The 72,089-nt window shown below is 42.8% G+C and overlaps 2 protein-coding genes across 4 annotated transcripts; both read right to left on the bottom strand.

Annotated features, from left to right (window-relative positions):
• Positions 1–24,572: 24,572 nt before the first annotated feature.
• Positions 24,573–43,082, bottom strand: lcorl (ligand dependent nuclear receptor corepressor-like). Of its 2 annotated transcripts, XM_080760254.1 has the most exons (8): positions 42,907–43,077; positions 41,140–41,205; positions 40,754–40,842; positions 40,058–40,184; positions 38,271–38,498; positions 37,748–37,823; positions 26,948–32,214; positions 24,573–26,523 (listed from the first exon to the last, which is right to left on the bottom strand). In XM_080760254.1, exons 1-8 carry the CDS (start codon positions 43,004–43,006, stop codon positions 26,516–26,518), a joined length of 5,961 nt encoding a protein of 1,986 aa, XP_080616380.1. In that variant the 5' UTR covers positions 43,007–43,077; the 3' UTR covers positions 24,573–26,515. The 2 variants fall into 2 exon arrangements, with proteins under 2 accessions (XP_080616380.1, XP_080616381.1); XM_080760255.1 differs by lacking the exons at positions 24,573–26,523; positions 26,948–32,214 and adding an exon at positions 32,733–36,790 and having other exon boundaries at positions 42,907–43,082.
• A 2,494-nt stretch (positions 43,083–45,576) lies between these two features.
• ncapg (non-SMC condensin I complex, subunit G) lies at positions 45,577–63,262 on the bottom strand. Of its 2 annotated transcripts, none has more exons than XM_080756509.1 (22): positions 63,187–63,262; positions 62,754–62,871; positions 61,563–61,781; positions 61,226–61,454; positions 60,819–60,964; positions 60,548–60,632; positions 59,536–59,731; positions 59,231–59,380; positions 58,294–58,434; positions 57,786–57,909; positions 56,858–56,947; positions 54,407–54,595; positions 53,456–53,566; positions 53,193–53,312; positions 52,457–52,699; positions 51,291–51,472; positions 50,888–51,053; positions 50,158–50,325; positions 49,274–49,397; positions 46,813–46,860; positions 46,504–46,573; positions 45,577–46,414 (listed from the first exon to the last, which is right to left on the bottom strand). In XM_080756509.1, exons 2-22 carry the CDS (start codon positions 62,859–62,861, stop codon positions 46,273–46,275), a joined length of 3,051 nt encoding a protein of 1,016 aa, XP_080612635.1. In that variant the 5' UTR covers positions 62,862–62,871; positions 63,187–63,262; the 3' UTR covers positions 45,577–46,272. The 2 variants fall into 2 exon arrangements, with proteins under 2 accessions (XP_080612635.1, XP_080612636.1); XM_080756510.1 differs by having other exon boundaries at positions 62,754–62,866; positions 63,187–63,237.
• Positions 63,263–72,089: the final 8,827 nt, after the last annotated feature.

Below are 72,089 nucleotides of genomic sequence, written 5' to 3'. Positions count from 1 at the left end.
GTGCGTGCGCGCGTGCGTGCGCGCGTGCGTGCATGTCACCCAATCCCCCCCAGGTGACTGTGTGTTAACTGGCCCTTTTGTCATAACTTTAACGGCACTCATCAATCAAGAGGGAGGAAATTACCACTTGGAGAATGAGTGGAATCTGTTTTCATGAACGGAGGGAGAGAGAGTCTGTGTGTGTGAGAGAGAGAGAGAGAGAGAGAGAGAGAGAGTGAAATTGGCCATTTTTAAACGTCTGACGTCTGTATTTTGAGATGGCATTTGTGTGTGTTTGAAAAGCAGGACTAGTTCTATTCTAAATGGATTCCCCGACCACTGCGTGGTATATTTCAGGATGACATTACAGTAAATTTCCCCTCGGTCCCTCGGAGGGCCAATGAGTCAAGCCGCTATGCTTCACTTACTTCATGCCCCGCCGTATGGCGGTGTGGCGCGGCCTGAAAAGACCACATACGGTACACAAGTTTGCAACGTGTGGCGGGTGTGCCAAAGCAGCAACACGTGTTGTGTACGCTTGCAGATCGGTTCTAAAAATGTCTACAAACTGTTTTGTGAAAAACGTATGTTTGTATCTGGTCAGTTTACACATTTTCATGATTTAAAACAAATTGCAGATACAGTACAAGCTCATAGCGCTGCGCAAAGTGACGTGCTTTGAGCTTGTATATATATCTGCTTTCTTTGAATAGCCAAAGTATTAAATAGTGGTTAAAATCGGGCCTGGGCCGTGGCTCAGCGGTCCAGGCACCGTGGCTGGTAATCCAGCCTGGCAGTGTGCCGCGGGTTCGACTCCCAATCTCGACGGCCCTTACTGCATGTCACCCCCATCTCTCTCTCCATTTCCTATCAGCCTACTTACTGTCTATCCCTCCATAAAACAAATCACACCTGTGTGAAGTGAGGGGTGCTAATATATTAAAGTCTAACTCATGTTGCAATGATTAGGTGATGTAATGGTGGTCTTTATTGTTAATGGCATTTAAGGTTTGTGTTAGGGACAAGATGACGTAAACATTTAATGTTTGTGTTAGGGACAAGATGACGTAAACATTTAAGGTTTGTGTTAGGGACAAGATGACGTAAACATTTAATGTTTGTGTTAGGGACAAGATGAGGGGCTCAAAAATATAAAATAAAAGGCAAAAGCCACACAAAAAAAACATTAAAAAAAGTGGTTAAAATCGAAAATGAGAATGATGCTTTGCCTTCCCGGTTTTAATGGGTTAAACCCCATATGGTTGTCCCTCAGGGCTCCATACTAGTGCCTTTTCTGTTTTCTGTTATTGTGGGCAATGATTTCACAGAAAATAGCTTGTCGATCCACAGTACGGGTGCTGCCTGGGGTTTAAGGGGTTAAACACATACAGTACACATTCCAATGCCAGCTCCGTGCCGTATTTCAAACACACCCATTCTCTGGCCATGTGAAAGTACGTTAAAATGATAAATGAGCTGTGCCGTAAATGTAATTGCCGTTGTACAAATGCAAGCGCAAATAATGAATTATGAATGCTTTCTTTTTTCAATTATATTAATGCCAATGGGACCGGTAAACACAGAACTGACTGAAGGGCCATCATGCTGGATATAATTGCGCAGATAATTCTTTTTGCCGACCGAAAATATGAAGCTAGATAGAAAGGTTGTCCGTGTCCTGCAGAAACCTTATATCTTCTTAAATGCCAGTTGGGGTTTTTCATTATTTTGTGATTGGCAGCTGACATTTGGAGTAGAAATCTGAACCATGTACCTACGATGTTCTTTTTCTTTTACACTTTCAGAGTTATCGATTAGGATTTTACCCGGGTGAAAACCATCGACGCCAACGCGTCCTATCACGCCGCATTGTGAACTTTGTGTGACACTCTTGTACGACGAAGTAGCCGGGAAATAATCAGCAGGTTTTAAAAACGTAAAAAGAAAGAAAGAAAGAAAGAAAGAAGGAAGGAGAAAAGAGGTTTGTTGGGAGTATTCCTGACAATAATGCTGAAGGATGCTTGATATGGTTTAGTGTTTCAATGTGCTGCTAGGCCGTGTGTATACTGTCACTGTGTTTGTATTGTGTGTGTGGTTTCATAATCTGTGTCTCACAGTCTAACAGCTGCTACAAAGCATGGTAAACAGCTAATAGGGATGTGAATAAACCAAACGAGAACAAAAGCGTCTTGTTTTCTTTGTGCGATAAGAATGTTGAATGGGCAGTGTCTGGCTCAGCCAGTGGTGGAAAGTACTTTTACTCAACTTCAGTACGATTTTACTTTACTGGAGTATTTCCAATTTTCTACACTTTTATACTTTATACCCCACTACATTTCAGAGAAAAATATTGTACTTTTACTCCACTACAATTATTTGAAAACTTTAGTTAATATAGTTATAGCTCAGCGCCGATTAAATGTATCACAGGGAAAGAGCAGAAACAGGCCTAGACTCTCTCACACACACACACACACACACACACACACAGACACAGACACAGACACACACACACACACACACACACACACACACACACACACACACACACACACACACACACACACACACACACACACACACACACACACACACTCTCTCTCTGTCTCTATAAAGTCTGGTGTCTGAGTCACCCTGAGATAGGAAAGGTTTACAAGTGCCTATAGACCTTATAAAGACACCTCTAAATCTAGGGTTCAGTCAATGTGTGTGTGCGTGCGTGCATGCGTGCGTGCGTATTGTTTTATTACAGCGTGCATGCGTGCACACTTTTAATACTATACTTCTGAGTGCCAAATGTCCCCACTAGTATAGTAGAATTTGAGACCATTTTCCAGATAAATGGTTTTTAGAGTAAGGTTTATTAGGACAAGATGGAGGTTGGGATTTGGGTTTAGGATTATGCAGTTAGAGGATGGCTTCAGGGGTTACAGCTGAAGTACTACTGTATGTAGGTGCCAAAATTCCAAAAAGGTGAAAACTCAATCAAACAAAAACGGTAAAATAATTGTTTCTGGTCAAACCTCAGAGCTGTCTTTCCACTTAGAACAAACTTGTACTACCATGATGTCACGGTTCCTTATACAGTATACAGGCCTATAAGCACACCTGTTCTCAATTAACTGTAACACAGCTGCTCTAAATATCTTGATTAAAGCAGATCCCTGCACAGATCAACTAGAAAAAGTGCCCCTCAAGGCACAGGTCTCCACCAGGCCAGGTCAGGTTGTGGCTCTATAATAGGCCAATGTGAAAAGGGTGCCATTGGCTCTTATGCATTGGATGATTTGAGGCATTTTGTTCCAAAAATGTGTTTTGCAAAAATCCACCTGTTGGTGGTGCTATAACCACCCAATGTGAAAAGGGTGGGATATAGCCTATTCCTCAGCCTAGTTGGAAAGTGCGTGAAAGATTGTAAATTGCATGCTGCGTTCATGACTCGAGGCTTTTTGTTCAAACCGGGACAGATCCGTCTTGAGCACACGACTATATACTAAATACTGTGAAACGATTTGCGGGATCTTTGGACAAAATCTGGAGGAGTAATATAAAAAAATGTGTTTTACAAAAGTCGGCCTCCTGGTGGCGCTATAAAAGGCAGATGTGAAAAATGCAGGTCAAAGGTTTGTCCTTGATCTCTAGGGAGTGTGCATGCAACGTTTCACGCAAATCGTTGCAGTTATAGGTATGAATGGTGAAAAGCTTCTTCATGTAACAGGCCGTTCTGGAAGAATTTGGCACCGACCTGGTTAACGGTGCCAGAGATTAGCTGGTAACGGACGGACGGACGGACGGACGGACGGACGGACACACACACACACGGACGGACGGAGTGAAAAACATACTGTATCTCCCCATGCTTTCGGTTGGCCAGCTCCACTACTAACAGAATAGTTCAACAAACACTGGACAATACAAACTTACTGTAAAAACCTTAAATTACAAAACAAAAATTGCAAGTAACAATTCTCACAATTCACAGGCATAAATGTTTTCAGATACAGTACATGCGTGCGTGTGTGCCTTCAGGGTCAGAGACTTTCCTTCCTGAGGCTATCCACTTCAAAGTCAACTTGCAGGACAGTTTTCCTGCATGTTCCACATGCCGTCTGGAAAACCCCACTCCACTCACTGGACCTCATCATCACCCTTTCCCCTCTCACATGCGGGTCACAGCCACTGTGATATTGGTGCATATTCGTTGTACACGCGGAGACGCAAGGTGTGGCGACCCGGTTTAAAAAAATGAGCGTATTCTGTCAACCAAAACGCTGGCTCCGTGCAGGACGAAACGGCAATACGATTAAAAACGTTTGCGGATATACCTAAAATGCATCTGTCTGGACGGCGCCTCAGACAGTGTGTGTGTGTGTGTGTGTGTGTGTGTGTGTGTGCGCCTGAGATAGGAATATGTGGTGTCAAATTATGGACAGAATTGATGTCCCCAATTAGTTTTAACTTTTTACTGCAGTTACATAACTGGTAAGATGGAATGAATGTAAGCTAATAGAACGTCCGCCCAAGTATCATAATGTGAACATGTGCATGTGAGCATGCGTGTGTACATGTGCTTGTGTCCTTAGGCTGACTGAGACCTTTCCAAGGATCATCATTCCCTTCTGTTTCAACCAACCAATGTTTTGTCTGTTACTGTATCTCTCCTAATGGTACCACATCAACACAGCGTGGAATTGTGGATAACATCGTATCTAACGATAACAAAATATTCCTTTGTTTTTGGGTCTGCGAGGCTAAATCTCATTGAGTGGTGGTCCGCGGCTCAAATGCCAATGAATAGTGGGCCTTATATGAAAAAGGTTGAAAACCACTGCAATATACTGTCAACACTGTCAAATCCTGAGCATTTATCTACATGAACTCTATAGCGTCCCTAAGACTCCCTATCCCTAGGTGAAGGTTCTGCAAAAACAACAGATCTAGATCTGCTATTGATGCCAAGGAGATTAGGTGTATAGAGTTCTTCTCAAACTTTTATACTGTATTTTAAGTACCCAAATAACTCTTGTGAGAGCATTATTTGAGAGCGTAGGGTGATAAATAACTAGGCTAAGGGTCCATTTGGTTCTATTGGTAAGAGGTCGGGGTTCATTTCAGCCAGAGCTTGGTAGAGCTCAGCTCCGGTACCTGTCCCTTGAGCTCCTCTACCTGTAGAGGCAGCTCCGGTAGCTGTAGGGGGCGCTACGCCACCCCAAATGCACATTACAATACGTCTCTATTATTTTAGTTTCATTTTCAAGTCAACTAGGCTTCTTCCTCGTCATAGTTACTTCTATTTCCAGTATGATTCCAAAATAAAACATGGCTTGAATCTTTGCATTGCAAGTACAAACAAAAAAACACATGTGTGTCCGTTTTGAGAGGAAATAGGTGGCCATGGAACCACGGCGTCGTGAGGCTTGACGCCTCACTGTTGACGGTGCCGGGTGCGTAAATAAAAACAACTCGTCTCGACTTTTGTCGTTCGTTGCATATGGAATATGGAATATGGAACTTTGATACTTTTATGGAGCAATAGATTAACTGCTACTTGGAGTTTACAGCCTTGGGGACAGCATGCGTTTTGTTTTCAATACAACATTGTGAGTTCTTATGAACAGAACTGACTGCATTGCCAAATCCCGCAAAGACAACTGGCTTTACAACATGGCTCGATCAGAATCGAATATCATCATAACGCTGGCTTTGGTGGGCCCGAAATAAAAAAAATACTAGAACAGAATTAAGTATAGTAGTAGCATTATTGAGTTGTCATCGGAGGAGGAGGAGGAGGAGACAGAGGAGGAACTTGGATAAGGATAACAACGCGCATGCAGGTATTTAGCATTGTGTACTGTTCTGATGATGGGCCACCCTAACTAGTTATACTGTATTTTATACAGTATGTAATATAAGGTTGAGCCGCTGTGCCAACTGAACTGCAAATGCCTACTGTAGTTGTGTGTTGTGAGCCGGCAGGCCCCTGTGTAAACTGCTGCTGCAAATGTTATTGATTGACTGATTGGACATTTTATTCAGTTTGTAAATGGGTATACAAACGAAAGTAGCCTACACAGGTCAATACAAAATCTGACTGCTAGTATAAAACCAGAAAAAGAAAAAGACTTGTTACTTCAGGGTCCTCCATTTTCAATTCATCAGAACATTTAAAGACATATAAAAACGTCTATATGCCTACTCTATTGTGTTCTGATAGGTGGGCTGGCCGTTGGTTGTGTTAAAAACGATTTTTGTGTGCATGTGCGTGCATGTTCGCGTGCATGCGCGCGTGTACATGCATGCACCCGAGCTCCGGCACCTAAGAATTTTGAAATTAAGCACTGCCTACGGCGAATTCTCTGCGATTCATCCAAGCCGGTATCCCACTATGAATACATAGTGACGAAATAAAAGCTATGCATTCTTGGATCATGCGAGGATATTCTAACTTTACAAGAGAGCTTCTATAAATGTGTAGCCATGGCTGCACGCCGCCGCCGTGAGGCAATTCCTCCAGAGCTACTGTATGAATATCCTATCTAGTGAGAAAAACTGAGGGGAGAAGACTCAACCCAATAATGACCGAGTCGATATCCCATCCAATACAGTCAGACAACCAATACAACCATCTGGGATCGGCTGGGACATATACTAACCTTAAACTTTAACTGTTTTTTAAACAGAACATATACACAATATGAATCTGAAACATTAAAGGTGACACTGGGACACAGTGACGTGACGCTACTGTAAATATTTGATCTGAACTTCTGACCTCAAAGAGAGTGGGGAGAGTATACACTAGAGTGACTAGACCGACAACTAGATAGGCTGAAGGGGCGGACGGAGGCAGAAGTTAGTTAAGGCTTTTAACTCTTCTTCAAGACAGCTTCAACCCTTATAGTGAAGCTGAAACATGATATACTGTAACAACAAAGGAAGTACTAATTAAATGATGCCCAGGAAAAAACGTCCACAATAAACAGCTAGAAACAAATCTACAGATCTACAAGCAGTAAATAAACTAGACACTGTAGGCTATATCACTTGACAAACAATGACAAACAATTACTGCAAATGCAATTTGAACCTATTTTAAAATAGCGATGCACATAACTGAAATGGAACACAGTCCGAGAGCACTTCTGGAGCTGCATAACGTATTGTTAACCAGACGAAGAACTGAAACATAATAACGCACAGGGTGAAAGGGTGCTAGGTTTACCATTAGCTTAGCATGAACAAACCCTCATGGCAATGAGGAGACCTCAACAACCACTACAAAAGCACCAAACCTATAGTATTATAGTAATGCAGCATGTTAACCCCTTGAGTATAGTATGCGCCTTTGACCACGGCATGAACCCCCTCGAGTGTGACTGACTGAACTAACTCCGCAAGCTACGTGTCATTTGTTAAAAGTGCTCTAAACAAACAATACATAGACTTGGCTGCCATATGACGTAATTTCAAAACCCGATGTCTAACTGCTTGGCATGTCCCTGTGACATACTAGCCCTACTATAGGGGACCCTGATCATCCTACAGTATGTACCTAGGGTTTAAAGTGGTTAATTTAACACAGAGTGTGTACAAATGTACAAAAGGACTTGTGTACTGTGTACATCTGCAATGGACGGTGCATGGTGTATGTCCTCCCAGAGGTCAAATCTGCTTTCAGCTGCCACGGCCACCACAAGGTGACAGCATGCATCTGATAGTCGTCTGCAAGTGACACTGATGAATTACAGAACAAAGAGAGAGCAGAGCTATAGTACGCCAATCCACAGGCCGAGGGACGAGGACAGACAGCCCACCATGAATCTCAACACAGATTTCACCCCGGCAAATCAATAACAGCACATCAAAAGGATTTCATGCGCACACACATAGCCTACAGTATAGCCTATACATACGTATAAACAAACACGCACGCACACACACAAAGGTGAAGGTTTCAACATGGGGTTCTTCAATGTAAACTCTAAAGTTAGAGGAAACGATTCCTGAGAGTAAATCAGCAGGATGTCAACACTCCTAGTCTGCTGTCTGAGCCTCTCCTCTCCTCTCCTCTCCTCTCCTCTCCTCTCCTCTCCTCTCCTCTCCTCTCCTCTCCTCTCCTCTCCTACTTCCCTCTCTCCTCACCTCTCACCTCACCTCCCCTCCTCTCTTCTCTCCTCCCAGGCTTCCCTCCCTCTCTCCTCCTCTCCCTCTCTTTTCAGTCCAAAGTATGCAGATGATATTTAGATGACTTCCAGATGGACATTAGTAGAACCATGTGTTATAGCGTCTCTGCTCCAAGCTCTATCAGTTCTACCATCAGAACAAATCGAGGTTCTCTATAGTTATCGCCTTTATATGAGATGCTCCAGTTAATTCTTCTTGTCTTGCGGGGGATTTACATTTTTCTGTTTAAGGATGAGAATGGACGAGATGAAGTGGGCTGATGATGACAATGAATGGGAATAATCCTTAAGAGTAAATAATAGCTCCATGGTTTACGTTGCGGTGCCAATATGAGATAAACTCAGCATTAAACAATCAAGAAGGAAAGAAAAAGCAAGCCAGTGAAGGACGACAGAAGGTCTATCTGTCTGTGTGTGTGTGTGTGTGTGTGTGTGTGTGTGTGTGTGTGTGTGTGTGTGTGTGTGTGTGTGTGTGTGTGTGTGTGTGTTTGCACGCGTGCTGTGAATGACATTTAGCAGATAAACAGAAGCTTGGACCAAATGGCCACTGACAGAACACCACATTACCTGTCTGAGGTGACTGGCCAATCACACACCTCCGTTAGCTCTGACTACCAGCTGATGCGTCTGTACGCATGGCCTCGTTCTCTCTCTGTCTCTCCCTCTCTATCTCTCTCTCTGTCTCTCTGTCTCTCCCTCTCTCTAACTGTCTCTCCCTCTCTCTCTCTCTCTCTCTCTCCGTCTCTCTGTCTCTCTCTCTCTCTCTCTCTCTCTCCGTGTTATGTCATGCTCATGCCTTATTCACATCATGGCTATATGAAGAGACAGAAAGGAGACAGGAAAGTCACTCTGACATGTTTGAAATCTTTTCTGCACGCACACGCACGCACACACACACACACACACACACACACACACACACACACACACACACACACACACACACACACACACACACACACACACACACACACACACACACACACACACACACACACACACAGAGGAGGGTTTGGCAGCCTCCTTTGCCCTCTGCTGGTATCACTTGCTGAAAAGAATAGATTTTCTTTAACAGGAAAACGTGATGTGTTGTTGTTGCATTTAGACGTAAGACCTCCTGAATGAACCCAGACTGCACTCAGAACAGCTGTTTGGCTTCAGATATATACGTAACATTCTACACACGCATCATATACACACGCACCATAGTGCATGTATACTGTGAATAAATAGGCCTATGTGAATTAATTTATGTACAGTTCATCAACATATACAAATCTAAGTAAGAATGCACACTAAATATACTAATATAACACAATATTAGGACCGCGCTGTGACATGCTTGCGGTTATGTTTAGGGGAGGGTATGAGGAGGCTTGTCATTTTTAGTAGGCAGTAGACCAAAACGACAGGATTACGGTTGGCGAACATGCGTTAATATTAGGACCGTGCTGCGACATGCTTGCGGTTATGTTTAGGGGAGGGTATGAGGAGGCTTGTCATTTTCAGTAGGCTCAGTAGACCTGACTAGAAGATTGGTTAACGTGTCATCAACACCAATCGCAGCCAGTAGGCTCCAGACGAGCCGATCGGCTGGATAAGATCAGCGTGATAAGTAACCTACTGGGAATTATCGGTTGATTTTCGGTCGAAACGGCTGAAATATAAATGCACCATTTACCCGTCTCTTCCCAGGAACTACACAGACTTTTTTCTAAAGTTCTTTTATTGCCAGAGTCTTACAGAAGGTGGTTTTGTAAACAGCTCCTAAGTCTGGGATAACAACAACATCTTTGAACAGTTCCAGTCTGGTTTTCATCTAAAGCACAGCACTGAAACCGCACTTCTCAGGGTTTCAAACAGCATCCTAATGCGTGCTGACTCTGGGGAGTGTTCAGTTCTGTTGCTCCTGCACTAAACCGCAGCTTTTGACACAATAGACCACTCTATTCTCAATCTCATCAGCAGGCTTCAGCGATGGGTGGCTTTAACTGGGACTGCCACTGGTTTGTGTCTTATATGTCATAATATACGAGTGTGGCTATTGATGATAATTTCTCCTCGTTCCATTTCACATGCGCAGGGTGCCCCAGGGCTCAGTTCTTGGTTCTATTTGTTTCTCCCTGGTGTTTTCATTGTATCATCACTCCCCACTGCTATGCAGACGATAAACTAAATGACCCAAGTAAGCTCTCTGCCCTGCAAGACTGTTTAAGAATGAGGACTGGACATCACGACGTTTCCTTCAACTCAACCGTTACAAACGTGAACTCCTCATTAGAGGACCTGAGAGCATATCTGGAAAGAATAAAGCAGTTTATTGGTCCTCTGTCTAGCAGTTCATGTTACTCAGTGGTGGAAAAAGTACTCAAATGTTTTACTTAAGTAAAAGTATCAATACTGTGGGGGCGCCCGCTGGCCTAATGGTCCAGGCGCATGCCACATATGGGCTCTGGTCTGACAGCGTGTCGCGTGTTCGAGTCCCGTTTATGATGACCTTTGCTGCATGTCTCTCTCCCTCTTTCCTGTCCGTCTTCACTGTAACTATCAATAAAGGCACAAATAGTGTCAATACTATAGGTGAATGTACTTTACATCACTGATGTTACTCAAGCATGAAAACACGTGGGAGTGTGCTTTGGCCAACACATGAACCTTTGAATTAGAAACACTGCCAAACTCAAATCCTAGCATATCAAGATACAGAAGAAAATACTAAATCATGTCTTTGTTTCCTCCCATCTTGATTAACCCATTCTGGACGCGAACCCTTTTTGGTGTTTTAAGCATTATGTTATCATTTATTTTTAAATCGTTAAAGTGTGGCACAAATCTTTGAATATATATTCTTTCAGAACATTTTTAACTCAAATCTTTGCTCCTGGGGGGTCCCTGGAACAACATATTTTCAGATGGGGGTCGGCGGATAATTACATATAATATTTGGGGGTCCTTGACATGAAAATGTTTGAAAACGACTGACATAGAAACATAGGTTTTTCAGAAAACTGTCAGGATTTAGAAGGCATTTGTAGAATCGTCCTCATGTCTAAATGGGTTAATGTAATTCATTGTTCACGATCCTGAGTCACTCCTCTGTGTCTTGGCTCCAGGTAAAGAATGCAGCTACTATAGACGTCACAGGTCACACATTACGCCACCAGTTACCAACTGACTGTAGAATCCATTTATATTGATTTTATTCACATATAAAGCATGACACAGGCTGTACAGTACCCCGATTTATAAATGTGAAAACCCTGAATCATTGCGCCCTCAGGACATTGTGTGAGATCGCTCCGCTCATCTCCTCAGCCTTGAGCCCTTCTGTCTCAAACTCTGAATGGACTCTCTTGTTTCTGATAAACAGGGGCTTTAATGTTCCACTTGGACCAGGGCTTGTTATTGGGAAAGCAGACTACCTTTTTAGTGTTGTGCAATGTTCTCCTCTCACAGAACAAAGTGTAGTCCACAACACAACAGGAGAGTCCAGAGAGCACCGAAGTCTGACGTCAATATCGCTAGAGGGCGCTATAAGCCCATGGGTTCGTGCACTTTTTTATTTGTATTATAATCCCCATAGGGGGATTTTAGCTTCATGTACACAGTAGGAACTGTGTTTGAAAAATAAACAAATCATCCCGTTGGTTTCACTCATATGGATATAAACAATCAACTGACTGCGAGAAAACGGCTAATGTTACTGCTGCCGAATTAGTTAAATTGTATCTGTATCAGATCATGAGTGACTGACTGTCGTAAATGATACACACTCAGAGATACCTCCCCCGACGATATCACAGAGACAGTTTGATTATTTTTGGACCACAATTCTTATATGAGACGATTTTAAGATGACTCCATGTTATTCTCCATGGAGGAAAAACGTCCGCGATCCCCATTGAACCAGGGGATGAGCTAATGACGTCAGGACTTTGACGCCCTCTATTTGACTTCCCCAGTTCCTCCTCAACTTCCTCAGACCAATTTTGGTGGTGGAAAATGTACTCACAGTCAAAATGTACTTAAAGTACCAAAAGTAAAAGTACTTATGCAGAATGTCTCATGTCTCAGGTCACTCCAGCATGGTGGTGTTACGGTGAAATTGGTGACCTGCTGAAATATGTGACAATCGTGTAGACAATCACATAATGTCAGTGTCCGAATGTAAATCGTTGCAGTTTGTTCATTAGCAGAGTTCAACCTCACGGTATTCATGCCACGTATTTTCTCCATTTCTGATGTCACTTTTGAACCCAGCACCTCTACTAAGTGATGTGCGTATTTTATTAGTTTACGTATTTAAAGACCTCCATGTAAGTGAAGTCCACATGATGGTCGCACATTTCGTCAGGTCACCAATTTCACCATAAAGGGCCTTGCAAACGGGGAGCGATGAAACGCGCCTATACTTCATTTTCAATGAGGCCTGTGTTTATGCACATCTTCAATTCTGGATTAAAATTCTTTCTTTTTTTTAAGGAAGGAGATGTGGGGCCTGCTGAAGAGTTATGGACTGGAGACATGCGGCACAACTGACCAACAGTAAATCCTGTCAACTGGCTGACACACACACACACACACACACACACACACACACACACACACACACACACAGTCAGAAAGGTCAACTGCCTCCTACTGTGTTGCCAAGCCTTACAGGAAGTCTCACCAACTGTGGTACTGAACACATGCAGTTGTCATACGCACACACACACACACACACACACACACACACACACACACACACATGCATTTACACACGTGCACACACATGCATTTACACACACACACACACACACACACACACACACACACTGCACTCGTTGTGAAAAGCTAAATATTATGACCCCCCCACACTACACTATTGTAATAAATGTTCAGACTAAATGTGGGGAAACTCTCCGATTATATGTAAAAGATCAAAGGTTTTATGGAGATAGACAGGCACACACACAGTCACACACGCGCACATCTCGCGTGCACGCCGCACACACACGCAAACGCACACGCGCACACGCACACACGCACACACACACACACACACACACACACACACACACACACAGAGGACATAAGGCATCCAACATCCTTCCTGAATTCCACTATGGAGAATTTAGAATGTGGTAAGTGTGATACGACATGACATGGGCAATATTAGTCACTCTCCAACACACATCAGTCTCATCACACACACACACGCACGCACACACACACACACACACACACACACGTAACTGTGCGTAAGTACATTTACTCAAGTACTGTCTGTACTTAAGTAACATTTTGAGGTCATTTTACTTTACTGGAGTATTTCCAATTTACTTCCACTTCCACAGGAAAATATTGTACTTTTACTCCACTACAATTATTTGAAAACGAAAAAGTTTCTAGTTACTTTGTAGATTTTGATTATTACTACAAATCATACAGATTACAATAACAGATCTACAAGCTCTCAATGCGTCGCAATTCAACGCATTGTACTTGTAACAAAGTATGTCTACATTGCAGTATTGATACTTTTACTTAAGTAAAACATGTGAGTACTACGTTTTCACCACTGCCCCCGCGCGCGCGCACACACACACACACACACACACACACACACACACACACACACACACACACACACACACACACACACAGGTTGCTGCATCATGGTGGAACTGTGAATAATGTTTCATATGAAAGAGAAAAGAATGCTTTGCCGTCAGGTTCTCGGTATGATTAAAAAGCAGTACTCACTTGTTTTAATTAAGTAAAAGTATCAATAATACAATGTAGATGTACTCTACAAGTAAAAAGTCTGAAATTCTAAATGTACTAAATGTACAGTAAAAGTACAAAAGTATTGGTGTCAAAAATGTACTTAAGGTATCAAAAGTAGAAAGTAAAGTACTCGCTATTTTCAAATGGGCGAAATATATATAGAGCTTAAGTGGTTAATGAATGTATATATTTACAGTAATAAAAATAAAAATATAAAAAGTAACTATAGTAACTAAAATAATTGTAGGGGAGTAAAAGTACAATATTTGCCTCTGAGATGTAAGTACTAGAAATCTGGAAAGTACCAATACCTAAAAATTGTAAAAGTACAGTAGTTAAGTAAATGTACTTAGTTACTTTTCACCACTGTTAAAAAGTGACAGCCGGTTGGTGTTCTGTGTGTCTGGGTGGGGGTGGGGGTGGGGGTCCATTAATATGTCAGCCACAAACACACCACACATTTAGAATGATACTCCACGCCTCACACTCAGTCAATTAGTCAAGACATCTGTGCATGCATGTTTGTGCGTGTGTGCGTGTGCATGTGTGCGTGTGCGTTGGTGTTTAAATCATAACAAAGAAAAGAAAAAGTGAGAACTCTACTTTCCCTCAGTGTGTCTGTGTTAGCCTAAGCTTAGGTGAAGTTTTATTTTCATCAAGACTGCTATTCAGGTGTGCGCACACGCTCACACACAGTCGCACACACACAGACACACACACACACACACACACACACACACACACAGTATGTGTGTGTGTGTGTGTGTGTGTGTGTGTGTGTGTGTGTGTGTGTGTGTGTGTGTGTGTGTGTGTGTTAGCGTCATTAGTGTGAAGGAAAGAATGGGCAAAGCAATGTGGGCATGTGGGTTAGATTAGGCTGGCCTGCCTAGACTTATAAACCCTGTTCTATTACCGATGGAGAGAGAGAGAGGGGGGGGGGGGAGTGGGGGATGGAGAGAGACGTGATGATTATATTTTCAGCAAGTGATATAATTGAGAAACAGAATCATGGGTAAGAGGTGAGAGCACAGGTTTCAATAAAAGATAAAGACAGTATATATGAGACGTACAACGATCGTCATGACAAAGTGCAGGAAGGATTGCGAGGTGGAAACAGAGGAGAGAGAGAGAGAGAGAGAGAATAAGAAAGTGGAGAGACATGTGAAACTCCTGGATAATGAGATGGAAAGTTACTTCTTTGTTTTAAGAGAATGATACCTTAGAGACAGAGCAGGAACACACGTTCACACGCAGTTATTTCTCTTTCTCTCTTCTACACATGTGGCAAACGAAATGTATTTTGTGAATGTGACTGTGGATCTGCATACATGTGTCTGTGTGCATGTACAGTATACACCAGTACACATTACCTGACTGAGGTCAGGTCAGGGAAGGTTCCATTTTGGGTGCACTGGCAGTGTTACAAGACAGCTACAGCATGAATGAACATAAAGCCACTGCTGTGAAAACCTATGCATATTCATGGTATGCACTGCAGTGATAATAAATATCTCTGCTGTCGCGAAGAACCTTCAGTATGGCCAAGCCAGGCAAGGACGAAACCACTTAAAGAAGATTCACTACACCTCTAAGATACCATGTACCTGTCAAAATACTTAATGTCAACAAAGTCCACACTCACAACACCAGAGGGAGTTCAACGAACCACGTGCAAACCAGATTCGGCTCAAACAAGGGAAGCAAAATGTATTTACAATTTTACATTCCGCTCCTATGCCACTAAAATGAACGCCCTACCAACAGCCATTCAGAAATGTGAATCCCTAGACTCCTTCAAAACCGCTCTCAAAGAGCACCTACTGAAGGCTGCAATTCGAAACTGGCCCCTGTAAAAAAAAAGAGTGAGTCCCCCCCACGCCTTTTTTCCCATACTGTACACGTTTTTCCCTTTTTTACTTTCTTTATATGATGATTTCCTGTTTTTCATAGAAGTGTATATTTGTACGTCTTTAAATGTTCTGATTAATTGAAAATGGAGGACCCTGATGTTAACAAGTCTTCAGTGCTTTTTATTGGTTTCATCCTTGTAGATGTTTTTGTATTTACTTGAAATTCTACATACTGATCTAGGCCCCAGTTTGCCTCCCGGTGTGACGATCCTATCTGTACCAGCTGGAATTGACAGAGCAGGAAAGTTATGTTCATGGCCTTAACCTTCTTTAGAATACCTCGGTTGATTTGAGGGGCAGTTGATCAGCTGTTTGGCTCACAGCAATCACAAAAAAAGAAAAGGAAAAAATTAAGTTTTTTCCTTTGAATCTGTGGCAGAGCTCTGAATCTGTCTTGAGAGAATACTGTAGGCCCACAGAGACACTGATAAAACACAATCAAATGTAAGATTACACAATGCAGTTAACCAAGTGAACGTATTAGTTTCAAATGATCAAGAGAACCTAACTTTTGTACTATTTAGTAGGGATAGGGATCATACAATCTTTATCGATTTTGATTCCATAATCAATCCTGCTTATGATCCACTCTGTCACTTTCATATAATGTCTGCATACAAAGAAAGTTAGAGCATGTTGGCTTCAACGGATGTGCAACATTGAAGCACTATGTGCATGCAAGCCATTAAATTCATGTTCCTTGTTTTTGCTGTTAGTTAGAAATTCAACAAAGCTGTATCAGTACGGGTTGTTTGTGCCAGTGTTTGATTTCAACGACATAGTTGACTATCGTCTCTCGAGAGACATGACGTCAAATCGGGTACTGGTAGAATCCATAAGAGAATTGCTAATAGCGTGCAGCCAAATCAACCTTATTGATTTCAGATTCTCCATAACGTCAGAATCAATTCCGTGCATAGAATCGATTCTCGATCCCTATCCCTATTTAGTAGTAAGATAATGTTTCTATATATCTAGACATCTCTAAGTTTCTTTAGGTTTCAGATTCAGTAGAGTGCTGTGTGGTTTGATTGAAAGTCCAGACAGAGAGACACAAAGGCAGGCAGACAGAAAGCAGGTATCATGTACGATGGGAGACAGAGAGAGAACGTCATATACTGTTGTACATACATCAAACATGAGCCTCTGAGAAGATGTAAGAACATCACGCACGCACACACACGCGCAAGCGCCCGCACGCACACAGTCCTCCCAGATTTACGAGTGCTATATGAGCACTGACGGTTTCAAATTTCTACTATTTCATTTCACTATCATTAGATAAACATCAAACTTGGGGATATTGGAATGATAAATATGAGGACAGTACTTGTTCTCTTTGTGGGTGTATTTGTGCATGTGTGTATGTGTGCATGTGTGCATGTGTGCGGCGCGCGCCAACGCATGAGACATCCTTTCGGCTATTCTAAGATAAGCAATGATAAGCCATTTCAGACCTATCACAACACAGCCCTCTTCCATTCAGCCAATGATGTCGGAGAAGTCGGTATCTGGCTGAGCTGGAGAGGTTTTATAGGGTATTCATAAATAACATCAGCGTCTGACACTTCCTGAAAACACATCAGAGAGCTACTGACAGCGATACAGACTCAGGGCGCCAGCGTTTATGTTTTATTTGATTTGTGCCTTGTCTACTCTCTCAGTGCTACTAATAGTATAAGAAGCCTATTTTCTTTTCTTGCAGGTTTTTTTTAGGGTTTGTTGTGCACTGCAAACACTAACATAGTGTTAACACAAACATTGAATGCCATCGACAATGAATGGCCAGCTTTGAGTGTAAACACAAACAGGCGAAGGAGAGGACGCAAATTGTGATTGGCCAGAAATTCCGGAATGAGATGAGGTATGATGATAAGAGTTCCCCTCACTTCACACAGGTGTGATTTTTGTATTATATGTAAAAAAAAACAGCACGTATGCATGTGACATGAGAGAGAGAGAATTGGGAGTGGTTTTCAGACAGTGGTCCGTGGTAACTTTTAGACACAGGTAGATGGAGAGAAAAACAGAAAGAGAGAGAGAGAGAGAGAGAGAGAGAGAGAGAGAGAGAGGAAGAGAGAGGGAGAGAGAGAGAGAGGGGGGGGGGGAGAAACAGAGAGATAAAGAGAGACAGTCAGGGAGATAGAGGAGAGGGAGGGAGAAACTGTAGCATCCAGGCTGATAAGTTCAACTACAGCTCCCCAACTTGTAATATGCCAGATGAAGGAGTACACTTGACCTTGCATGTGTTTCTAGTTTGACGATTTCCTCCCTCCCTGCCTCTCCTTTCTACCCCTGGCCCGTCCTCCCTGGGGCGAGGTCTGGCCCCACACAACCCTCGTATTCAACTGACCTCCCTTCCCTCTCTCTGTCTCTCGCTCTCTCCTTCCCTGTCTCAGCATCGGTCAGTCAGTTGAAACCAGCTGGCCATCGGGCAGTTATGAAAGGCCTCTTCACATCAGTGGTGGTTTGGAGTCTCCCTGCACAGCAGTGCAGCTCTAAAGTAATTCATATGTGCACAGACACGCACCCACACACGCACGCAGACCTTATGGTTCTTCCATCCCTCCCTCCCGACCAATTGCCGTGATCTGTGTGATTAAACTCTTTATTTTCTGCCTCCTGTTTACCTACACACCCCACTCCACCCTTCCATCTAGCCCTGTTTACCTACACACCCCACTCCACCCTTCCATCTAGCCCTGTTCATTCTCAAGCTTATCACTGTTCCAGAACACCGCATCTATGATTTATATACAAGTCAGGATACCCAGGCCAGGACCTGGTCTTCCAGAAAGGAATGCAAAGAAACACAAGATTACTACTAAAGTTTTATTATTTCATATAGTCACCACCCTCTCTTATTTTAAGATGGGAATTATAAACCAATTTCTTTATACAACGTCTTGCACAACAGTGACTGTGGCCTTATGTTTGGACATGGGAAGCAGAGCTGAGCGTTCATACTAGATTCTGTATGGAGGAGAAAACTGCGCCTCTGCAGTAATCAGAATGGCCATGCTCCAACAACAACACTGAGCAACCCGTGTGTGTGTGTGCGTGCGCTCGCTCACACATAATTTCATACACACATACGGTACTGAGTTTGCACACCTATGTAGGACCTAATCATTTCCACATTTATTTTCTTTGCATTTAGATTCCTTGCCCCCTCGTATGCTTAAATACAATGCCAAGGGTTTTTTCTTTCTTTCTTTTTTTAATACCGGCAAGTGATTTTTGGATGTCACATTAGAAGGGTCATTCCAGGGTGACTTTTATGCGGTCGTACGGTACGATGCCGCTCTGTGTTTCTGTGTGTGCTGTTCTTTCTACAAGCTCACAAAATTGCAGTTGCTTGCGATGCACTGAGAGCTATTATTGCTGTGCGACACTCTCGAGCGCCTTAGTATAAATCTGGTTTAAATGTGTGGTGTGGAGGATGCCTGTGCATGTCATAATTTATATGGGAGATCATTGCTACAATGAGACCCAGGGCGCTCCCAATCTGCAGGGACTGTGGTTTTGCTGCAATAAAAGACTCATTTTGATTCATTTGATGTGCAAATGATTGAAGGTGTCGAGTCCAAGTGCTTGCACAAAACAGCATACTGAGTCCATCAACTATCACAAATCACCACCTTAAGAATAACAGTAATGTACGCTTCTTTTGGAAATTAAACTTGTTGAGTTATTCTTTTTTAGCCCAGTCTGTGTAGCCCCATCGTTAACAGAGTTCCCCACAGACCTTTGTGCGTGCCACAATGTGGTCAAATAAAATCAAGCTGAAAATTGGAGGGTGCGGGTGCTACATCTGCATCATTGCAGCATTGCATGGACAAGCAAGGCTTCATTAACTGCAGTTATAACAAAGGCAGATATATCTACAGTATAATGCGTCACAGTCGGTTCTAGGGCACGTAAGGCAGGGCAAGAGAGCGCACTCCAAGTCCAGCCAGTTTTAATCGTTCGTCATTAGTGTGAACCCAACTGTACCTCCCTCCACCACCCCCTATAATACCAGCTAAATCCTGTTTTTAGATTAAATAGGGGAGGTGTTGCTTTTGAGGAGAACATGGGCCTGATGTTGAATGGCCTCTTAAGAAGGCACCTGTATTATTTAACCACTTAAACCTGATTTATACCGTGTTGTACAACGGTCAGCTCTAAAGTGGTTCATAATGAATTGGCCGTGAAGCGTATGAGAGCAACAAGCCCTCTGTAGGGAGCAGACACAAACGGAAGAGTTGCACGTAATCAGTGATGAATGTGGTGAAGAGAGCAAAAGGAGAAAATAAGAAACTATGGATAACGTGGTCTTCAACTTGTTTGTTTTGTTGTGTTTTTCCATTGGCAGTTACAATGTGTCCTCTTGGTTTCTCCAGTCTAAAGTTATCCTTTAATACCTGGTAGTTTGTCGACCCAGTCTATTTGTAGCTGTTGTGTTAGGAGAGGCAGGGATATTGGGAGGGGGGGGGGGATTAAAGTGTGTGGCTGGCTACTGTGCCCCCTTCCTAAACGACATAACAAGATCCAGGTGCATCAGCGCGCACACACCCGCACACACATACATTACATACACACACACATGCACATTGCACACGCACACTAAAATAGGTCCACACTCGTGTACACATGCGCATGCATGCATACACATGCACACACCGCTAAGTGTCCCTCCCTGCGGTGAGAGCTGTGTGTGTGGTGTAACCATAATGAGGTCTGGTAGTGGTGGAGGTGTTAAAAGTCCCTCTGGGTGCCGTGTTAGTGCTAAGTCACCATTAATTTCCTTGTCACTCCATACAAGCACTCACGCACACATGTGTGCGCACGCACACACACACACACACACACACACACACACACACACACACACACACACACACACACGACACTGCTGATAGTGCTCCACAGTCACACACATGCATGCACTAATGCAGACATACATAGTCAAAATGTATATAACTGGATATATGCATGCATGCTTGCTTGGGCTTGCAATCAAACCCACACACACACGCTGACCTTGGTTATAAACACCTCTGTCCCCAGGGCAGGTTGGGCTGTATGCTGTTGGTCACGCTCTGGCCCAGAATGCCGTTCACCAGACCGCTGTCTTTCATCAGCATCTCTACATAACGACCGTGCCCTAAAGTCACCGTGACAACTCATTCCAGCTGGACCCGTGACAGAGTGGCTGTCTCCTTCAAGCTCAACCTTCAATCTCATCTCTTTATCTGCTCCTTATATATATATATATATATATATATATATATATATATTTATATATATTTCTCTAACTCTCTCTCAGATTCTCTTTCTTCATCATCCCCCTCCTTCCCTATATCTGTGTGTGCCCTTGTCTCTGTTTTTAATTCTCTCCTTAAACCTTGCGGTCATGCTGAATTAGAGGGAGCCTGGTCCAGGGATCTATTGGGGGCCTATATTCATGAAGTAATTTAGTATCAGAGCTAAACAATAGAGCCACCTGGCCACCTGGGATATTGTTTCATCGTGAAGGTTGAGTATTAAAGTGACTCAACCTGTGATTCTACGTCAGTACTGTTAACAATCTTTATGGGTAGCTGCTGAAAACACAAGGTGCTCTGCTGCCACCAAGTGGCCATATAAAGACCTAAAATGTCTCTAAAGAACAGGCAGTTCATTCAGTATGGACGTTGAGTACAGTTGGTATATGAGGCCACCGCAACATTGAGCCCATAAAATCCTATTTTCGTGCATGATACACATTTTGTTCCCTTATTTTTGTGTAATTAGTGCAACTGCAGAAAGAAAGAAAGAAAGAAAGAAAGAAAGAAAGAAAGAAAGAAAGAAAGAAAGAAAGAAAGAAAGAAAGGCCTATGCCTGTCTATGTAGGCAAGGCCTACATAGACATTCTTTGCCACCATGCCAGTCATGAATCAATACAGCCACCCTGTCACAACAACTCACAACAGACCTCAGCAACCATAACACAACACAACACAACACAACACACATAACCTACTGGTTTAACAGTCTTCAATTGAAAATAACAATTTGGAATGAATGGCTGTTATAAAGCCCAAAACCTCTAGCTCGGATCAAAAGGAAATAACAGATTAAATCATAAGATTATTGAGTGAGCCACGTCCAATATAATGTTCCCTGTTACAATTTACACCTTCAACGGTGTACATACAGCACAACATGCAAACTGTAGATTCACATCAGCATTAAATTCCAGAGCCAGAAACAGTTACTGAACATGATTCATTGCCACCCAGTCATTGGGTCCCAAAATGTCAGTAAAGTACTACTACTACTACTACAGCTTGAATCACACTAGTACACACAGCGTACAACGTACACAAGCAGCAGCAGCAAACAAATAAAGTTCCTACCTTTAGCCTTCTTCTACTTGACTTCATCAAGTGTACGTGATGCCAGGGACAAACTCTAGTTCATGATGAGCCCTCCAGTGGTGTCACTCTCCAGTCATCTCCATCCTCCACACAGTATCAATGGCACCGACCAGCATCATTCTCCTGGCTGCCATCTTCTCACTCAGTCTTGAATGTTTAGTACTGCACGTAGCAGTCTGGTGTAGTGCAGTGGTCAGGGACTTATAGGACAAGCTCTAGGCCGGGTCAAGCATTCACAGCATGTCACAGGAGTATGGACTCAGGGCTGAGAAGAGCTTGGTTGGGAGTCTGAGGTCATCACCCTGACGAGTGTACTATACTGTATCTGTGGAGCAGGTTGAGAGAGACACCATAAGCTTTGAGTATAAGTACGGTAAGTAAAAAGTTAGCTGACCAAGAGCGACATACTGTACCCTGTCACAAGTTCACTAGCTAGCAACAGCAGACAAACATACACATATAGCCTACTGCATCAGGGGCATGCAGAGAGCACTGAGGGGGCAGGGGCTCAAACCCAAGAAAAGGGTCTCTTGTGCCATTTCATGTCATTGGACAGTAAAATAGGCAATACATTCTCATTAGTTTAGTCTGAAACAAAAACAGATTGATGGCAGCCAGCACATTACAATTATAAATAATAATTATGATATAGTGGAATTATAATTAGGCCTACTTCATGTCAAATGTCTTGAAGGATATTGGGTATTTTGTCTTTTTTTTGTTGCAAAGGGCATTTTAGGAAGAAAGCTTTGGGGAAATTGGACATGCCTGGAATAGTATGCCTTGAAATAAATTGAGAGATAGAAATCTATAGATGTACAATTCAGGTTTTAACACTTTCAATTGAATTAACCCATCATTGGTAAGTTTCATACAATGATTTGTTGCTGTGACACCCCAAACAAAACATTGTGTCTGTATATATTTATTCTATAAATGTATACCTATAGGACCCAGCATGTACAGTAGCCAAGTAGGTGACCATGCACATGTCCCGCTTTGCGTGGGACAGTCCCTCATTTCCAAGACTTTTCAGGCGTCCCACAAATTGAGACTGTCCCCCACATTTGACTGGCAAGCATCAGTGTTCAAATGCCCTTGGCTTTAGTTAGTCACCTTACTCACCTAGTTGGTTTTCAGTTGTAAATGTCTCTCTTTTCCTGCAAGATGTGTTTTAAGCCTGTTAAAATAAGTTAAATAACATGAGAAATATCCCTATAGGCTACAGTATCAAGTCGGCCATGACCAAAATAATAGCATTTTTTTCAAAGGTGACACGCCACGTGTCCCCCACGTTAATTAATGCTTAGAATAGGTAGCTGACACACCTGTCTGCAGACTTCAGAATAATTAAACAAAACAAACTGCCACACACTTGCAGTTTTCACTTCCTAACACAGACTACTTTTGTTTATTTCACTCTTTTTACTACCGAACAGGAGCTCATGTCATGTCTGTCTGTTTGTTTGCAGCAAGTGTGTGTGTGTAAATTGTTGTAGCCTAGTTAGTTTTGTAAACAATATACAATAGTTTGAGTTTAATAGTTATCCTTTGTTCATGTCCTGGTCCTCAGCCAAACACTAGAACACCAATAGGTTATACTAGTCAATTTAACGTTTTAAAACTATAGTTTAAAAAAGCTGATACATAAATGCTAATCTTATAAAATACAACTTACGGTAGTTAGTTTCAAGTTCCCTTACTTCCCTAGATGACTGGGAAGTGGTAACAATTCGCTTTGCAGTTTCCACATCTGGTCTAAAGCGGATACGGAAACGTTGTGGGTGGTTGTAGAGGAGCCACACAATTCCACAATCGCCCGACATTGTATATTATTACTTGTCCACTTTTAATTATCTTTGTAATTTTGTCTGTGTGTTCATCCTACTCTGTGCTGTTTTGTTCTTCTGTATGTTTGCGTTTTCACCCTTTGACCATATCCCATAGTTAGATAAATAACATTCCAACTGCAGGGACAGAGCTGCATCAGCGATACCGCTCCGCCATCTAGCGGTTGTTAAGGGATATTTCACAATCACTTCCATCACTGCCTATTTCACTGCAAAGCTGTTCTGTACATTCAGGTTTCTGAAGTCCATTTAATAGAGATCACAATACGGATATAATTATATTATTCATCAAAACACTAGTGACACGTTATCCTATATTAAAATTGGTTACTGGTAGTGTGGAGGGTCATGGACCCCCATGTAGTAGACTAGTCATGTGCATACTTATTTTTAAATGCACTTTCACTTCAGCTTTTCAGAGAAAATTATTGATCCATTTGCTTGCCTATCTCAATTATATAAAACTTAAAACCATTATTTCAAAAGAATGTTTAATTGTTCTAATGACACAGACAACTCTTAGTTACATCTGCAAGGAACAGTATAAAAACACTTGGGGTGAGGGGGAATACAACAGAAGTTTAGCACCAGGAGTGTTAACTGCAGGATTAAAGTTGGTGTTTTTTTTATCACAAGACTTAGGTGTCCTCCCATGTTGAAATGACGGTCAAAATTACTTTTTACAAACCGAACAGTCAGGCACAAAATACACTGAAAGTTGAAGCTTTGACCTATAGACGAATATCTTGGATCAATTTACACTACCTTTCATCAAAAGCAGGAAAACAAGTCTGACCCAAGATTAGTGTTCGAGGAAAAGGCCAATGGAGGTAGGGTTCTCTTACTGCACGTCAGCAAAAAGGAAAACCTAAACAAGAAATATTCCACACATTTTCAACAGTAAATAATATTGAAATATTTATGAATTGTGACTTGTGCCATTATAAGTGCCTGTTAAAAATTACTTTCTGGGGAAAGAAGCAGTTATGAAAACATAATTGTTACTGCAACCAGCTCTTTGAACCTCCCAGCACATGGCTTGATAAACTGAAATATGACATCCTAGTCCAGCAGTACTTGTGACAGTTACAGCTCAATGACATCCATTCGTCTGTTAGCAATTAAATTATTACTACATAGTGATAGATAATCTGGATTTGTATTGCACCTAAGAGACAATCATTTTGTTTTTACAGTAGGGGTGGTAGTAGGACTCTGGATGTGCAAAGTATGGGGGGGTAGGTTGGGTGTAGTGGGAACTAAAGGATTAATCTCAGTTTGAGTAGTGCAACAGGTAAGTCTGATGTCAACATAAGTAAATAATTAATGCTTTGGGTAAAAACAAAGGAAGGAGACAATGATAAAGGTGCTCCTGTTAAAAAACGACAGATCCCACAAACCAACATAGAAATGGAAACCTACATTCTACAACTGCCATCATGCCACACTCCTCACCGTCATCACATAGCTCTCAGTACTTGGGTTATATGACGTGTAAGTATTTACACCATGTATGGCTGTGCTATTAGTCTTACAATATACTGCTCATTGACACTTTCATTCGTATGTGTGACTATCACTATTGCCATGTATTAGGGAAAGGGTCCATTTTAGTCCATTGGTTTACAATGGAACATCATTAATTATTATTGGTGTCAAAAATATAAATGGTGAATGCTTGAGAATATATTAACGTGAACATGTCTGCAATGAAACGTGTAACAAAAACAAAAGGCATATTAAAATGTGTTATTACACAGTTTTGTTGAAAGCTCCACTCCAACTGGTCAATTCAGCATTCTGTGGTCTTTTTTCCCACCTCAAAAGACTGCTGTTCTCAATAACAGACTACTGCTCTGCCTCTGCTGACATTGCTAAGGAAGTGGAAAATTGTACACCAATAAAATATTTGAAATCAATATGTTGTGCCAAATTATTTCTAGCCATATAAGCGGGATCATGTACAGTGAGGCAATGTACTGCTTCGCTGTACACTGGTCCTAATAATGAGGTATATTTGAGGGAGATGGAACTGTACTAATGCAGATTCAAATCAAGCTTTGTCCTTCATTCAACACAGCCAATTTGACAGGGCTCACTGTAAGCGCTTATGCCATTAAACTTCTGTTTGATGATTTGATCAACAATACACCTTTTCAAACAGAGAAAAATGGACGTTAAACATTAAAAAATATTCTGTACATACTTAAAAAAAGAAAAGGAAAAAAAGGAGAAAAAGAAAACACAGCTCAGTAAAAATAGTGCAACCTCAAGCTTTTGTTAAATTAGACTTCTGCTACATAACTGCTGAATGGACCAGAATGGGGTTGCCAGTCAGTGTGGTCAGCTCAACATCCAAAGGCACCTGGTTTAACCATCAGTCTCTTTTTCAAGAAGGAGCAGGCTTCCTGCTTCATTTAGCTTCCTGTCAATAAGAGAAAGAGGCAGATAAATTAAGTTGCTTGTCATTTCAAGTTTTAAAGGCCCTGTCACACTGAAATGGTTAATTAGGAGTCAAGTCAAATCATCTATGCATTCGGCGGCACCACAATTATTAAAACCTTTTTGAACTGTATCGCACCAACCCTAATAAAATGAGGGACATGCACGCACACTTGGATTGTTCTGCATACACTCTGACCACCTGCAAAGCGCTCTTTAACTTGTTACTACTTTTATACATTGTTGTCCTCATATAGCTTTTTCATCACCAGCTAAATGTTTACAAAGGAAAAGTAAAAAACAATAATGAAGCAAAGTAAGCGACATTTGCAGTGTGTCAGGGCCTTTAGACTTTGGAGAAATAAATCATTCGTAAAGGATGGGTCTACAAAAAAATCAATATTTACCAAAAACAAAGTCGCACCATCTAGGTCCGGTTAGGCCCCTCACTCGCGATTGTCTCAACATCTTCGCAGGTGGTGGTTGTGGTGGCTCAAACACAACCCCAGGACTTTTCCATTTGCCGTTCTGTCTCTCTGCCGCAACTTCATCCTGCTCCTGGCTTGCCTTTGATGAACAACTTTCAGACTCTTTAGAGGCAGTCCTCTTTTTTCTTTTCTTTCGGTTTCCCCTTTTCACAGCATTATTCTCCCCCACCAGCTCCCTCTTCTTCCCTGCAACATGGTGGGCAGAAGATGACCCATCATCCAGTGTCACTGTGCAAGAGTCCCACTCTTCCTCAGCAGCTGACTCGTTGTCCGGGCCTGGGGAGTTGATCTTCTTCAGAAACACTCTGCATTCTTTTAGTGTCTCAGGGCTCCAAGCCTTAGAGCTGAGTCTTTGCTCTTTGGGGACACTCATGGGATCAGTTTGGTCACCCGAGCTAGTGGTATAATCACTCTCTGAGCAGTCAACCAAATCGTTGGCTGATCTGGAGAATGCTTTATCTCTGGGTCGCATTTGTGTGAACACATGATAATTTAAACCACTTGCTGATCTCCATTTTAATTCCCTTCGATTGTTCCTCTGCCTCTTTGGCCACTTCTTTCTTTCTTGTGCAGTCAAGAATCTTGCCCGTGCCCGTAGCAGAGTGGCTGGGTACTTCGCAAGTTTTCGGCCTCTCCACCAAGGGGCTCCTTGATTAAGTCTTCCCGACTCAAATTTAGAAGTGAACAACTGCCGTTTGAGGCTGGATGATGATATGGACTTGTATCTGTCAAACATCCTTTTTTGAGCCCGCTGCTGCTCAGAGGGACTCTTTGGCACAGTTTTGGCAAACTTTTTGATGTGTTTGCGGAGTCGTTCTGCTTGGGGACTATGACAGAAACTTCCGTTGCTGGTCGAACGGGGGTAGTGCATGAGTTCATAAGGATTTCTGGAGCTTGTATTCTTTGTGATGGACAGAGACTGGGTTTCTGTTGTTTGCATAAACCAGGAGCAAAGCTGCTGCATACTACAGGACCGTGGTTTGCTAGGGGGACAGTCGAACAGCATTCGGACCACAGATGAATGTCTTGATGTCTTAACAATAGAGCTGCTGCTTTTTATGCCCAATCTGGTTTTAAAGGCTGCTTCTTCCTGATTTTCGATGGTGTCTGAGACCCAGGTGTCCGAGACCAGTCGTATCCTTCTTGCAAGTTCCTGGTTCAAGGTATTTTCATCAGCTGATGCTGCCCACCATCTTAGAGTGTCTCCAGGAGGAAAGATGGAATCTACAGACACTTTAGCCATCCGGTGCACATCCTGACATGTGCGTTTTCTCCCCATCTTAACCTGGTTTTTCCCCCCTGAGGTTCCTTCATCCCCTTGAGCCTCCTCTCGTCTCCTTTGGTTGCTGGCCTTGTTCAGAAGAAGCTGTTTAGAGCGCCGCAAGAGAGCTGTGCTACGGCTGTAGCACTTTGGGGTGGAAGTGGCCACAGAGTGCAGCAGGTAGATTGAGGGTTTCCTCACCCTCACGGAGTGACGCACTGCTACAGGTCGATCTGACTGTTTATCTTCACTTTGATCTCTTGCCTCTGTCTTAGTTTGTAGGTTGATTGTCTGGGGCTCTTTGGCAGACGGGACATCTGGCAGTTGTACTTTCTTATGACTTAATGTTTCTGGAGATTGCCTGGCATCCCGGTTAATCTGAATCTTGCGTTGCCGTGGCGATACAGGTGTAAACGTTACCGAGATTCCAGAAATCTTCACTTTTGCTGGTCTCCCTGGCTTCCTCATGGGTACAGCATCCTGACGCCTCTGACATTTGATGTTGCTGCTGGAATGAGGAGTACACTCCTTGTCTTTCACAGGTCTGACCAAGTTCAACTCCTGTAAGGCAGGCTTGGCCTCAGAGACATGCAGTAAATTGACTGAGTCATCACTTCTGTCCAGACACTGTTGATCCTCATGGAGCTCGGTGTGGAGCTGGCCATCACTCTCAGACACCAGCCTTTTGTTCCTTCTTGATCGCCCATAAAATACAGTTATTTTGAGATTCTTGTTTGTTTTCTCCTCCATATCGGACCCTGAAATGCTATTCAATGTTTCTGAATTCGACGCCCCTTTCACTTGATCGGGACCCTTCTGTTTACGCGGTCGACCAATGGGCCTCTTCACCTTCTTCTCCAGCTGTGGTCCCAGCTTCTTGGGCCGGCCCGGGCGCCTCTTTGGTGGAGTCGTTTCATGTACAGCTAGTGGGACGTCTGGTCTGTGGTTTTCAGTTCCTACTGTACGCTTGGGCGGTGTACAGTCCCCTGATCTGCGGGCACCTACTTTAGGAGACAAAGACAGTGAACGGGCTGGTGAATAAGCAGATTTGGGTGAGTTGGTGAGAGATTTGGGTGGTGTGCCGACAGATTTGGGTGATGTGCCGACAGATTTGGGTGATGTGCGGATGGATTTGGGTGGTGTGGTGACAGATTTAGGAGGTGTGGTGACAGATTTGGATGGAGTGGACACAGATTTTGGAGAGGACGAGGCAGAATTTAGTGGTGAGGATTTTGTTGGCGATTTGGCAAACTTATTAACTGGACACTTGGCCTTTTCTGGTGAGCCAGCCCATGAAGATTCTTCACATGGGTCAAATGCTTCCTCTAGCCGTCCACTAGAGCCCGATGCAGCTGACTTCAGGCTATATTTTAAACCTTTCTCATCCATTACAGGAGATACATACATGAGCTTAATTGGGCTTGTGTAGTCTGTGTGATGAGTCTGAACACAAGTGTTTGTGCCATTAGAGCTGCAACTACGTAGCTTTGAGTGTTTTTGCCGTGTTCTGTAAGCCTCAGACTTCTGCTGTAGCACTGGTAATGCCTGTAATCTGGTGCCACCATCTCTCTTATAGTGTGCACTAGGTTTAGAAAGACGCTTCTCGGTGGCAACCACCGTTTCTGGACTGACATGCCGTTGTTCCTCAGGCTCAGATGATCTAAACTGTTTATCAGGTGTTGATTCAAAGGCAAGCTCCCCTGTGGGCTGGGATGAAGACAGCATGGCCGTATCTCTCGATTCAGGTAAGTGGTCCATGACACTTGGGTTTATAGAGCAGGTGTCTGAGTTTACAGCATTCAAACTGCTGTCCTTGGTCGGTCTCTGGTTGAAGATACTCTCAGAAAAACAAGCAACAAAGTACATCTTCCTGGGCTCTGTTACATATGAAGAGAACCGTTGAGGAGGGACTATGTTTCTCCTGGATCTCCCCGCTTGTCTCGAGCTGCCAGGTTGACTCATGGCTTTCCTCGTCTTGCCGACCAGCCTATGCTGACATGTACTTCTGGCTGGTATATTGTCACTACCACACTGACCCGATGATGCATGCTCTTGGTTCCTACCATCTTTGTCACAAGCACTGCTACAGCCTGGGGGTTCTTTTTTCCAAACAGGGATGTCAGCTTTGTTCTGCAGCTCAATGGTGGGTACTGGGGTACAGAGAGAAAAATGATCTTTTCTCTCAGTGGCTATCTCCTTTTCTGTCACCTCTAATTTAATGGTGTTCATCTCAATTTCCTCTGTAACAATCACAGTCTCTATTTTTTCCTTTATTTCACTCGGCTCCTCTTCCTCCGACTCCTTTAGCAATTTCACCAGCTTGTGTTGTGCACAACCTTTTCCCTCTTGCATTTCTGTCACACAAACGAATTCTTTGACCCCCAGCATGTCACACTCTGTGCCTAAAGCTGCTTTGATGTTGACAATCTCCTGTTCCTTTGCTTCTTGGATCCCAGTTTCTCCTTCAGGTTTTTCCTCAGGAGGGTTTATATCCGAGCTGAATGTTGTTGGAGTAACATTATTGCCATCTTTCAATCGCACCTTCTTTGGTAGCAACAGCTTCCTCTTACAATAAGATTGGTCAAGCATAGCGAGCTCCCGCTTGATTTGCAACGTGTGTCGTCGGTTTATGGCGGGGTCGAGAGGCATCGTCATGGCAGCCAGCGCCTCCTGTCTCCGGCGGGAGCGAGTGTTAGGAGACTTGGCTTCACTGCTGTCATGGCGGTGGAGCAGCTCACTGAGGTCATAGTCACTATCGCTGCCTTTGTGAAGGACCGTGGTGATGATGTCACTCAAATGCTCATCAGCAGGAGATTGAATGCTCCGAATGGCCGGGGGTGTCAGCGGGCACTGCTTTCCAAGATTGTGGACAGTTGAGGAACTCAGAGGTGGGTCCTTCTCCAGAGGTTTGATTGTCTCTAGTTTCTCATTGAAACGCTCCACAACATCCTGCAGTAATCTCCCACTTGAGCTCTGCTCTGCCCAATCTCTTTTTGGATACTTGTCTTCAGTGGCCAAATCTGTGTCCTGTCCGCTTATATGCACCGGAACATCTTCGACCTCAAGATGGAGGGACATGTCTCCCCCCTCATCTCTGTGGTGTTGCAAGGAAGGAGGCTTTTCCTCCATTTCCTTGTTGATGTCCGAGGGGATGGGGGAAAGCGGGGGAGGGGAGGGACTCTGCTCTCTCTTTAGCACAGGACATGGAGGGTCCCCGTCTTCAGGCCCTCCCTCTACTGCTTGGGTGCAGACATGGTTGGAATAGCGGTGACACGGATGGTTACAGCAGAGCGACGAGGCTGGGCACACCGACGACGAGGCGCATAACCTGGGGGAGGTGGAGCAGAGCGAGGGAGACGTGGATAGAGAAGGAGAGGAGGCAAATGAACAGACCACCTTGTTTATACGACCGACGGCCAGGCTTTGGCAGGCGATACAATGGAGGCTCTTCAGGCATATCACGGGGTAGGCTGCCACACTGCAGCTCTGCACACAGCAACAGCCTGAACCATGAGCGGCTTGGTTTTTACAGTCAGTGAAACGGCAGGGATGGGCGCTACAAGTGGATTTAGAGTCTGCTGGGGGGAGCGTGTTGCTTTTAGGACCAGTGTGGTCACAGTCTGAAAGCGGGTAGTGAGGGCTGGTGCCACAGGGTTTACAATCAGCGTAACCAAATGGGAGTGGGGTGGCGTTGTCCTTTAGTACTACCCCATGGTGGCAGCAGTAAGACTCATTCTGACTGGCGGGCCTCTTTTGGGGTAAAGGCAGCAGTCTTTCCTGGTGCGCCAGTTTTAGGATTTGGTAGAGCAGTGAACGATGAGCTGGACAGAGTGAGCAGAAAACGGCTTCCAGAGCAGAGCTCCGTTGGCGAAGAACCTCCTGCTTAGCGGGATCCCTCGACTCTTCTGTAACAGCCAACGGGAAGCTAGAGGCAGAAACACAAAAATGGGTGTAAAAGAGAGTTTATGCATATTAGCTAAACACTATTGCTATGGGCAGAAATGGTGCACATACAGAAGATCCACTTAAGCCAATAAGCCATTAAGACCTGAGGGAGATTATACAACTGCATTCAAATAAAAAAATAGCAGATGTACAAGCTTGCAGTGCATCACTTCGTGAGTGAGCTTGTACATCTATTTTTTTTTATCTACACAGATGCTTTCCCGGTTTTAATGAAATAACTTTCTCTGACAGCATTCACTTGAGCAGCACCTCATTTGTACAGGAACATAGATCTACAAGCTCACAACACAAAGCACTGGGACATGTTATGAGCTTGTAAATTGTCTATTTCCGACGCACAAGACACTCAGTGAGTGCAACAAATGCATACAAACTTACAGAAGAACTATACAGAATATTATCTTACATTATCTTAAGACTATCCATATTTAAGGCCCCAAATTAACAACTTGTGTGTTAAATAACCACAGGAACATGCGATATTACAGAACCTTTTTATTAGTTATTAATGAGTTGCTGAAGGCAAAAGATAACATTCTGCTAAAGGCAGAGGGGAACGATTGTAGCAACGCTCAAAACCAAGGTAACTTTCAACACCACCAACAAATCAACAATAAAACAAAAAACATTGCTAATTGCCAAATTAGATCATTTCTTGCAAGCAATACACTGTCACTAAGTCAAGTCGCTCATGATAATAACATCCACAAATTTATGTTGAGTTTGGTATTTTCAGGGATTTACATTTCTATTAGAAAAGTCAATGGGATAACAGAGTTGGATATTTTGAGACACGTTACACAATAGTAACGTAGTGTAACTCTTTTTAGATTGGCCTAAAATAAAACAAAATGTCATATCAAGAATTTAATCTTAACATAAGCACTAATTAACCACAATGTTAAGGGGATTAAGTTCTGGACAAAATAAATTATTTATACAGGCTAACATTTAAAAGCCTTCATGCAATTGCAGCAATACACATTTCACATTGCATCAAAGTGCTTTATTACAAATTAACAACTACCACAATCTATTAAAAATCACAGTTCTGAAGCACAATCAATAAATAAGTATGCGGCAACACAAAACATTTCACAATAAAAAAAACTGCTTATAATAAATCATAGTGCAATAATTACTTTATGCATAAATAACCGATTTCCGTTATGTAATTTCTTAGATTTGTCAGAGTTCCATAATAAAAGTAGTAGGCCCAATTAAAAAACAAGGCTGTTAACGGTATTGAGGAGTGTTACAAGAATAAACTGCAATAAAACCATAGTTGTGTACCAATAAAAGTATTTTTCGTCTAAGTTCCTTAGGCTAATCAATAAAATGGCTTATTGATATAAATAGCAGATAATTCCCAGAGTAGAGAGACAACGTGCTGCACTTTGCAGTAGCCCCAGAGACAGGCACTGGTGTATTGTTATGAGCAGACATTCAGTATTGGTTTAGTTGCCAGGGATACAGGGTTGAAATGCCACTGAACCTGAACCAGATCATGAACGACAAAAAACTGCTAGCCTTTAAATAACAAAGAACAAACACAAAACAGTCAAATAACGAGGATAAATACAATGCTAAGAACATGGGGTAGAGTTCATAATATACCCTTTTCTTTCTTTTTTTAAGTTTAGTTATTTAATCAAAGTCAGTCAAAACATCGGAACCTAGTATGGTTGGTGTTCTGCTCTCATAGAGCAGGCAAGTTTAAGGTGTTATGACACTGGTGATTTTACACGTATGCGTTATTCCTTGAGAGAGACAGAGCTCATAATTGTTCCTTGGAGAAGAGCTCATGCCCCAGCATATTCAGCATAAAAGACAATATGAAGGCCTTGATATGAAACCGGACATTGGGCTACGGGCAGGCAATAAGTTAAGCCCAGAGAGGTATATGTGGCAATGAGGTTAGAGAGAAAGACAGGCAGTCTGACATCCCAGCAAGGTAAGAGAAAGCAGCTTTGTGTGAGTAGCTATCGGGTAACCCTGAACTTCTGCTTTGGTTGTATAGCAGAACTAATGGAACGCAGCCATTTGAGATTTGGAAATGATTTAAGAGATAACATTTAGGATTTCCCAGACACAGAAAATCTAACCTAAGCGTGATAGGTTGAGTCTTTTCATTTTCTTTCATTTATGCCACTAGCTTTCCACAAACAGTAAATTGCAGTCACAATGAGCGTCATTAATTTACCCTATTCACGGGTAATCCGATTACTCTTTTCATTGCAATGTGACCAGAGAATCACAATTGTGTTGATAAAAAAGGCGTTTGTATTTTAACTATACGTCTCTATGCCTATGAAATTTTGTAGTTTTAAGCAGCAGTCATGTATGAGGTTGACCGTAATAATACAGCTACAGAATTTGTAAATAATCCATCTGCAATAAAACATCTTTTACAAACAATACACATTCACAAAAAATGGATCATTCCCAAGCTTATCAGAGCATATTTTTCAAACATGCTTCACACATATGCATTCCAACGACCCAATACAAATCTTCAGACTAGCTTTCACAAATGGAGGGAAAAATGTGCAGACACAAAATGGCTTTAAAGTTTAACACATTAAACCTATTGTCCATATTCTGGGGGCGAACATTCAGCAAAAATAGCAGATCTACATCTACAAGCTCACAATGCGCCGTGTTTTGAGTTTATAGATATAGGCTATTTTCAGCAGGATTTGGTGTAAATGGATGAGAGGATCAAGTATAGAGCCCTGGGGGGGATCCTGGTCAATGAAGTATATAGGATTTAAGTGGTTATGTTAATCTCTTACAAAGTTTCATCTCCAGACGAGGGTGTAGCCACCAGAGCAGCTATCCGTGTCTTATAATAGCAGTGAGTTGATAATGTGTTAAAATGGCTCTATAAGTCACTTCATTAGCCTGGGTGAGCTACCCAGAGAGAAAGCTGCAAATGACAATCATCGGCGCCCCAATAACTTGGAGCTTAAGAGTTGAATCACACCTGAATAACCTAATAGCCAGAGAATATGACGGTCAGACTGAGGGTTCTGCAGCTGTGTTTCTCACTAGTGACCCCAGTCAAAGTAGGACAATATGTCATCACAGTGACACATGCTTTCAATCTTACCAGCAAAAAGATTAGTACAAAATAATACAAATCACAAGATAATCAATGTCACTCAGTGTCTGAACAAATATTACCGTGGCTTGAGTCCTCTCACTTGTTAGTTTAAGTTTGGTTTGACTGAAAATGTCAAATAACTGCAATTGAATTATGGACAAGCTGGAGCACAGGACCAGGACTGAGAAACACAGCTGGATGTGTGACCATCACATTACAACAGACACACAGTTTAAAGACCTGAATAGTAATTGTTTTTATATAAAAAGGCATGAGTTGTGTTTAAACAAAGTGTCTCCAGAAAACATCTATCCTGTAAGAGTGAAGAGTCCCATGTGGTGCAGAGTTCTAGAGCCCTTGGCATGTCTAGGCCTAGAACCTCTTCGCTGCAGCAGCGGGGGCGATAGTCCCTGAGTTGGTGGAACCAGTTATGTTACCAGAACCAGAGGAATTGGAGTTGGACGGACAGGAGTTGGCAGATTTCTTCTTGGGTGGATTCTTGAGTGTTCCCGTGCGCTCTTTGACTTTGTACTCCAGTGTGCTGTGGGGAATGCCATAAACCCCCTGGGCCTTGGACACGCTCATGCGGCCTCCCATCACCATGGTTATGGCCTCCTCCAGTAGATCATGGTCATACTGACGGTAGCGGCCACGTTTCTTCCTTGGCTCCTTGGCCTTATCACGGCGATCAGCCCCCTCTTCGGAATCATCAAGTGAGGAGCCCCGTGGGCCAAGGCGGTGAGGTGATTGGTTAGCCCCTCCAATGGAGAGGTCTGGCAAGAAAAGAGGTTTAAGTTTGAAGAGAGCCGAGGGTCTAGCAGCAGCAGTGGATGCGACTGAATTGGGAGTGCCCTCCGCTAGTGAGAGGTGGTGGTGCAGGGCTTCGTTGTAAGGCTCAACAAGGCTTGGCCTGTTGTGGTCAGAAACAGAGCGGACCTGAGGGATACGGAGAGGCGTGGCCATCTCCAGGCTGGGATTGGGGCTGGGTGGAGGCTGAAGGGCATCCCTGAGGTGGGGGAAAGTGAGGGAGAGGGTCTTCTGTAGACTGCTCTGCTGATGTAAGGACAGGGAGGACGAGAGGGAGCGAATGTCTCCGTTCTCTTCCACTGCTCCCCCAATTTCGGCCCGCTCCGCCCAAGCCGCCACCTTCTGCAGGACCAGACGCGCCTCTCCGCCCAGCATCGACGACATCACATTGTACGAAGTGACCTCGTCCCTGCCATCGCCACTTCCCGGCGTGAGGCAGCGCAGGAGCCCCAGGCTGCCTTCCAGGCCCTGTCTCAGTGTGTGGAGCGGTATCCCATAGAGCAGGGCGGCTCGCTGCTCTGCAAGCCTCCCTGAGCGTACATCCTTCAGGGCCTTGGACAGCAGCCCCTCGGACAGCTCCCAGCTCCTCTCAACGTACTCCTCCCTCTGCCTGCGCTGCCTCCTAGGGATGGGAGGACCAAACAGCAGGGTCAGGATGGAGGAGATGGAGGGGGGGTTTGGTTTTTGGCATAGGGGAGAGTGGGGGGGCAGAGCGAGGGGTCCACTCCTTTATTCCTTGTCTTGGTAACATCACTGCATCTCTTATGTCTGTATGTGTTTGTTTCAGGGTTTCTTGTCTCTTACATATGCACGCTGCTGCGTGTCTCTCACACACACACACACACGCACATTCTGTGTGTGGCAAAGCCTCTTCACGTCCATGTGGGACAGTCTGTGAATGGCTGTGGTTACTCTGGCACACAACCCCTGTAGCTTTGTGATATTCTTCAGTGGGCTTGAGGCTTGAGTAATCAGACTCATTACTGGAGGTCACTACAAAGGAGGTAAAATCGCTGTGACGTAGTCCAGTGTTCTGTTCATTGTTCAATCCTTAGCTGCTGGCAAATTACTGTGACACTGTTGTGACGTTACCGCTCAACAAGAGATAAAAGAGTCAACCCCATAGATTTCCAACACCAAAGCACAAACAAGGCCTAAAATAATAATGACTTCAGCACTACAGAACAAAGCACACCACTGACAACCTAGTGTGTTCATATGAATCAATACAGAAGCATTCATCAGCGGACTTCTTTGCGAAACAAAACAATATGAATAACTATTGAACGTCTATCGTCTCAAACCAAAACTACGGTGGGGGAAATATGATCATTCCCAGTCAGAACTGGGAGCTTGACACATGATCAGTGGCATGATTTACCCATTCGATATTAAATGTGTGTGTGTACAGTATATAGCAACATTGACGTTTTTCAGAAAACTTTAGAAGCCGTTTTTAGAATCTGCCTCAGTCCTAAATGGGTTAAACCAGATTTCATATTAGAGTTCATCGTTTCCCCCCTTAATTTTTATTTGAGTCATACAGGAAAGCACTTAAAATAGATTTTACAGCACTCACCCTGAGGCTTTATGATTGGATGACAATGACACCACTGAGCAGGCAGAGTTCCTCTTGGAGAGGTCAAGCACACCATCTGTAAGAGAGAGAGAAGGGTATAAAAAATGGCTGTGGACAGCAAGTCATCAAGTAATGGCCTGATGTTTGATGATGGCATTAAATGTGTTGGCTTGGTTTATATGTGCGCAGTATGAATATACTTCCATACAGCAATAACAGAGCTTCTAAGCCCAAGTGTTTAACTTCAAATGTTATCAATTGACAAAGTATATGCTTTGGTCCTCCAACTATCCTTATCTTCTAGTGAGGGAGGAACTCTCCTTTAAAGTCCTGTGAGGTGGCAACTCCCTTTTACGGTTCCATTCTCAAGGTCGGTGTGTCGGCAGATCCATGCCAGTCTTTGGAATTACCACGATAAGTCACAGGCTCACAGCCTTAGAACTTTGAAGTAACTGACACAAATGTACTTGATAGATATCTTTGAAAGAGTCTTTCGTTCAGTCCAAATAAATGAGATGAGTACCTGGCAGAGGTTCCCTGGTGGTTTCCTGTTTACGGGTCACTGTGAGGTCCAGAGGTGCGTCTGGGTCAGCATCGTCCGACAGAGATGAGGAGGTGTCGGTAGAGGGGCCATTCATAGTGGTGTGGAGGTGGCTCTTTGAGGCATACTCCAGGGCAAACTGATGGATCATCTTCTTCATCAGTTCCTGAGCAACCAGAGGGATGTTGGGATCGCAGTTCAAGGGCACATCTGGCAAAAGAAAGGGAGATACGGATAACATAAAACAGAGTAGAGCATCCAGTCATTTATCATCAGTTCTTTAGCCCAAAAGACAAGTAATACAATGAAAATAGAATGATGAATTAATACATTAAATAAATATAAGCTGTTGTATTATTAGGTCATCATAGGATAAATTCCTAGAACTTTTAACATTGTCTAACAAAACAAATTAAAACATTCCCTGAAGGGCGAGTCCAGACTCTGATAAACAAGAATGGACAGCAGCTATAACTTCAGAGGACTGGATTACAAAGCACTTTCAATGTGTAATGGATTAAAATTACAAAATGAGCCTTTTCAATGATTTTGACGATGTGTTTTACCGTTGTTGTATAATTGAAATGGCTGAATGTAGTTGGGGAAATAAGAGTGACATATCCTGACATTTTCAACTACCTCATAGTGAATTCTCCAGATTAATATTAATAATTAGTCTTGCAAGATGCTGTTTGGATAATATTCCACAAATAAATAGCCTATAAAACAAAACAAAATGTATCTGTGGACCGTGACGTATATACCACTTTAACTTGAGATTTACGATGCTAGCACTTTTGACACAGTATACATAGTGGGTTGTATATTGAGGTGGCAGGTATGTATGCGACATTAAATAAGACAAATCAAATCATCAAACAGCTGGTAGAGAGTGAAAGGTCAAGTTTACTAAGCATTGATGTTTTAAGGGGTTAATTGACAAATATTAATTGGAAATATGCATAAATAAATAAAATCATTCATTTACACACAAAATACATCTATGGAAAGCTTTAATCTGCAACACAATTTTATACAATATGTAGTGGAAGATACTACATATTAGACCAGGACAGCTGACCATAGACGAGGACAGCACGCCACGCCATTGTTTTCTAAATGAAGCCTAAATTAATCGTACTATATCATATATGCAGTCCCAAAATGGAACCGGATATGAATGCCAATAGAATTAATTTCCGGTTCCATTTGGGGAGCGGATATAGAAGGATGGGGGCCAGAGAGGGGGTGGGTCAATGGGTGAGCTCCTCAGCATACCCCATTTTATCATCCATTTAAAAATGGGACCATCATTTACCAAAACGCATATCATGGTGATTGAAAGAAGACTTTAAACTAGTGACTGGAACAATGTTTATTTAAATGTTAAGTGTAAGTTCGTCCAAAAAGCCATCCGCTTGAATAGTGTTATTGCTTCCGACAGCAGCACTGGCAGGGGAAAACAGCGAGAACACAGCCCTTTAAAATGAACTGTGGTCTTCCTATATGGCCTCAATTGACAAGCCGGATGCTAGCCACTTGGTTATGACAGGTCTATGAAAAGTATCTGTTCTATTGTAACACTATTGTGCCCAGCCGTACCTGATCTTGACAGAGGCCAACCCTGATGTATAAAAAGTACATGCCGATTTTCAGGGATCAAATATAAGCTCAAGAATGTGTAGAATCCCTTTTAACAGATGAGTATTTCAGCACAGAGACATGGCAGTGATTTCAGCACCAGACAAGGTCAGGAGATATAAACTCACCTTTCTTGTGAAACACAGCTTGGAGAAATGTGTGGGCCGTTAGGTTGCCTTCAGAATTATTTGGGGCCTGAGAGGGAGAGTATTCTGAGGGGGAGGACAGGGGGGAGGCGGCTGCAGGACACTGATCCTATGAGAGACAGAGAATGAGATTACATTACTGAAAAATAGGAATGCTGTTATTTCCCCATCCAGAGGCATTGACCAAACTCAGAGATTCTAGATTAATGTTGAGCTTAATATCAGAGTTATCCAGTGGTTTTCAACATGTTGTAGCCCACAGCACAACAATGGCAGTATCTAAATCTCAAGGCAAACCTGAATTATTGATAGCAAAAACAGCCGATATCCAAGCTCACAACAACCCTTCAGGGGGCTGGATAATAGTGTGTGAGTATGTATATGTATGTAAATATTTTATTTTTATGACATGGTCAAAAACAGGACCCCAGATTAAGTGGTTTATAATATATTTTTAGGATATAGAATTGTGGTGAAAATTAGTGAGCACAAAGTAGGCTACTGATATAGTAAATAATTCATAACTTTTTGTATAATTGTATATATTTAAATAATGTTTGGTTGTCACAAAACCCCGGGCATTGAATCGTAAAAGCTGAACTTGAACTTTGCTTGACTGGCACTAAGTGCAAATCCAGCAGTGGCAGTTTCTATGCTTAGCCTGAATCCAAATCTTACAGTGAGTTTATCCAGCGGCAGGTTACAGAACGAACAGTAAGAGCAGCTGGCTTCAATTGTCCAGTCATCCACTTCTTCAGGTTCACAGTCTGAAAGACGCAAACACAAACATAGCATTACAATCACAACATACCTCGCAGACCTCCGTTGTAATGAAATACTAATGTTATCATTACTTCATTAGCTCACGCTAGCTATCTTTCTTGAGAAACGTTAATAATTCAATCACGATGCGATGGAATTTCAGAAATCAGATGCGAACCTCAGATGTCTGATCAGAGACGTAGTTTTCGAGTAAAGAGCCATAGCAGATCCTAATTATAACAGTAGTCTATGCATGCACGGCAATTTGTTAGAATACCCACGTAAAAATAAACAAAACTCACCGTCAAATATATTGAGGTCTCTTAGCAGCAATGGGCCATAGATTCCCTCAAGAATGCTTTCAAATCCTGCAAGAAACAATGAACACACTCAATTACCTAACGTTATTTGTTTTGACAAAAAACAAATAAAAAGCTTACATTCTTCATATTTATGTCAGAAGAGATTTAATGCAAAACAGGAAAGGGCGCACACCAGTGTTGGTGAGGTGCTGGCCTAAGGCAGTAAACAAGGAAAAATAAGAAAAAGGCTGCACACTCGTAGCCACGATGCTGTATATTTATTGACAAGAATCCAACGTTTCGACCTAGGTCTTCTTCAGGGAAGAAGAGATGTAATGAAAATGTTTAAATATTTTTTTCTTTCTCTTGTATAACTATTAGAAGGTATGTTTTTGTGTTTCCCATATTCCATCCTGATTGGCAAAGATTGGAACAAACAAACATGTTTATATTACTCCTAAATATTCCTATCCTCCTGATGGGAAAAAAGTGCCCAGAAGTGCACTTTTTCTAGTTTTATTTATATTAGGAGCACATAGTGTTATTTATTTGTATGATTTATGTTCTTCATGTCTCTTATGTGCTTTTATCTTTTTAAATGTTGGCCCTGGGAGCTGTGTCCCAAGGCTCCCTATACAGTCATGCAAATGCAAAATAAAGTCTCTTGGTTTACAAGGTTACTGTATCTATATTAGAAGTCAATGTCAAGTTCAAGTTAAAGACAATATGCATGCATTGTCTTAAAGTTTTACAGACCCAAATATCGCCTTACAATTTGCTGATACAATCAACATGTAAACCTTCTTCTGTGCCTATTTATTTTTTACACATATTTGTCACGTGATATTTCTGCAAATCTATTTTGCAAGTCATTACTTTGACACATGCGTGACAAGCACATTTCAATACCAATGTTGCCGTTTTTTTGTTTCTAGTCAAGTATTTGTGAGATGGAGATGTCATTCCACGAGAAACCAAAAATCTCCCTCCCTCCGTTTCCAATAAATAGACCAATAATAGTCCAAGGATGAAGGAGGGTTTACACCTGATCCTATATAGTCCTAATCAGCTGTTAAGACCACTGCCGAATAAGCTCTGCGCATAACACCAAGTTCCTCAACAGTTAATTAAATCTAGTTTAGCTAGAAAACAGTAACGTTGACAACAAAGCCTTGTTCAAAGGATCAAATAGTCACGTGTCCAACCGTTACCGGAGGCCGCTGCCTGCTTGGATCCGTTTATTGTCTCATTAAACGGTACTATCCAACATTACACTCCCCTCCCCCAAAATATCGTTATAATAATATCTAGCTTGCTAGCGCAGCCCGTAGCATGTCACTCACCGCCTGACACCGTGTTATACCTAAGTAATAAATTACGTTTACCAGCCAAACCAAACGTTAGTTAGTTGCACAACATACTGTTTATTTACATTTGATGTACTCAAACAAAACATTGTCACACTCTTTTCCATCCGATCACAGGGTGTATTTTTGTTTTGTTTTTACGCAAGCCGACTGAGAGTAGCTCAAGGGGGACAAAGAAATGGGCCAACACAGAGATGGCTAGCTCGGCAAATAGCAAAATGTTAGCCTGCCAGTGTAGCTGGCCACCTATTAGTGCCAGGCTACTAGCTTGCTAAATTGGTTAGCTCACTTTAGCTAGCCGCAGCAGCAGCTGTCACGCTTGCTAATTGACCAAAACACTCCCGAGCCTGCGGTGTCTCCCCAATAATGTCAACTTTTCCCACTTCCACACGGCTCTTACCGACGCAGTGGATCAACGTATGCCGCCAAGAGTCGAGTTCGCGCCTGAAACCCTTCCGTTCTGCCGTGCATTTGCCGCTACGGCACTGTGCAGCCGCCATTCTGCCCGCCGTCCTCCTTCCCCCTGCCCTGCTCTCTCTCTCTCTGGACGTCACCAGCAACAGTCAGTCGCTAGGATCAGCTTCCAACCACAGCCATCGTCTCCTCGGCTTGCTTCACCCGCACCTGGAAAGTCTAGTGCTCAGATCCGGTCTAGAGCCCGCCCTAGTGGCTCTACGCAGTGTTGCCAGATATTGTGTGAGAGTGGAGTGAGTACTGTATGTATTAGACCTGTAGACCAGTGGCTTTCAACCCTTTTCATGTCAAGGCCCATTATTTATTTGGCAAACCACGTACCACCATAGTCTCACCGACCTAGCTCTGGCCCATAGCTCTATAAAATGTTTTGTTGATAAGATTTTGTCCACAATTCCATGTGGCAAATATCACAATATAATATGATCAAAATAACAATTCTTCAATTTCGTTTTTTGATTGATTGATTGAAATATTTATTAACAGTTTGCAGAATTACAGTACATTTCAAGCACAAACTCAATACAAAGACTGTTAACTGTGAGTGGACGACCCAATTAAGCATTACACTTGTTTACAACAGGGTCCACATTGTTCAATTCATCAAAACATTTAGAGACGTACAATCGTCTACATTCTCTAATAGACAATAGTGTAGACTTGTTGTACATTAAGTAATGCAGATTGATGGGTACCGGTATTTTCTTAATTATGATTTTTTGTTTCATATTTTATGTTCACATCTTATTACTATGTTAAAAAATACCTTGTAAATCTTCTTGTATCTGGTGCACAGGACTGCCCTGTCACCCAGTGATGTCATATCAATATTTGCGTGTGTATTCATTCCACTATCAGCTGTCACCCACTCCAGATTGTCCATTGTACCGAAGGAAAATAAGATTAAATGGAAAACAACATGACAACAACTTTGCCCTTAAAGATGAGGATAAAAATACACTCTCACCCCATGAGATAAAGAGTCATCAACAGAATCCTAATCACGGAACGTGATTAAAGTAAAAAACAGGATTCAGACGATCGGACGCCCATGACAGCTTGATAACACCTTACTCTGATGGGACCTTTCAACCTATTGAAATGTGACAGCTGAATTCTGAATCTATGACATGTTTTTCAGTATATATGTTTGTGCAAAATGATGTGACTTTTATTCAGAGCACTTAGGAGAATTCTCTCTCCGCTATTCTTTACATTTGTACACGCTCTGGATCTGAAGAAAAACTAACTAAACTTAAGAAATAGAACTTGTCTTGTGTCAAAGTCCTTTCAGGTCTTTTGCACTACTCCAAGTTTCACTAGAGTTCCTCTTTTGGGTTTTTGATACTTTGGGTTCTCACTTTTCCAGTGAAGATTCATAAGGTTGAGGTATCTGGTCTTTTTGGCTATTTTAATAGCCTCACTCAGATTTATCTGTCACAGATGTTTAACAATTATTTTACTCTTGAGAGCGTAAAATGAAACCAAATGGACCGTTGCTGGTTTGGAGTTAAAGATCTAAACTAAGGGAATCCCTTCAGGGACCACTGGTTTAAAACCACTGTTGCCTGTAGACATATACTGTACTAAACAGAGCTGCTACACAAATTAACTTTTAAGCTTTTTTTTCTTTGCATACTATTTAAATAGTTTTGAGGAAAAGTGGCAAATTGAGTGGCAAAGTTAATTTGATGTTGTTTAAAGTTATTTAATGCAATCAAATATGACTTTTCTGTTTGGATGTATGGGCTGTCAAGGCCAGAAAGTAGTTTTTGCCACTCAGGCGTTCCAGCATAACTTCCGGGTATGCTGATGTCACACGCATACACTCTATTCTTTCAAAAAGCTTTATACCCTGTAGTGTACATGTAAGGCTATATAACGATGCAATGTGACATAGCTCCGTTTACTCAATGCTGTACCCCATCCAACTATACTTTCCACATGGTTTTATTATATTTTTTGACACTTGCTTTGGCAATGTAAACGTTAACCCAAAAGAAGCAACTGGGCTAAAAAAGAATCTTGGAGGCCCGGGCCACCTGCGTGGTGATCTGGGGACCAACCAGATTACCTGATCACACACCTGATCACCAGATCACACGCCTGAGCCTATATTTGTATTTCTTTAAATGTCCTGACTTCTGATTAATTGAAAATAGAGGTCCCTGATGTAAACAAGTCTTAGTTCTTTTTCTGGTTGTATCCTCTTAGCAAATGTTGTATTGACCTGTACTTTCCTTGAACTGTACCCATTCTACAAACTGTTAACATTTTCAATCAAACTTTACAAAAAAAGAAGCCCAAGGTCGCTTATAATAAGCAGACATGGCAACACTTGCCCTACTGTAAAGCCCTGATTGGATGTGCACCATGTTGGCACACAAAATAGCAGAAATAGAAAATAAATAATATCTAATTTTCAGAGCAAGCGAGAGGCTCGGTTTCTCTGCTCGGTCCGAGCCAACCATAGACACGTCCGTTTTTAAGTAGAAGGATCAATACCACAATGTAGATACTCAAGACAAAGTACGAAAAATAAGTCATTATGAACAATGTTCCAAATTTTGACAATTACTTTATTCCCCTACCCCCTCAAATTTCCTCCAATGGAATTCCAATAGGCAAATCTTAGATTGCATCATATAAGAACTGTGTTCCAAAAATAAATCACCAGGCAATTTTATTCATATGGATATGAAGCATCAGTGTAAGTTTGTTTTTCTTTTCCCAAACAGACATCAATAGCTGATTACCGGTAGTTTATTTTTGGAACAGTTCTTATGCCGTGATCTATTCCAATACAAAAAAATTACTCTGCAGCCCAGAGGTAGTCGGAGTCAGAGTGTAGAGTAGGAGAGTAGCGACACGCTTTGATCTCAACACAAAGCAGGTGCCTATGGGCTATAGTTCCAAACATTGCTCCTACCTCCTATGGCTGGACGTCAGAGTGACGTCAAGCATCCACTTTGAAAACCCCTGGAATATGACACTGGCACAGGAATAACTAATACTTTGTGCAAATGGTCCAAGAAGTTTAGTATATAGTCATTTTTATTATTCCTTATATTTCTTCAATATTGATTAAAACAAAATGTGATTAAATGTTTATTTATTTTGTATGTTATGTTGCCAAACATCCATTGCACAGCTCTTAAACCAGGAAATGTTTCAGCTACATTTATATATTCATAAAGAGGCAACTGGAGCCATTAAAAAGGCAAATACAGTTTAAAGTATAACGTTTTATATTGTACAGGGTGCTATAATTGAACAAAAGTTAATTCCAACTTCAATTGGAATTGGCCTCTTGGTCAATAAGTGGGTTGAAGTCCAGCTTGGTCTTTTCTAGAGCAATTGTCTTGGCCCTCCGAGACGGGCGTGTGGACAATGATAGAGATTCTGGAACAGCTTCTGGAACATTCTCGCCATCACTGAGAAGAAAAATAATAATAATAATAATTTGGATAAAGAAAGGGTCATGTAGACATAATGGATATAGAAAGAGGAATAGAAAGCTCACCTCTCTTCCGATGAATCTGCTCTTCTGCTATTCTTTCTGGCCCCTTTGGCTGTGGAAGCTTTTCTCTGGCCTGCACACACACACACGCATTTAAAAACTCACATTACCTCCATATGTGGTGTGAACTATTACTGTAGATGAGAACAGAATGCAGGTCCACAAATCCCACCCATGTGAAGTGAGCGGTGCAATTTATCTTGAAGATGACATGGACCCACATGATAATCACAGTAACTGTGCCGCTACCGACTAATACATATTGACCGTACAAAAATATTATAATACATTTTAGTGTCTAGTCTACATTACCTCTTTTGGCCCTCTTGACAGATTTAGATGCATCTTCTGTTCCAGCCTCTGGAAATATAGCAGAGAAACAAAACAAGTTAATTTCTTCTGACACACACACACACACGACTTAAGTCCTATTTTATACTGTTGCATGACAGCGTGATGCAAAAGTAGCCAATCTGCAAGCTCACAACGCTTTGCATCACAGCACGTTGTGGTGGGCTTTTTTTTTTTAAGATTTTGAAGAAATTGTAAAACGTTGGCTATAATCACATGACCAAAAAGAGATAAGATAAGTTTTCAAAGTAGTGTTAAACTAACTGGTGCACTCTGCATGGTTTGGTTAAAGATGGGGTGCATCCTTTCAGGCTATGGGACGTTAGTGTCTGCATGGTTAAAGATGGGGTGCATCCCTTCAGGCTATGGGACGACGGGACGTTAGTGTCTGCATGGTTAAAGATGGGGTGCATCCCTTCAGGCTATGGGACATTAGTGTCCCATAGCCTCCAAGGCCACTGTGAGGAATCTGGGGGTTACCTTTGATCAAGACTTGTCTTTCAAATCTCATATCAAACAAATCTCAAAGAATGCTTTCTTTCACCTGCGAAATATTGCAAAGGTCAGGCACATCCTGTCCAAAAATGACGCAGAAAAACTTGTCCACGCCTTCGTCACCTCAAGGCTGGACTACTGCAATTCGCTATTATCAGGCTGCCCAGGCAAGTCTCTGAAAAGCCTACAGTTAGTTCAAAATGCTGCGGCGCGTGTGTTGACAGGTACCAGAAGAAGAGACCATATCACTCCTTCACTGGCCTCCCTACACTGGCTCCCGGTCAAATACAGAATAGAGTTCAAAGTTCTTCTTCTCACTTACAAAGCCCTCAATGGTCAGGCACCACAATATCTCAAGGATCTCATTGATCCCTACAAACCAAATAGAACAGCAGTGCGTTTGCAATATGCAAACATGCTTACTGTTCCAAAAATATCAAAAGTTACAATAGGAGGCAGGGCGTTTAGGTCCCAGGCACCGCAGCTGTGGAACCTTCTCCCGGCTTCGGTCCGTGGGGCTGACACGCTCTGCACATTCAAGACAAGGTTGAAAACCTTTCTCTACGACAAAGCCTATGGCCAGACTTGTCTCCGGGTCTAGCTGGATACCATGGTCGTACATTGTTGTGTGGGTTTGTCTCCCAGCAGTACTTGTAATATACACTATATAGGCTCCAGTAAGGCCTGCCACTAATCCAGCATCCGGGGAATCTCTCCCCGGAGTCTCTTTTCGTCCTCCCCGTCGCAGTTCTGTGGACCTCTAATATTAACCCCCAACTGACTGCCGAGTGTGACCGTGGATCAGGCCTCTTCATGGAGCCCACCAGAAGTGTGACCTGGACCCGGCCTCACAGAGCTCGACCTGGACCAGATGTGGACCAGACCCCTCCACGGAGCCCACCTGCCTATTCTCTGTCTTTTCTCTCTGTCTATCTCTCTCTCTCTCCCTCTACCCCCCCCCCCCGACACGGTCAAGGCAGATGGCCGCCCACCCTAGAGTCGGGTTCTGCCTGACGTTTCTTCCTAAAGGGGAGTTTTTCGTTACCATTGTCGCAATGTTGCTTGCTCTGGGTGGATCTTTGTTGGTTGTAAAGTGTCTTGAGACAACTTGTTGTGATTTGACACTATAATAAAATTGAATTGAAATTGAATTGTCTACACTACATCCGCACGTGGAGTCAGTTTGTTTACAAGAGAGACAGATGGCCAGCAAAGCATGTCAGTGGCTAACCTATAATGTTTTCAGATACATATTTTAGCGTGCCGATTACGTTTAAAATGAGTAATACACTGTCTGGATGTCATCTTGAATGAGATTAAAATAAAATTTAAAGTGGTTCTAAAAATCAAAATCAGCTGTGTTTGAAGGAACGTGCAGCAATGGGAATCAAACTGAAATCAAGATTTTTATATTCATGCAGCACGATTATGTTCAAAGGAAGTAATTAAATTTGGACTTTTATGGACTTTTATTCTTGATATAAAAATTGAAATTCTCCCATTGTTTCGGCATCTGTTACGATCACAGATATGCTCTAAAAGTGTGAAAAACTTAATTTTCATTCAAGACCAGGAACGCATCTGTGTCACCTCAGCATTTAACCACTTTAACCATTATTTTATACTTTAGCTGTTGAAAAATCTTGTAAACACATGCAAATCTTTGAATATATATTCTTTCACAGTGAACGTTTTACATAGCCTACATTTGCTTTTGGGGGTCCCTGGAACAACATATTTTCAGATGGGGGTCGGCGGCCAATTACATATCATTTTTGGGGTCCTTGACATAAAATAGTTTGAGAACCACCGATATAGAACAAATGTCATGATTTAGAAGACATTTGTAGAATCTGGTCTCAGGTCTCAATGGGTTAAGCGAATGCATATTGCCACAGTGTGTATGAGAAGAGGTTTGTTTGTGTACCGTCCGCATTAACATCCAATGGCTGTAGTGCGGTGGCGTTGAGGAACTCAGTCTGCTCTTTAGAATCTACCAGCTGATCAACCACCTTCTCAATAGCACGGAGACAAGTCCGTTCCTTCACCACCTGACGTCCAGAGAGTTGAAGAGAAGTAAGTAAGTACACAAATAGACATTCCTATAATATGACAATCAAAGGCAAATTCATTGGAATAGTATACAGTATGTGATGTGATGATTCTCATTTAAAAAGGCAACAGTGCTTTGCCTTTAACTCATTGGAGTGCTGTGCACCGCCCAAAAGCCCCATGAATAAAGGCTCCAGGGGGTGTTAGAAAATAGTTAAAAATAATAAATGGGAGGTGTGATGTACAGTAGGTGTGAGGGCCGCTATGTGGACCAAACCTCTAGTGTGTGTGTGTCAATATGTATGTACAGTATGAGTATGAGGAACATGTATGAGTGCGGGGCCTGGCCCTCAACAACTGCAATACCACTGGTTGACCTACCTTCAAGTGGCAGTACATTACAGAGTGGAGTACAGTACAGTATGAGTACAGTAAGAGTGCAGTACAGTCTACAGTACTGTCTTAGAGTACAGTATTAGTACACCAACACTGATGGGGTCATCAGTAGGGGACTAAGTCGGTAGGAGACCCTTCTACTCCGGTCATCAAATTAATCGGCTAAGGAATGCGACAAAAACAAATGTCCAGGAATTCAAGACTTAATCGACAATGGGTGTGTAATTGTTAGAAAATAAGTCGTTTTTGTTTGGGTGATGTACCCCTTTAAACCAATTTTAATATAAGATAAGATTTGAACATTTTTAATAAACCAAAAATATGAGATCAAAATAAATGGTTTGGCTGAGTATCTGCGCATACCTGTGAGATCTGGTGCAGCAGCAAAAGCAGGTCTTGTCTGGTGGTCTCATCTGGGCTGAGGTCCAGGTTGTTTAGAGTGCTGGCATAGAGACGCACCTCAGGAGCTGTAGGGTCCTTCAGAATCTCACCACAGAGGCGGGCTGCCAGGTAGTCATGGACACACACCTCCTGAAGACAGACAGGCAGGTGTGCTTTAGTTCATTAACACCTTATTTGCCCGGGTTATTTAATCCTTTAAATTATAGTGCCAAGTCGATTTATGGCAACGGCGCACTTTTACCGACGGACCGGATGTTGTTCCGGATGTGGCTGTAGCAGCTAGATGACGTAGCCAAACCACTTCCGATGCGATAGACATCAACGGGAGGTAAGAATAAATCTATCGCGACTAGCGACTGGACAGCAGAGGGCTGTCTAACATGCACTCATTTTTAATCAATACAACTACGCTAATCCTTGAACTATTCACACTCTGTAGGCCTAGTTATCTTGCATGATAGCCATATTTTATTTCAGCGGTGTTATGTTAAGTTGTGACCGAATATAGTCAAAATGTGAAAATTGCCCATCATACATTTTAATGAGAATAAAGAATAGAATCCAAATGTGATTTTACATTTGTGCAAATTAGCGCCTTTCCAAATGAATACAATCTTGTGGTAACAAATTCAAAGAAATTCCAATGGTTATTTGCCCTTTTTAAGAGGTCACATAAGGCAAGTTACCTTACCTCGGTATTAGTTGAGGGTTTAATAAGTGCACTTGAGCGAGTCAAGTTGACCAACAGCTCGACAACATTGTTTACGTCAACCTCGGCTAGTGGAGATGTGGCTGGAGCGTTCATCAGAGTCCTCACTGTAGGCAGCAAACACTCCTCTACCACCTCCTGGTGGGCCCTGAGACACACACAACATTTGGTTTTTGAATTTCCATTTCTGATAAGCAGTAAGCTATATAGGCTCCGATTACAATAAAGTTTATTGTTAAACTGTAAAATATCCTGCCTCCATTCCACATTGATTACACATTTGAGGGATCAGTGCAAAGAATGTGACACACACTCCCCAATATCAATCCTGGCCCAATACTGTAAATAACTTATCGGGTAGTCTCTAAGAGAAATCAACACAAACCTGCTCTCGCGGGCATAGAGCTGGAAGAAGACACCAAGACAGTGTCGTAGGCGAGTGTCATCCTCTGTGACGGGGTTGTACCACAGCAAGATAAGACGAGACAGCATCTTGGCACTGGAGATGCGGCCAGTGTACATGAGCTTCGCCAGGCCTTCTGCCGTTTCTGTACGCAGGTCAGACACCTGGGTATGAATTATGAAAGACACAAAATAAAATCTCACAACTGAAAAATGTTGCCAGGCCAAGTCCTAATATGGAATTTGTGAAACAGCATGAAAGGAGCCAACACACACTAGCCCTGTGTGACCTACACACTTAAAAGAGGGGTGCAATGGCTTTTTGGGGCATTCTATTTTTAAGTTTCACTCTGAAACAGAAAGCTGTGAACCAATGAGAACGTCACATCCTTCAGTGTATGGGACGCATCTCCGCTACATGCACTGCACAACATCACGTGTGCGTTGAGTTTGTTTACAAGTTACAGAGAGACGGGCAGCAAAGCTAGTGGCTTCACTGGCTTAGTTAACTTATTTCTAACCTATAATGTCTGGATGTCATCATGGATGAGATTAAAAACGTAGTAGTTCTATAATCAAAACCAGCTGTGTTGGAGGAACGCGCAGCAATGGGAATAAACCAGGTGAATTAAATCAAGATTCATTTGTATGTATGCAGGCCTCGAAACATCATCACGCAGCACGTTTTCGTTCAAAGGAAGTAATTAAATTTTCATTTTTGATAGAAAAATACACGGATGGAAATCTTCCCATTGTTAGGCATGTCCAAATTGTCCATATATATGACGACCACAGATATGCTCTAAAGGTGTGACAATTTCCATACGTCTTTAACACTATGTAAAATGACGCTATGTTTTGGTAGCCATACAGCTATTATCAGTTGAAGAAATTGCAGATTGAGGCGTTAATGATTGCGGTTATGAAATATCTGAGATCATTAGGGGTTTCTAGAAGACTGAAATAACTAATAGACTATTTACAAGCTTAAAACAGTGTTGTAAGCTTGTAGATAGCCTAGTTTTGGTGCACGACACACTTCTATAGAAGACATGCTGACTTCTATGGACGGAGAACTTTAATCCATGAAAACAGAAAGGTTAAAGTCTTCTCTTTTATACTTTTATATAACAAAGAAGGCAAGCTAACCTCACTGTCCAGGAACTCTGATAGCATGAGAAGGATGCTCTGTGCCGTGTCCTCGTGGCTCTTCTCCTCCGCTGCCGGAGCCTCAGCGTCTTCCTGTCGGTCTGTGTCTGGGGAGTGGGGGGGCAGGCCTGTCTGAGGAGCAGCCGGTGTGGCGGAGAGGAGTTGGAAGCCAAAGAGGAGCAGCAGGTCGATGATGGCCCGCAGAGCACTGATGCGGATCTTAATCTCGTCCAATTGGGCAATCTACATACACACATACACAGTCACACACACACACAGTCACACACACACACACACACACACACACACACACACACACACTTTACATGTCTGTATTTGTGTTACATTTACAGCAATATTATTTATGTGTGTGATGGTCAAGATTTGTGATTGTTTTGTCTGACTTACTCTTAGATTAAAGCAACAGAAAACAATTATGTGCAGCTACACAGCAGTAACAAGGATAGCAGATAAGTACAGATTCAACAATATAATTCTGATTCAGAGGGCTACGATTCGATTATAAACCACTCGATTCTAATGCATGATTTATACTTTGCCCTCACTGTGTGACCAATAAACAAAGTGCTTTCTAAAGATCCCATAATGAAAACAGATTAATTTACGAATTTTGTGAATGGATTCATCCATGTCCGTTGTCCACATTGCGATTAATCTATTAATCTATTTTATTTTCCACCCTTAACATCAACTTATGAGCTTCTGTTCACATTACCTGCAGCAGCAGAACCATGTGTGTGTTAGCCAGCTCTTTGCTGTGCAGAGAGCCGGTTCCCAAACACAACACCGCCATGTTACGGACCGCTGGGTGGGCGTTGGCTATACTGGGCAGGATCTGACAGGAGTAGAGGGATATTAATGTTATTGCATTTGAATATTTGACTTCTGTAACACATTATGTTCAACAAAACTAGTGAATGTGCCGAAGTCTTTCATTCTAAATGAATGCATTAGTCAGGTTACAATTGTTGTATTTACCAATGATAACATTAGTTCACTTGTGGTGGGCCCCATACTCGTTTTGATGTTCATCTGTTTCATCAGCTCGCACAACATTGTCAGACACCTCAGAAGAGTCTCTGGATCATTCTGGAATAGACCACATAGCCACATTAAACCAAACTCGAAAACACATGCCTGGGCCATTTATAATCCGTACAAAAAGGTGAGCCATGTGGCGATCCAATAACTGGGTGGCTGGCTACTGGGTAGCCTAGTAGCACATGGGCTCTGATGCCTGACAGGGCACTGGGTAGCCTAGTAGCACATGGGCTCTGATGCCTGACAGGGTACTGGGTAGCCTAGTAGCACATGGGCTCTGATGCCTGACAGGGCACTGGGTAGCCTAGTAGCACATGGGCTCTGATGCCTGACAGGGTACTGGGTAGCCTAGTAGCACATGGGCTCTGATGCCTGACAGGGCACTGGGTAGCCTAGTAGCACATGGGCTCTGATGCCTGACAGGGTACTGGGTAGCCTAGTAGCACATGGGCTCTGATGCCTGACAGGGCACTGGGTAGCCTAGTAGCACATGGGCTCTGATGCCTGACAGGGCACTGGGTAGCCTAGTAGCACATGGGCTCTGATGCCTGACAGGGTACTGGGTAGCCTAGTAGCACATGGGCTCTGATGCCTGACAGGGCACTGGGTAGCCTAGTAGCACATGGGCTCTGATGCCTGACAGGGGGTGCCCGGTTTGGGTCCCCTCCCGACACATAATTTGCTGCATTTCTATCTCATCTATCAAAACTGTGTGTCAAATAAAGGCAAATTATTTTTTAAATAAAGATCGAAAAAAGAAAATGCCCAACTACTTAGATAACCCCGGGCGTTTCGGCATGTTAAGATATAAACTATATAACTTAAGTTATGGAAGGAGAACAGCCACCAGCATGGAATAGAGGCAGTGGTCTTACACGTCGTTTGTACCTTCTCAGTGCGGTTCTCCTTGTCAGTGGGTTGGTTGCTTTCTGCCATTTCCTGGATGATCTGGTTCCGGCAGTTCTCCAACTCAGTGATGGAGACCTTTAGCTCAGCCGCACGGCTGAAGTCCTGGGCTGCAATAGACTCCTCCAGGGCCTCCTTGGTCTCCAAGGCACGCACTTTGACTTCCGCTAACTGAGATACACGTTAAGGGGGGGGGGGGGGGGGGGGGGGGGGTGTGTGTGGACACATTATTAGCCCAGAATAGGCGGACTCACCTCTGATAGCTACAAGGATGGAAAGAACAGAATAAACAGAGTATATCCAACACTAGCTGAACCCCTGGGCATATTTACACTCTTCTACAGTCTGGCAAGCCTCCTAGAGGGCTAGCTTTTACAGCCATTAGCAGGAACGGAGAGGGAAAGTGGAAGAAAAATGGTGGTGAAGGGAGGGGGGTGCATTATCATTAAGCTCCTGGGTTAAGATGGATTTCTACAGGACCACTTTTCACTCCTTACCAGAAGAGGAGTAAGATAGGGTGAGAGAAGGATATTAAGGGATGGGCATGTGGGCACAGATCACATCCCATATACAGTAAAGTTACACAAGATTATATGTACCGGTATTAGGTTTTGGCTCCTCTTTGACATTGTAGCAAAAATATAATAGCAATTGAATCTTTGTGTACATCTGTGTGTATGTGTTTGTGTACAATTTATAAAGTGAAATGTTGGAATCCTGTGTGTGGGATCTGTGTTTAATTATACCGGTACTAGCCTGGAAACCAGACGAAAGCAAAATCCTTTGGGAGATTGGACTGGCACTCCTCAGTTTGAATTGCAGTTCACTCAATCACTCAATCCAAGAAAGATCTCCATGGGCCGAATTTGGCATGCCAGTTGAATATCACTGGCTAACACTGGTTAACAGAAATCTCTCCAGTTTGGCATCCTATAAATGGTGTGTGTGCACACCGTTGTAGGTCCTGCAATGATATAAGTCTATGGGCTCAATTATATACGTAGGTCATATGGTATGACTAAACCCCTGCGGTAATACAGAATTTGGCCTCGCTCTGCGCCCTTTCGTATTATGGAAGCCGTGTTGAACGCACACACATATGGCATACCACGACCACGTTCCTGAATATTTTAGACGGGTTAGACGATTCTGGGAACATTACGCATGGACTGCCAGCCTATGCTGCATGCGTACTCGCAGTTCCATTCCGATCTGAAAGGTAGGTATAGGTGCCATTGCAAAGGCTTAGTTATTCATTTATGAATCAAATGAACTAGAATAAAGCTTTTTACAGCCGTTTTTCATGCTTAGAACAGAAACAAATGAAGGGATATGTGTCTGCTAATAGCCCCCTCCCTCCCATATTGCCTACATAGCTGTCATGACTTTCCAATTAACACTGCAAGTTACTTAACAAAATAGAGACATAGGCCTACAAGCTATGCACATCATGGCTGTGACAGCTTGTGGATCTGTTCTTTTGAGGCACAAAGGTGACAGCATGCAGTGCAATAGGAATAATTAACCCAAATGTGACAAAGTCATGTCATGTCTATGGTGCCTGCCTGCAGAAATGTAATACCACTCGCACGCTATTAAAGCAAAGGGCGCATATCGTACGTGAGATCAGCTGACTGTTAAAGGGAATAGTACGGCCATGTTGATTGGGTAGATGGCGGCGACGCCTTAAACACTCCCATGACTAATTCAAGACCGTTTTGCGCACACCACGGGTGTCGGAAAGCACATCTTACCGTGCTCATAATTACAATGACATTGGCCACGCCTCCATCTCTTAAAATCTGTCATATTATATGACGTTCATAATTGAGCTCTATGTGTAGTATGCAGCCAACAAGCTGACTGGTGGAGATCATTGTCCCAGTGCCTGCTGGTCTGGGCTTTGAGGCTATATGACTTGCCAGATGATATTAGCTGCTTCAAGTACTTGGTTGGGGTCCTTGATCATCTTAATGGCTTTACATAGCAATAAACCACCCAGGCTGAGGCTTGTCTTGTGATAAACCTCAAGAAGTGTTTTTGCATTTACTAATGACTGCTATTTGCATTTACTAATGACGGCTATTCTAATTTGTTTGAGAATTTGTTTGAGGACACATTGTCTGTTAGAAACAGCCACGTCACAAAATATAGCAAACTGCACACTGGATCCAGATTCCAGCTACAAACTAAGTATTCTTTATTACCACCAAGGTGATGTTTCAAGCAGTCTAAGAAGGGCTACAAGGCTTAAAACGTCACCTTGGTGTTTGGTGGCAATAACAAAAACACCATGGAGCTGAATCCGGGGTGCAGACTATGTTTTTCTTCATGGTAGACCAACGAATATTAAATATAAAACATTGTTTTTTCTTACCAAATTCCTAGTAACAGATGAGTGAGACCAAGGAATTGAAGTTGTGAGTTCCTTACCTTGACCTGCTGCCTGCGTCTCTCATCCTCGTTCACAGGCTGACTCACTTCCATGATGGGTTCCCTCACATCCGAGATGATTTCGGCCACCTGAGAAACACACAGTTCACACATCAGAATCAGTGCCACTGACATCATCATCAGTAGACCACGCATACAACCATTGTGTTAGGTGTACTGGACAGGTATTTTTATATGGTGGTCCATTTGCAAGCATGCCGACAAAGAAAAACTAAGATGTGGTGATTGTTTTTGATAATGGGTCACACACACTGAATTGTTAGTGTTGACACCTCCACTTACAAGAGTGGGAAAAGCAGATCAGTCTGGACTGAATGGATGTTGCTACGTGGCTGTACAGAGATCAGTCTGGACTGAATGGATGTTGCTACGTGGCTGTACAGAGATCAGTCTGGACTGAATGGATGTGCTACGTGGCTGTACAGAGATCAGTCTGGACTGAATGGATGTGCTACGTGGCTGTACAGAGATCAGTCTGGACTGAATGGATGTTGCTACGTGGCTGTACAGAGATCAGTCTGGACTGAATGGATGTGCTACGTGGCTGTACAGAGATCAGTCTGGACTGAATGGATGTGCTACGTGGCTGTACAGAGATCAGTCTGGACTGAATGGATGTGCTACGTGGCTGTACAGAGATCAGTCTGGACTGAATGGATGTTGCTACGTGGCTGTACAGAGATCAGTCTGGACTGAATGGATGTGCTACGTGGCTGTACAGAGATCAGTCTGGACTGAATGGATGTTGCTACGTGGCTGTACAGAGATCAGTCTGGACTGAATGGATGTGCTACGTGGCTAATAGGCTATACAGAGATCAGTCTGGACTGAATGGATGTGCTACGTGGCTATACAGTGACAGAGTGGGTGTATAATCTTCTGAGTGAGAGAGTCCAGTGAAACTCACAATCTGTATGCGTCTGTGGTCGTCAGGGATGAGGTTGAGTAGTTTCTCAGTGAGAAGGGACACCAGAGAAGGAGGGGTCTGAGGCAACGCCAACATCTCCTGCAGCACAGCCAACACACGCTTCCTACAAACACACACGCAGAAGGGGAATCCCAGTCAGCACGACTGCCTGCAAAACGTTTGCCGACCACTATTTCCGACCCGTCTCCCCAACACATTTGCTATTCCATTTCCAACTGATCCAAACTGTGTGAATGTTTGTGCATAGATTTGTCAGTGTTTCAGCGTAGATTATTAGATGTTATAAAAATCTCTCTTCTTCAACCCTCCCCTTATATTGTGTATCTTTACATACTCCTCACTCTCTACGAACCTCTTTATAGCCATCTACTACAGTATTATTCTGTCTTATGTCTGTTAGGTCGGCGCATTACACTGAAGCAAGAGACAATATAGAAACATTTTCAAGTAAACTCAAAATATAAAACACAGTGTAAGTCTGTCTTACCTGCCACCTTCCTCATTGGTGTCTAGACAGCCGGTGAGGTGGATGAGCTGTTGTGAAATGAACTCCTTGGTCATGACCAACTCCAGCTGGTTAAAGTCTGCCCTCTGTTCCTCGGAGAGCAGTGGCACTGCCTTCAGATACCTACAAACAGCCAGAGTCATGGTCACAGGACTAGAAAAAGCAATAGTGCCCAGAACAAAGGGCAAATTAGATGCCACTCAGCTGCACAGCCACATGGACTTTGCTAGTATTTTAGATGGCCCCACTTCCTTCACATCTATGTGGTTATATGCACTATGCAGCACAAAGCTAGTAATCACACAGCACACAAACCTCAAATCCTGGCTACAAACTTGTCACTAGAAGATATTTACCAGTTGGAAATGAGATCGGTTGTCAGTCTGCTCAAGCAATTTAAAGTAAACACATTTCTAAATATCACAAAGCTTAAATGATGGCTTAAGTTAGACGTGAATATGAAAGTTAACTTAATAAACAGACCGATGGAAGGGGCAATTTAAGCAAGACTGAATGTTTTTTTTGTTGTTAAATGACTGAAGTCCCTAATATTGGTTGACAATGTTCCACAAGAAAAAGCATCCATTGCTCCTTCGGCAGGTCATATTAAGTCCTCTATCAAAGCCACAATTTAGCAGGTTAATTTACTTAAAATATTAGGCTGTGTTAGCTGGCGTGGTGTAAGCATTAAGCTAGCCACTCAGTTACATACAGAAAGAACGGTTCAGAGAACACCGGTCCTGCCTTCAGATACCTGGGGTCACAAGTCACAATCACAACACATTTATTTTGGACAACTATGTCAGTGAATTATAAAAAATGACGACTTTCAAAATATGAATGCTAGAACAGGTGGTCTAATTGGGCTTTTCATAAAAAAGAAATGCCCACTTTAGAATATCTCGGACCGTTATCTCACCCATAAAGGTAGGAGGCGTAGGTGGCAGCATCTGGCAGTACTTGCTCCAGCATCTCCTCACCCTCGTCTCCTTTACTCTTGATGAACTCACACAAAGCCCTCCAATACAGCACTCTCTCACAGCTCAGAGATTCTTCTGGGATCGCTTTCCTGTTGAAAACACACAAACACACACACACACAATCACTTTCCTCTGAGGAATTAATCACTTCAGTGAGAATGAAAATAAGATGGGAGACATTTACACACGCCTGTGTGTGTGTGTGTGTGTGTGTGTGTGTGTGTGTGTGTGTGTGTGTGTCTACCTGTTGTCCAGCAGCAATGTGTTGTTTTGCAGCAGTTCATCGGTGGGAGTGTTAGTGAAGATGGCTTTCAGTGTGTCCAGGGCTGTCTGGGCACAGTTCTCCACATCAAGCTTGTGGAGGACTTCCACCACATCCCCACCCATCAGCTTCAACCAGGCCGGCAGGATACGGGAACTAACTACCTCCCTCACAGCCTCTGGAGGACACATGGATTAAAGCAAAAATCACACCACTGAAAGATGTTGCTAGGCCAAGTTCTAATATGTAATTTGTGAAACAGCGTGAAAGGAGCCACCACACACTAGCACCGCGTGTCCTACACACTTCAGACAATATATAAAATGTAAGATGTTTTGGTAGCCATACAGCTGAAGAAATTGCAGATTAAGGCGTTAACCATTGTGGTTATGAAATATCTGAGATCATTAGGGTTTTCTGGAAGACTGAAATAACTAATAACGACAATAGGCTATCTAGTATCTACAAGCTTACAACCCGTTGAGCTGCGATACGTTGTAGGCTTGTAGATAGTCTATTTTTGGTGCAGCACACACTTCAAGACATGCTGACTTCTATGGAATCCAAATGACTGATATCAGTCGTGGCGACTGAGAACTTTAATCCATGAGGACAATCAGACAAATAGGACAGGTGGTTAAAAAACACACCTGTGTGAAGTGAGCGGTGCAACTATACATTTATTGTAGTAGTGCACTGTGCTCTCTACTGTACTGCCACTTTACTCTGCTGGCCACTTTAGGTGGTGCAGCTTTCCGTGCTTGGACATGCACACAGGGACAGGGACAGACATACGGACACATGTGAAGTGAGGGGCACTCTTATCATCGTACAGTACATCATCATACATCATCTCACTCCGGCATATCTGAATTTGCGTCCTCACCTTCATCTTCAATGTTTGTGTTACACAATGTTTGTGTTTACACACACAAACACTCAAACTTGAGAGCACTTTTGGTTGTCACACTCATGACACACACACAGTACCAACCTGAGGAGTCGTGAAGGCCCTGTTGCAGTAGGCTGACTCTCTGTGCAATGCTCAGAGCTTTGATGTGAACTTTTTCAGCCAGAACCTGAAACAGCATGCAAATCACCACATTTACATTTCTAATCAGACAGCAAGCACAAAATTGGAATGTGTTACAGCCGGTAACTATAACTGATAAAACTCCAGACTAGCTTGCGTACATGTTACCTGGTTGGCTAGCTGGCATTGTGTGTAGTTGCCTAGTAGGCTAGCTAGCGTTATGTGTGCTTACCTGGTAGGCTAGCTTGCGGACGTTCTCCTTGATGTCCCGGGTGCGTTTGAGAACTTTGGGGAGTGAACGGGGAGACATGGCAATGCAAGACAGAACGGCACGTCGCACCTCTGCATTAGAATCATTGTCCAGTATCAACAGATAGGCTGGGAAATGGAAACAGAACATATGAAAATAAATGGATAAATACAGAAATACCTTTAATGAGTAGTACACGGTATTTTAAGGAGAAACACTTGGGACACCTAGTGACCATCGGTGTGTTTGTGCCTTACAGGCACAAGACAATGTGGTTAATTTAGTGCTGTTTACCTTGGTTGACCGAACATTTATACCAAGTAAAATACGGTATATAAATACATAAAAACAATAGTTAATCCCTTCATATTTCTGTAAACCTTGTGTACCATTGGTGGTGGGACAGTCATCCTCCCTTGGCTGCTGGAGGCGCGTCATGGCCAAGGCAGCCTGGATCCTGACATTGGGGAACTTGTCGGTGACACGGACCAACATGGCCTGATGAATGCGGTCAAACAGGTCGTCATCAATCTGGGCATTCTCTGCCATGCTGCCCAACAGCTTGTTGATCAGCTGGCACACTCGGAAACGCACCGCATGGCTGTTGGCTTTATGGGACTGGGGGGAGAGAGAGGGTGTGAAAATAACAGTGGAAAACGATCAAGGTGAGGGAGAATAAAATGGTCAGGAAGGATGATGGAAGCACGTTGATGTTGACTGTTATACCTCCAACAAGAAGTTGAAGATGAAACTCAGAAAAGGATGATCATCTTCAATGTCTTCCTCTTCCATCGACTCTTCTTCACTAGGTGGCGAAGCGAAGCTTGTGGCAAACTTGGCAACAAATTCAATTACATGTTCCACAGCAGGCTCTCGCTTGTACACAATCATGGCATACTTCAGACAGTGGACAAACTCCTCGTGGAACAATGTCTTGTCCTCTAGCTGAAGACAAAAAGCAATAAAGCATCATTAAAAAAAATAAAAACAACAAGCAGTGAATCACGTGGACAATGAGCTAATACAAATAAATGTGAATAAGTTATAAGGGCAAGGAATACATCCCAGGTGACATTAACACTATGCGATTTAAGTCAAGTCAGCTTTATTTATATCACATAGCACTTTTAAAAACAATAGAAGTTGATCCAAAGTGCTTCCCATTCACAATGACTTCATAAAATACAACAAAATTAACAACATAATAGCAATTAAGCACTACAAAAGTTAAAATGCAATCAATGACCAGAGTAGGCCATAGGTTGATTTCCCTCAGACTGAGCTGAAGGCAATGGAGAAGAGTTGGGTTTTTACTAAGGTGGATTAACTGGATTTAAACATTTCAATTTCAAGTTTTAGTTTAGTTAATTTATTTGAAAGATTATACACAGCAGTGACAGCACTGCACGTGGGTTACTAAATGTGCAATGAGTGTGAGATGTCAATGTACAACTCCTGCTCATGGGAGGCTTTTAACATAGATCCGAAAAAATGAAGTGTATATAGCTATAACAATTTGGTCCATAGAGAACTCATTCTGACGCTATTGATCAGAGCTACAAACGATACTTAGAAAAAGCATAGAATAAAGCCACAGGCTGAGTACAATCCTTCCGTCCTACTCCTACCTAATGCATACAAATGCATACAATTCAATTCAAAGGGGCTTTATTGGCATGATAAAACATATGTTTACATTGCCAAAGCAAGTGTCATAATATAATACAATAGTTGAAAATGGAGAGTATATACAGTTGGAGGGGGTACAGCATTGTGGAAACAGAGCATCATTATACATGCTATATGTACATGGACAGGGTATTAAGTCATTTTGGGACAAATAGCAACATTGTTCCTCAAAACTATTTAAATAGTATATAAAAGAAAGGGGGAGAAAAAGAAAATAAAAATACACACCTTGTTGTAGCGGCTTTTCAGGCATGCTACCAGTTTAGCCTTGTTATTGTGGCCCTTCTGAGAGCGCTGAAAGGCTTCTTGTATCTCCATTTCACCGTCAGCGGTCATCTTTTCTTTACTGGACAGTGGACAACAACCCACGTAATTTAAATATATATATATTATATGTTCAATGTTAAACAACCGTACAGCCTTTTGTGAACACTATGTTCTAACGTTAGCAGGCGGCCCCTTGTGACTCATTAACTACCGGGTAGTAGGCCCCTCTGAGAGGCTCCCTCTTGCACAACACCGAGAAAAACAATGGGGATCGCTGACAGTGAGTCAGTGACACTGACTGTAGCCTCGGAAACCCAAATTAAAAACTAACGCCTACTCACGTCTGTGTACGTCAAAATACTGAGCTTATAACACACACACAAAAAAACATTACCTTTTCAGAAATGTGTCTTTACTTCTGTTGTTGTCACTCGACGTTCGCAGTACAGTACTTCCCTTCTGCACCAACCCTACCCTGCCGCCTGTTTTCAAAATTCAAGTAAACTCGCGAGAATTGTGTGAGCTGTGTTGCCAGATGCCGTGAGAGAAATAAGCAACCAGGTATATGAAAACAAGCTAAAAAGAAGACTCTTACTTAAACCTTAAACCTTAGCCTTAAACCTATTAAACATTCACATTGGCTATTTGAAAATAGCCTATCTACAAGCTTACAACGACGCGTTCATGTGTTTGCTTGTAAATCTGCTATTTAAAAAGAAAAAGAAAATAAAAATGTGGAATATGTTCATAATTAGAACTTTAGACAACACATATATGTTTTCAGATAGTGATAACCCTGTAGCCTGCAGACAAATCTATTTATAAATGCCCATGCTCTGGGCATGCATTTCCAACTTGCATCGTTCCAAGTAGGCCAATGCCCAACGGGCACCGCTGTAGAGGCCCCACGCCCCACGGCCACGGGCACCACTCTAGTACATTATAATTTGGGGGTCCTTGATTTGAACATGTTTGAGAAACATTGGTTCAAACAATCCAGCAACTACAGGTGGATGCGCTGGCAAATACTGCGACATGGTCATGCTGGACCTCCAAAAGGCTTTTGACACACAATGAACCACTCCATGCTGGTTAACAAGCTAAAGGTAATTGAGTTTGACAGCACAGTGAGCTGGATGCAATCCTACCTGGAGGGGAGAGAACAGATGGTGGAGGTGAACGGACCCCCTCCCAGTGAGCTGTGGCCTTCCACAAGGAAGCATACTAGGGACTTTACTGTTCCTAATATATGTAAACGACATGACATCAGCTTGTGACTGCAACTTGTTCCTGTTCGCAGATACTTGGCACTGCTGCCTGCTGGTCTCGGTCAGGGACAAACTGCATGTTGAAAAGGCCCTCAGCTCTGAACTTGGTAGAAGCTGCACCTGGCTCGCTATAACAAACTATCTTTACACCTGGGTAAGGTTTCTTCGACTATGCATGCACCTCTTGGTACCACAGCACCTCAAAGGCCCTTAAAACAAGGCTCCAGACCTCCCAAAACAAACTGGTCAGGCTACTACTTGGCCTCACCCCCCGAACCCACCTCACCCCTGCCCACTTTGACAGGCTGGAATGGCTTAGGGAGTGCAACAAACCATGTACAACCCAGATTCGGCACAAACAAGGGACTAAATTATTTTCGCTCCTATGCCACCAAAATGTGGAACGCCCTACCAACAGTCATTAAGACATGCGAATCCCTTGACTCCTTCAAAACCGCTCCTACGGACGGCTGCAATTCGAAACTGGCCCCGGGATGTTTCTTTTCCCTTTTTACCTCCTTTATGATGAATTCCTGTTCTGTTCTGTTCTTTGGCTATATAGAAGTGTCTATTTGTACGTCTCTAAATGTTTTGATGAATTGAACAAGGTGGACCCTCTTGTAAACATGTGTAATGCTTTATAGGGTCGTCCACTCATAGTTAACAGTCGTTGTATTGAGTTGTGCTTGAAATGTACTGTAATTCTGCAAACTGTTAATACATATTTCAATCAATACATTTCAGAAACAAGCCCACAAACGCAACCCGGCCGCACTACCAATAAAGCTCCTTTGGTTGTCGCTTATAACAAACAGACATGGCAACACTGATATGAGCTACGTACAGCTCGTACGTGCTTACGCTTACGCACCATAGCTACGCACACATGAACGGAACGCAGCCGTGCTGACCTGAGCTGAGCGCTCAGTGAATCCCAGTATGCTGCTGCCTGCTGCTATGAGAAGATGAATGAAGATCAAGTATCTAAAAAATAAATAAATGTACTAGTCTGTATGATCTATTATATAGAGCTTTATAGTTTGATTTAATGTGAATAAATAAATAAATTGAAAACATTCGTGTTGGAAATTACAGGTTACTGTCAGTGCAGCAAGCAAATTTTCATTTCCTCAACACACACACACACACACACACACACACACACACCACAATCTAAAATAAATGCTCATTCCTGTCATGCTACAACATGCAAGCAAGCAAGCCCGCCTTTGATTAAATGACATTTGTATTTGTTTGTGTAACCTTTCTGTTGTTGTTGTTATCGTGTTGTGTGACAGTGTCCCACAAGACCTCAGCTGTCGGCGTGTTTGTTGGCAGCTCTGCTGGCAGCTGTGGAAGTGTCAGAATTGGCAGCGAGCGGCCCGTGGGGGTGGGAATGAGATATAACCTACCTATCTATCTACTCAGTAGCGCATGCCGCATGGATGCTTGTTTTAGATCAGCATTCAGCACTGACTGACTGTATACGAGCAGTGCCAGTGCACACTGTACAATTTAATTCACATTAATGGCACATCAAAGTCTATACAGGTTTTGATTGATTGATTGATTGATTGATTGAATGGTTTATTGAACATACATGTAAAAACAGCAACAGAGCAGTAGGCTACAGTCAAACACTCATCAGTTCAAAAGTTGTTTCCATTTAGGCGGCAGGCCCTATATGCAATCAATTCATAGACATAACATGATCATAACAACAAAATTCAAAATAAATAACAACAAAACTATGTGCTTATACATTTCACGAGCTGTCATTAGTCAGGTTTCACCAATCAAATAATTTCAGGGGGAAAAAACTGTAGCCTGTGGCTGTGTAGCCTACCCAGCTAACATGTCCATGTGGGCACCATATGGGGTGTATGTGTGTTTATGGGTACCAAGTGGGCATGGGCTAGAACTGGGCAATTATACTGGGTTCCAGGTAGGTTCTATGTGGGCTAAGTGGGCATGGGCTTGAACTGGGCAAATATTGTGGGTTCGATATGGGTTACAAATGGGCCAAGTGGGCATGGGTTAGAACTGGTCAACATGTATGGGTCCCTTGTGGGATATATATGGGCTAAGCGGGCATGGGTTAGAACTGGGCACGCATGTCTGTGTCCCATATGGGTTACGTATGGGCTAAGTGGGCATGGGTTAGAACTGGTCACCCATGTCTGGGTCCTATATAGGTTATGCATGGGCTAAGTGTGCATGGGTAAGAACTAGGCATCCACACCTGGGTCCCTTGTGGGTTATTCATGGGCTAAGTGGGCATGGGTTAGAACTGGTCACCAACACCTGGGCCCCTTATGGGTTTATATGGGCTAAGTGGGCATGGGTTAGCACTGGTCACCCATGTATGGGTCCTATATAGGTTATGTATGGGCTAAGTGGGCATGGGTTAGAACTGGTCACCCATGTCTGGGTCCTATATATGTTATGTATGGGCTAAGTGGGCATGGGTTAGAACTGGTCACCCATGTCTGGGTCCTATTATGTTATGTATGGGCTAAGTGGGCATGGGTTAGAACTGGTCACCCATGTCTGGGTCCTATATAGGTTATGTATGGGCTAAGTGTGCATGGGTAAGAACTGGGCATCCACACCTGGGTCCCTTGTGGGTTATTCATGGGCTAAGTGGGCATGGGTTAGAACAGGTCACCAACACCTGGGTCCCTTATGGGTGTATATGGGCTAAGTGGGCATGGGTTAGCACTGGTCACCCATGTATGGGTCCTATATAGGTTATTTATGGGCTTAGTGGGCAAGGGTTAGAACTGGTCACCCATGTATGGGTCCCTTGTGGGATATATATGGGCTAAGTGGGCATGGGTTAGAACTGGTCATCCATATATGGGCCTCTTGTGGGATATATATGGGCTAAGTGTGCATGGGTTAGAACTGGTCACCCATTTCTGGGTCCTATATATGTTATTTATGGGGTTAGTGGGCATGGGTTAGAACTGGTCACCCATGTCTTGGTCCTATATAGGTTATGTATGGGCTAAGTGTGCATTGGTAAGAACTGGGCATCCACACCTGGATCCCTTGTGGGATATATATGGGCTAAGTGTGCGTGGGTTAGAACTGGTCACCCATGTCTGGGTCCTATATAGGTTATGTATGGGCTAAGTGTGCATTGGTAAGAACTGGGCATCCACACCTGGGTCCCTTGTGGGATATATATGGGCTAAGTGTGCGTGGGTTAGAACTGGTCACCCATGTCTGGGTCCTATATAGGTTATTTATGGGCTTAGTGGGCAAGGGTTAGAACTGGTCACCCATTTCTGGGTCCTATATATGTTATTTATGGGCTTAGTGGGCATGGGTTAGAACTGGTCACCCATGTATGGGTCCCTTGTGGGATATATATGGGCTAAGTGGGCGTGGGTTGGAACTGGTCATCCATATATGGGCGTCTTGTGGGATATATATGGGCTAAGTGTGCGTGGGTTAGAACTGGTCACCCATGTCTGGGTCCTATATAGGTTATGTATGGGCTAAGTGTGCATGGGTAAGAACTGGGCATCCACACCTGGGCCCCTTGTGGGGAAAGTCGTGAAAAAGGGCGCCAAAGTTTGTAAAAATGTCACCTTTGCATCCAAAAACAACATATTTCCTGTGATTTTTTCTAATGAAGGGGTGTATTCCCACTTACTTTTTTGCCCCGATTCCAACGGTGGTGGTCTTATCTCTCTACGACGTCAGGAAGTGGGTGTAAACGCCAACTTCCTGTCCCCAGCCCCCCGAAATGTTGTGGAAAAAACCGAGACCATTTTCGGACTCAGCACGACGAGCTGAAGACGCTGATATCTGTTTCCCAGCACAGGGACTTACGGTTCTCTTAATTGGCTAACCCTAGGGTTAGTTTTCAACGCGCGATAGCTCGAGAACGATACGTCCGTCAGCCAAGTAATTGACATGGGCGTGTTCAGTTTTCCGAGATCTACGCTCCGATATGTCCGCCATTGTCGTGCGACCCCCGTAGCCCGTAACCCTAACCCTATAGGTAACCCTAGGGTTACCTGTCTGGAAGCCTTATAGACATAATGAACCAAAGAGTGTGTTTATGGTTGAAATGCTAAATTTAAAATTGAGTACCAGCAAGGAGACACATATCAGGGCGTTCGTCTTATCGATAGCTATGCGTGGATGCAACTAACTTTTATTTACGACCTTTGTGGGAGGAGCTATCACGCTTCAAAGTGTAACCCTAAGCTCCTAAAGCACACGACCGTGTGTGGCGAACCACATATCAGATTGTTCGTCCCGACAAGCTATATAACATACTAAAAGATGGGCCCGTAATATCGAACGGTTTTTGACTTATAAGCGTTAAAGAGGTTAGACAAATAACGAAACATTTACGAAACCTGGGTCCCTTATGGGTTTAAATGGGCTAAGTGGGCATGGGTTAGCACTGGTCACCCATGTATTATTAGCCCATACATAACCTATATAGGACCCAGACATGAGTGACCAGTTCTAACCCATGCCCATTTAGCCCATACATAACCTATATAGGACCCAGACATGAGTGACCAGTTCTAACCCATGCCCATTTAGCCCATACATAACCTATATAGGACCCAGACATGAGTGACCAGTTCTACCCCATGCCCACTTAGCCCATACATAACCTATATAGGACCCAGACATGAGTGACCAGTTCTAACCCAGGCCCACTTAGCCCATACATAACCTATATAGGACCCAGACATGAGTGACCAGTTCTAACCCATGCCCACTTAGCCCATACATAACCTATATAGGACCCAGACATGAGTGACCAGTTCTAACCCATGCCCATTTAGCCCATACATAACCTATATAGGACCCAGACATGAGTGACCAGTTCTAACCCATGCCCACTTAGCCCATACATAACCTATATAGGACCCAGACATGAGTGACCAGTTCTAACCCAGGCCCACTTAGCCCATACAGAACCCAGACAAGGACCCAGACAAGGGTGGCCAGTTTTGCCTTGCCAAAAATAACAGAACGTATAAAAGTTTAAGCATGGGATAAGTCGGCCACACACACACACACACACACACACACACACACACAATTCTCTCTGTCTCTCTAATTAATTAGGAAAATCTGCTGCAGGCAAACGTTGAACAAAATAACACATTCTTCTACATTCTCTAATTGTGTAAATATTTTGTTTAAATGCAATGTTAATTTATAATGGTACTCCTGAGAGTGTAACATGAAAGAGTTAAAGCTCTAGTATGGCCTAAATGTATATAGCCACAGTTTAATATTCAAACTTGTCATTATCATGTGCAAGTTAAAACCACATAATGGTTAGGCTACCAAGTTTGAATAAATAAAAAAGATCTCCCCCCCATTAAGCCTATGTACTAAAATACTTTGAAATGGCAGGTGGTTTGGCAACCCAGTAAAACACCCAGAGTGCATTGCAAGTCCCGCTTGGATGTGATTGGCTGTGTGGTCATACTATGACTGACTGTGTGACGTTGGTTGCAGTGATTGGCTCCTGAGTCAACAGGCAACTATCTCGAAGTTAGCCCGCTCTTTCTTTCTTTCACTGCCCGGCTGTCACTGACATGGAAGAAGCGCGGCTTTGTTGATCAACCGGCGCGGCGCGGCGCGGCTATATATAATATAGGCTACTATACACTATACTGTATATACCAGCGTTATGGACGAGGAAAGGGGCCGTGCCCGCAAAAAGACAAAGAAGACGTCGACCAGGGCTCAGGTCAGGTCTCGCAGCAGAAGCAGCAGCAGAGAAGGGAGCAATGGCCGACAAAACCAGGAGACGCCGGTGCGTGTCCATGCAATGTAGCCTACAGGCAGCTACTGCTACAGGACATGTAGGTAAGAGCTAGCATGCCTATTCATTTGACTATCATTATTTTTGCGATGAGTACATCTACATTTAACTTCTGTTATCTGCTGTGCATTTTGATTCAATAACTAAAATGAGTTAGCTGCTGGCATTTGGAAGTGGCTATACAGTGCTTGGGTAAGCTTAGCTAACAACAGTAGTAATGTGTCCATGGCTCCATGCATGCATGTGTGTCGGTCCCGAAACACAAATGATTGATAGTACCACCAAATTATAATAATGATACCGGTAGTAAATGTGTGGTCGTTAAGCAGCTCAACCCTGAAACACAGCACATAAGATGAACTGATATATTTACATATCAGTTAATCTATATCTATATATTTACAGGTCTGTTTCCAGTGCCCAGCCAGCACGCCAACATGGGTCCCATGTGGTTTAGAGGTGGGCTCACCTGGCTCCTATGTGGGAGCCAGGTGGGATAACCATATGGTTCTCAAAGTGGGGTCCTACTGTATTGAGGGAGTTCCAGGGGGTCCCCAGCTAAATGATTGATAGTACAGGGACCAAATAGACCCTTATAAGGTCTGTAACTGTCTGAGAGTGTAACACATGGAACCAAATGGACCCTGACAGGTCTTTAACTCTGAGTGTACAAATCTGTACACTCAGAGGGGTGGTACAGTGTAGGGCTGACCTTCGATCACGGTTTTGGAGATCGACGCTTCGACAAAAAAATTGATTTGATTGATCATAAAGTTAATGTGACTGTGAGTGTGCGTATACGCAGGCATGGGAAAAAGCAATGCGATTTCATATAGTTAAGTTACCTCATAGTTATGCTGCATGCGCTGTTGGTCGATGAAGAATTATAATCCAAGGTTTGTCAATCATATTATGGTTTGTGGTTGAAAGTAAACCATAATAAGTCAACTTTAAGAAGAGATCTGCAGTTATTGTGCTGCAGACAGTGCAGAGTGAGAGCAGCGCCGCTCTGCTAATTGATCTGACTGGCATTACAGTAATTAGTTATTTGCCAGCACCTGCTCCAATATAGGCCTAAATCAAATCAAACTATTTATATAGCACATTTAAAACAATAGAAGCTGACCAAAGTGCTGTAGGCCTACAGCATTTTGCATTTATCGAACGAACATCGATTAATCAATGTTTTTGTTTTTATGGGTTTGGTTCATTCTTCTCTTCTCTTTGTCTATTTGTTTAAGTAAATTGGAAATGAAGATGTCCAGTGATCCAGTCCACAAATTACTAGCTGTGTTCTGTGTCCATGTCTGGACATAACAAGAAGTTCCAAAACCTGTTTCTTTTTCATGGTGCATAAGGTAAAATTTAGTTTTTAAAATGTACATTTCTACATGAGACCACATTCTACAAAATGTCTTAAGTCCTGCCAGTTTTTTGAAAACCCTATCAGTGGTGCTTCACCGTGCTTGAATGTTTTCATGTCCCTCTGGACCCCAAGCTGAAAATATTTTGTTTCAGCGACCGACCAGAAGCAAATAATTAATAATAATTGAGTTAAAATCGTTTGCTGTGAAAGAATATATATTCAAAGACTTACATTTTCTTCCAAAAATAGCAAATCTATAAGCTTGCATATCTGCTATTTTTCATTAGCTAAAGTATGTAGAGAAAAGTCCTTGCGCACACCTACAAGGACAGAGCTGGCAAAAAAAATGCAAATAATGAGAGGAAAGATGTCCCGCACACTGTATTCATTTATAGAGCCGCAGTTTATTTCAGCTTTAGACTGAAACGTTGTCACTCAGCTTTCCTCTCATTAGCTAAAGTATAAAATAATTGTTAATGTGGTTAAAAACTAAAGTGACGGATCTTAATGGATTAACCCATTTTGGTCTGAGGCCGATTAAAAAAAATCCTTGTAAAAGTTTTCTGAAAAACCTCAAATATTTATATAGCGGCATCATTTTTTTTTTGATTTTTTGAATACTGTACATAGTGTAGAGAAACACAAAAGGGGTTCCTGACCAGAAGGGTAGCGTTACAAAAAGGGGTTCCCGCCTAGAATGAGTTAATGATGTAATTTTGCAAAACATTTGATGTACACTAGTAAAAGCATGCCACAGCATACAGCTGCTATGTAACTGGTGGAATAGGGAGTGCGACAGATCTGTAAATAGGCCACCGTTAGCGTTTCACATAGTTTTTTAATATTGT

This window comes from Protomyctophum bolini, assembly GCF_963924005.1.
Source record: "Protomyctophum bolini genome assembly, chromosome: 3".
NCBI lineage: Eukaryota > Metazoa > Chordata > Actinopteri > Myctophiformes > Myctophidae > Protomyctophum > Protomyctophum bolini.
The sequence above is the reverse complement of the archived record's forward strand: the minus strand, read 5'-3'. Positions and strand labels throughout refer to the sequence as shown.

What these genes read in the sequence shown, in the direction of transcription:
- lcorl (XM_080760254.1), bottom strand. Translation starts at nt 43,006, where the DNA reads ATGGCGGCTGCACAGTGCCGTAGCGGCAAATGCACGGCAGAACGGAAG. An exon ending in TACGTTGATCCACTGCGTCG is followed by an intron (nt 41,206 to 42,906) that starts GTAAGAGCCGTG and finishes TGTTTCTTGCAG; the next exon opens with GATTTGAAAGCATTCTTGAG. An exon ending in TCCAATCATAAAGCCTCAGG is followed by an intron (nt 32,215 to 37,747) that starts GTGAGTGCTGTA and finishes TTCTGCCTCTAG; the next exon opens with CTTCCCGTTGGCTGTTACAG.
- ncapg (XM_080756509.1), bottom strand. Translation starts at nt 62,861, where the DNA reads ATGACCGCTGACGGTGAAATGGAGATACAAGAAGCCTTTCAGCGCTCT. An exon ending in ACATGGTTCTGCTGCTGCAG is followed by an intron (nt 52,700 to 53,192) that starts GTAATGTGAACA and finishes GTGTGTATGTAG; the next exon opens with ATTGCCCAATTGGACGAGAT. An exon ending in TGTCAAGAGGGCCAAAAGAG is followed by an intron (nt 46,574 to 46,812) that starts GTAATGTAGACT and finishes GTGTGTGTGCAG; the next exon opens with GCCAGAGAAAAGCTTCCACA.